Source organism: Prunus mume, linkage group LG5 (genome assembly GCF_029339155.1).
Source record: "Prunus mume cultivar Tortuosa linkage group LG5, ASM2933915v1, whole genome shotgun sequence".
Lineage (NCBI taxonomy): Eukaryota > Viridiplantae > Streptophyta > Magnoliopsida > Rosales > Rosaceae > Prunus > Prunus mume.
The window spans coordinates 8,165,186-8,226,643 of NC_142702.1; the positions used below are offsets into that span (position 1 = coordinate 8,165,186).

General features: G+C 41.0%; 1 protein-coding gene, 1 long non-coding RNA gene and 3 pseudogenes across 7 annotated transcripts in view; 4 read left to right on the plus strand and 1 right to left on the minus strand.

Moving 5' to 3' along the window:
* LOC103331056 (DEAD-box ATP-dependent RNA helicase 35-like) overlaps positions 1-4,447 on the plus strand; it is a 4,619-nt gene extending 172 nt beyond the window's left edge. Inside the window, exons 2-3 of one of the 3 annotated variants that reach the window (XM_089053144.1) lie at positions 34-825; positions 3,537-4,447. In XM_089053144.1, the coding sequence (XP_088909270.1) occupies positions 34-825; positions 3,537-4,384 (1,640 nt within the window). In that variant the 3' untranslated portion in view covers positions 4,385-4,447. Of the gene's footprint in view, positions 826-3,536 lie in introns of all 3 variants that reach the window. The other 2 variants (XM_089053142.1, XM_089053143.1) reach the window with 2 other exon arrangements.
* Positions 4,448-5,297: 850 nt separating this feature from the next.
* Positions 5,298-16,185, minus strand: LOC103331057 (uncharacterized; annotated as a pseudogene). Its single transcript, XR_016126671.1, has 9 exons — positions 15,677-16,185; positions 14,063-15,252; positions 11,950-12,197; positions 9,173-9,388; positions 8,812-9,077; positions 7,103-7,169; positions 6,960-6,992; positions 5,719-5,757; positions 5,298-5,636 (listed from the first exon to the last, which is right to left on the minus strand). The product of XR_016126671.1 is annotated as an uncharacterized LOC103331057 (transcript).
* Positions 16,186-22,645: 6,460 nt separating this feature from the next.
* LOC103331087 (NADP-dependent D-sorbitol-6-phosphate dehydrogenase-like) lies at positions 22,646-33,386 on the plus strand (annotated as a pseudogene). The gene is made up of 9 exons (XR_016126672.1): positions 22,646-22,722; positions 23,839-23,899; positions 24,392-24,528; positions 30,112-30,256; positions 30,839-30,939; positions 31,061-31,178; positions 32,036-32,166; positions 32,618-32,848; positions 32,975-33,386. The product of XR_016126672.1 is annotated as an NADP-dependent D-sorbitol-6-phosphate dehydrogenase-like (transcript).
* Positions 33,387-44,982: 11,596 nt separating this feature from the next.
* On the plus strand, positions 44,983-48,157 carry LOC103331088 (DEAD-box ATP-dependent RNA helicase 35-like; annotated as a pseudogene).
* A 2,090-nt stretch (positions 48,158-50,247) lies between these two features.
* On the plus strand, positions 50,248-55,399 carry LOC148916800 (uncharacterized). 2 transcript variants are annotated; one of them, XR_016127435.1, is made up of 6 exons: positions 50,248-50,860; positions 50,955-51,024; positions 51,110-51,175; positions 52,215-52,316; positions 53,700-53,754; positions 53,869-55,399. It is a non-coding gene; the product is annotated as an uncharacterized LOC148916800 (long non-coding RNA). The 2 variants fall into 2 exon arrangements; XR_016127436.1 differs by having other exon boundaries at positions 50,249-50,860; positions 53,706-53,754.
* Positions 55,400-61,458: the final 6,059 nt, after the last annotated feature.

Below are 61,458 nucleotides of genomic sequence, written 5' to 3' on the forward strand. Positions count from 1 at the left end.
AGTCGGAAAAATCAAATTTTGTTGCCGAAGAAGACAAACCAAGCAAACCTAGTCTCCTTGTTAAATCATTAGAGATGAAGCATGAGGCTCCCAAGATTACTCCAATCCAGCAGATGGTGCAACAAGAGAAAGAGATTATTGACAACTTATCGGATCGCAAAACACTAATGTCAGTTGGTGAATTGGCAAAGGGAATCACTTATACCGACCCTATACCAACAGGTTGGAAGCCCCCATTGCATATAAGAAGGATGCCAATGAAGCAATGTGATTTGATTCGAAAGCAGTGGCATATCGAAGTTAGTGGTGAAGATGTTCCACCACCTATTAAGAATTTCAAGGACATGAGATTTCCTGAACCGATTTTGAAGACTCTGAAGGCCAAGGGCATTGTCCAGCCGACCCCCATTCAGGTGCAAGGTCTTCCGGTGATTTTATTTGGGAGGGATATGATTGGTGTTGCGTCTACTGGCTCAGGAAAGACATTGGTTTTTGTGCTGCCATTGATTATGGTTGCATTGCAAGAGGAAATTAGGATGCCAATTGTTCCTGGTCAAGGGCCTTTTGGATTGATCATTTGCCCATCAAGGGAGCTCGCAAAGCAGATTTATGAAGTGGTGGAAGAGTATCTGGTTCCTATGAGAGAGGTTGGATATCCAAAGATAAGGCCTTTGCTCTGTATTGGTGGAGTGGATATGCGTTCGCAATTGGACATTATCAAGGAAGGTGTTCATATAGTTGTTGCTACTCCTGGGAGATTGAAGGACATGCTGGCAAAGAAAAAAATGAATCTCAATAATTGCACATATTTAACTTTGGATGAGGCTGATTGACAGGACCCGCCCGAATTTCCCAACCCGAGGCGGATCCGTCTTGGTGCCGACATCATACTGATGCCGGGCCCACTTACTAACACCCAAGACATCCTACCAAAAATTTTGGCAGAGTCTCCCCTGTAAAATGCTCAAACCAACCATAAACAACCTGCAATAATTTACAACAATATACAACCCAACTGCCAAAGCATGCTTTTACAAACTACACTCCAACACAAAATGGCCTCCGGCCTCAAGTAGTAGCCTAACATGGGCAATAACAGAGCGTCTACAGAATTTGTTTACAACAAACAGGGGAGTAGAAAGAATTTATACAGACCCTATTAACAGACGACAAGTTCGGAGCTCGTGACTTGCTCGAATGCCTTCAGGAGCAACTCATGCAGGGCGCAAAAGCAGAAAGATGTGAGTGGACAGAAATAAAGTTTCACCTTAAAATCAACATAGTAACCCCACCATGTAAAAATAATGGTCTAGCATGCAGTTTCACAATTCAGAAACCAAAACTCAAACACAAAAATCCCAAAGTCCAAAACATCTCCACATCTCAAGCTCACAACTCATTTCCCAAAATATATGCAACTCTCAACAACCCGTAAATACCCATATATAAATATATATATATATATATATATATAGGTAGGACTCTAGTATAGTATATACTCCTCTCCATACTAATGTACCGGGGAGACAATCCAACCGGGGGATTGTTAGCTGGTACGCAGGATTTCGAACACTAACCCGCGTCCAGGATGAGTAGTCCAACCGGGGGACGGAACTCCATAGCTCACACGCCGGCACTGCCAGCGACACGTGTAGCTCACAAATCTCATATCAAGTCCTACGCGCGCAGACAGTATCATCACCCCACCGGCACCGCCAGCGACGTGTGTGATGATACTCAAGCAATATACATACTCTCCCCATACGCACGCCAAGCGACACGTATGGAAAGTGTCTCACACACCGCACGCCAACGCCATGTGTGAGACCCGTAATCTCATGGCCTTCCCACCCCACCGGCACTGCCAACGACGTGTGTGGGAAGCCTAGTAACTAGGGAATGGTACTCACCTACCATACTCATATCTCACAACCATCCATCAAACTCCTATCTTTCCACAATCTCACCACAACAACATCTCATACTCTATACATAGACAATATAGATAGCCCTCCCAAAATCCATATCAACAAAATCATCATACTCAAATATATATGTCTATACTCAAAATATATAGCCAAGATATATAAACATATTCAAATCATCAACCAAAGACTTATTAAATCAAAGTCACCATCATTTAAAGTATATGCACAAAACTTTCATAATTAAAAACCATGCATATGCTTAAAACAAAGTCCACTCACAAGCAATCCCAAGCTGCCCGGCCCCGTGAGGGTCCCGCCTGCTGCGAGTGATCAACCGAAGTACCTATTCCAAGATACAAATCCTTGATTAACATCACGTACTTCCAAAACGGAAATTCACGAAAGGAAATACTTAAATCCCCAAGTTCCCGGTGCGCTCACGTCCAAAGGAACATCCTAAGGTCCGGTTACAGATTGGAATTCGCTTCCCAATCGCACGGTGATCGCGATTTCCCTAAACTTCACATTATTGAATCGGAACATCCGGGGCTCCGATTCACGATCCGCGAATTCCTATAGGTTTCTAAGAGTACCTAGATCAACATACTTCAACTTGGAAACGATCCAACGGTCAGAACTTATCGAACCCGGATAACGCACAATATGCGAAATCCGTTCGATAGTCAAACGATATCCAAATTGAGATCCGCGAAATCCTACGCACTCGTGACAACCTAAGGATCTCAACAGGACGAAAAACAACTTCACCCACCTTGCCCACGCGCCGCCACACGCGCCGGCAGCGCGCGGTGTGTAGAGAGATTTCCGGCGACGGAAAATCTCCACACCAACGCTCACCCTTCCAATCCTAGATACTACTCGAAGAATGGAGCAACTTTTTCAACTACGGCAACGTCCAATTCGGACGGCAAGTGGCCGGAATTTCAAATTGAAATCCGGCCAAAACCTAGGTTTCCAATTCGAGAATTAACCTGCAAATCTATCAAAACCTATCCCACAGCCAGCTAGAACACACAAAAGGATGAGAAACCTCACCTTACCCGTCGGAAATGGTGGCTGGAGGAGAGAGATCGAGCGGCTAGAAGTTCCAGTCGATTCCGCCACGATTCGCATTTTCCGCGAGTCCCAGGGTTTCGGGGCTGTCTGGCGGGAAGAGAGAGGAGAAGATGCGGTTCGAACGGACCGGTCTCGTCGGACGGGTGGTCGGAAGTGGCGGTGTGTGGCGGTTTCCGATCGGTGAATGTGACGGGAAGGAGGAAAATCGCAAGGAAGGGGAAGACGCGGGAGGAAGAGAGAGAAAGTGAGGGTAAATGTAAAAATCTGATTTTTACCCCAAACTGACTTCGAAATAATTACGGTTTTGCCACCGAACAAGTTTTGATCGCCAAAGCTTCGTTAAATCTCCGATTCAAGCCTACCGCCTTTGTCTACGGTTTCGTCTCAGTACCACCTACGCAACCACACTACTCAAGGTCCCAAAATCTTCCCGGATACGAAAGTGACCAAAATTACCCTTAACCCAAGGGTAAATTAATATTTTCCCTTAATTAAATTAAACAGGAAAATAAACGGAGTCGGGGTGTTACACTGATAGATTGGTAGATTCAGGCTTTGAGGATGACATAAGACACGTTTTTGACCACTTTAAATCTCAAAGACAAACTCTCTTATTTTCAGCCACCATGCCCACAAAAGTTCTCAACTTTGCTAAAAGCGCTTTGGTAAAACCCGCCACCGTGAACGTGGGAAGACCTGGAGCTGCAAATTTGGGTGTAATTCAGGAGGTTGAGTATGTGAAGCAAGAGGCCAAGTTTGTTTACCTTCTTGAATGTTTACAAAAGACCGCACCACCTGTTATAATATTCTGTGAAAACATAGCTGACGTCGATGACATTCATATATATCTTCTGATAAAAGGAGTGGATGCAGTGGGCATTCATGCGGGGATGGATCAGAAAGAGAGAGAGGATGCCATTTCTTCCTTCAAGAAAGGGAAGAAAGATGTCTTGGTTGCCACTGGTGTTGTCTCAAAGGGTTTGGATTTTCCGGATATTCAACATGTCATCAATTATGACATGCCAACACAGATTGAAGACTATGTCCACAGGATTGGACGAACGGGAAGATGTGGCAAGACTGGAATAGCAACAACCTTTATAAACAAAAATCAAAGTGAGGCAACACTTCTTGATTTGAAACACCTCCTGCAGGAGGCAAAACAAAGGATTCCACCGGTGTTGGCTGAGCTTAATGATCCAATGGAATTAAATGCGGATGCAATTACAAATGCGAGCGGGGTTAAGGGCTGCGTTTATTGTGGCGGGCTTGGTCATCGTATCCATGACTGCCCCAAACTGGAGCAACAGAAAAGAATGGCAATTTCCAGCTCTAGAAGAGATTATTTTGGATCTGGTGGTTACAGAGGGGAAATATGATATTTTCTATATGTATGTAACTATATATATAAGAAGCTTGCAGTCTCTCTGAAACCAAAGCTCCTTTCCCTATTTTAAAGCGAAAATAAGGATACCCAGTAAGTACAACAAAATAAAACATTTTTAAGAGACTTGTCAATTTCCCAATTTAGCATTTACATAATTTCATTCTTATGTATTTCTTCTGTATGCTAACTGCTCGTCAATTCTATAATGAACTTTCTGGGAGAAATCTTTTTTTCCGGATGGTCCTCAAATAAAGTTATGATTGCCGGGTGTATCATGATTCTATGTTGAACACAGAGAGGTTCATTCTGATATGAAGTCTGTAAAGAAGACTTATTTATCTGCTTTGAAGTTACCTTGCCAACCTCCAAAACAAATAATCGAATCTAGACTATGTATAAAAGGCGCTAGCGATAGAGAAGTGAAGATCTATTGGCCTATGGCCGTCGGTGTACGATGCCAGTGTTCCATGCAGAAATTTAGTTTAGTTGCAGTTAGGTATTCTATTCCTTGGACCACATCTAGTTTAGTTGTAGCTATAAGGTATATAGACGGTTTTCATGCAACCTTGGTCTGGATGCTTTGTATGTGCATGCTAGTTGTGAATGCCTACATGCAATGAGCCCTGCCTTGCAAATATTTTTTATATGAAATCCAAATGGTGCTTCAATTTCATAATTCACTGATTCATAGTACCAGGTGTCTTGCCTTGCATATATTTTCTTGGGGATGTTGAAACTAAATCAACTCCAAACTATTAGTGTTAAAATAGAATGAGGTCAACACTCTAATGACTTTCGTAGAATCAGTTTTGTATGTACATGCAAAGGACTTGTAACTCAAGAAATCTCCATTAACCACACCATGAAGGAAAGAAAAAAAAAAAATTTGGCTGTGCCGAGCCCTATTTACAGGATTAATCCATGCTTGAGCAATGAACAGAATTTTACACATGAGGCGTGTAAGAATATACCAAAACGGTATCTGATAGGTTTTACCAATTAGACAGCAGAACTGATTTCAAAATTAGTAATTTAATAAAAATAAAAAAAGCATTCTACCTATGTTAGAAACATAAAGGGCATCATGCTTGAAGCTACACACTACGTCGCCGTTGGATGTAATTGAGTAGGCGCACATCACCCTTCATATCACTACGATCACCACAGAACGCGCTTCCACAGAGACAATGGAAGGGCTTCATGGGATGGCCACTATCATGATCACAGTCATGAAAGTCGATGCCCTAGTCCTGAAACAGCATAGGCATTTGAAAGTTGGATGATGATGCCAAACACACATTAATAACATATCATATATTGGTGAACCTCCATGGCATCAACCTTCCCTGTTGTGAAAAGGGCAGTCTGCATGAAATAAATAAAACAAATCATATTTACTTGTATGAAGAATTGGTTCGACTAGTAGTACGAAGAAGATCGAAGGGATGAGATCATTGAATGCTGAAAAATCATACATGATAGTAGTGATGATCTGGGGTCTCCACTTCCGCAGGGATCTCTACCAAGGTAGCACAACATCTGACCGATAAATGTAAAATGTTTCAGTAGAAGATTTTAGCAACAAAAAGAAAAAGCATTCAAGGAGAAGAGAAAATTAGCCGCTCTCATTAATCAAGATATCCAAGAACACAAACCATTCCGGCACAGAATGACATTGAGACAGCTTCAATAAGAAACATGGCTCTTAATATAGAATCTATAATACATACAGAAATGGAATGATGCTCGTCAGTGATGTATAATAACTGTTCGTTAAGTTTATTGCACATGGCAATAACTTTAATTTTAAGTATGCATGCAACCTAAGATAAACCTTAAATAATGAACAAAGAAATTGAAGAGTTTGGATAGGCAGAGTGGCGGAGATGATCACGTTCGTTCACCCCTAAGATGTTAGGGGGTGTCATGAAACCAAATTGGTTATTTTGGTTAGAGAAGGTCAGTTCAATTGATTTGAGTATAAAGAAACTACAACATGTAAAAGGATGCAGTCAATAATTAGACCACTGACAAGAAAATACTTCTATATGAAGGAAGGCTAAACAGCTAAACCTAGAATTTATGCAATCTGAAAATTTCTTTCTTCGAGGAGTAGATAAATGGTGTAATCTATCAACAGAGCATGCTAATCAACAGTTTGAAATGTTCAATAAACCTGAACAACAAAGTGCAACACATTTCCTTCTTAGATGTTAAGATACAAATGTATATAAATGTATACACAACCTATATTAGGCTATAATTACTTCTTGCATTATAGGGTAAGTACATATAAACCTAGAAGATGCAGAATTATCTTAATGATAGCAGAAAACTAAAATTGTTTCATCACTTACTTTAAATGATGCTCATTAATGATCGTGTAATAACTGTTCATTAAGTTTATTGCAAGTGAAAATAGCTTAACGGTTAAAGTTGAATTTTCATGTCCAATGCAGATGCAAAGCTAGCTGACAATTACGTTATGGATTTTACACCTGTGATTGATAAATCTTGCAACATTTCCATAAATTGTAGCATCCAAGTCAGCTCCTAACCCCTCTTACCCAAGTCAGCTCCTCCATGGCATCAAGGGCAATCTGCATGAAATAAATAAAAGAAATCATATTTACTTGTATGAAGAATTGGTTCGACTAGTAGTGCGAAGAAGATCGAAGGGATGAGATCATTGAATGCTGAAAAATCATACATGATAGTAGTGATGATCTGGTGTCTCCACTTCCACCGGGATCTCTACCAAGGTAGCATCAGAACATCTGACCAATAAATGTAAAACGTTTCAGTCGAAGATTTTAGCAACAACAAAAAAGTATTCAAGGAGAGGAGGAAATTAGCCTGCTCTCATCAATCAAGATATCGAAGAACACAAACCATTCCAGCACAGAATGACATTGAGACAGCTTCAATAAGAAACATGGCTCTTAATATAAAATTTATAATACATACAGAAATAGAATGATGCTCGCCAGTGATCATATAATAACTGTTCGTTAAGTTTATTGCACGTGGCAATAACTTAACTTTGACGTATGCATGCAATCGAAGATTAACCTTAAATAATGAACAAAGAAATTGGGGAGTTTTGATAGGCAGAGTAGCGGAGATGAGTTCATGGTCACCCTTAAGATGTTAATAGGAGGAGTCATGAAACCAAATCAGTTATTTTAGGCAGACAAGGTCAGCTGAATTTATTTGAGTATAAAGAAACTGCAAACCATGTAAAGGAATACGGTCAAATAATTAGACAATTGACAAGAAAATACTTCTATACGAAGGCTAAACCGCTAAACCTAGAATTGATGCAATCTGAAAATTTCTTTGTTTGAGTAGATAAATGGCAACAAAGCATCCTATTCAACAGTTTGAAATGTTCAAAAAACCTGAGGAATGAAGTGCAACACATTCCCTTCCTACGATGTTAAGATACAACCTATATAAGGCTATAATTACTTCTTGCATTATAGGGTAAGTACATATAAACCTAGAAGAGGCAGAATATTTTTTTAATGACAGCAGAAAAAGAATATTGTTTCATCACTTACTTTAAATGATTCTCGTTAATAACTGTTAATTAAGTTTATTGCAAATGATAATAGCTTAACGTATAAAGTTAAATTTACAGGTCTACTGCAGATGCAAACATAGCGGACAATTACGTAACTTTTAAGTTCGCATACAATCTGTGATTAACCTTAAATCCAGAACAAAGAAACTGGGGAGTTTGGAGAGGCAGAGTGGCAGAGATGAGCTCATCATGTTCACACCCCAGATGCTCGTAGGTGGCGTCAAGTAGATGCTTCTATAACGACTAAACCCCTAAACCTAGAATTTTTGTAATCTAAAAGTTTCTTTGTTTGAGGAAGTAGATAAATGGCTTACCTATCAAAAGTGTGAAATATTCAATAAACCCTTCATATTACTAAAACTGAATAAAGATACCTGATACAACATAAAACTAACACATCGTTGTTAAGCAACCAAGCGCATCAGATTTTCTTCATGCATTCAGATATAAATGTGTATGCAACTTATATTAGGCTTAAATTACTTCTTCCATAATAGGGTAAGTGGATATGAATTCTCTAAGAGGCAGAAATATTTTCAACGATAGAAGAATAAGAATATTGTTTCATACTAGCAGACAAATCCAAAACTTACAACTGATTGTGATCAATCCAAGACCCTGAGAGGAAAATTTGAAAAGCAAGACAAACAATACCAACGAAACTAATAACCTTAAGCTTCTTTTTGGTCAGAGATAACCTTGAAATTTATATAGAAGAGAATAATATAATTCTTATGCAATATCACCTTTGACTAGAAATATAAATCTAATAATTACTATAAGCACTGAGTTGGAGGAAGCGGCTGGGGTATATAAGAGTATGGATTTTACACCTGTGATTGATAAATCTCGCAACATTTCCATAAACTGTAGCGTCCAAGCAAAGGACCTCTTCATCTTTCAAGACACCCTTCGAGCCCCAACCTGCATCTAGTAGAACTTGGTAGCGTGTATTCTTGTTACCAGGACTTCCCACATTTCGCTCATGTAGTTCTGTGTTGGTTAATATCTCTCCAACATACTCACAAACAAAAGCCCCTGGTGGCAAGTCCTCCAGTGTTCAAAGACCCCACCCCTTCCCTTCGGGTGTCAAAAACACCTACAACAAAGATTAAACCACTTAGACACGTTTAGAATTTATACGCATCTGGTTATTATTACCTGGGCCTTGAAATTCACAGAGGACAAACTAACCTGCAACTTCACAGTGATGCTTTGCTAAACTATCCGGTTTCCACATTTCTTGTTACACCAGCATTTAGACCAGCATTCCTTTATAAATTTCTGTAACAAATGGCCTTTGCATGGCACAGAACTCCTCATTCTTAGACCTTTGAAGTGGGCAGTTTCTACAATACACTAGTGGTCTTGTTTAGGTTCCCGCTTCAAGGATAAACACTCTTCTAGAAACTTCTTGTGGGAGCAGATATTTTCGTCTCAAATCACAGCACGCCACGTGGAAAAGAAGATTATCTCTTTTAATTAATTAATTGAAACAGTTTATCTGGCCAATTAATTAATTGGGATAAATATCTTAATTAAATTATATTATCTTTATTTAATAAGATAATATCATTAATTAAGATATTATCATAATAAAGAGAAGATAATGTCATTATCTCAGATATTATCTTCATAAAAAGAGATAATATCATTTAATTCAGATATTATCTCCATAAAAAGAGATAATATCATTAAATCAGATATTATCTCAGTCTGACTCGATCCCTATGAATTTGGATACAGAATAAACTCAGCATATTCTCTACGAAACCCTAGCCCCGAGGCTCCTATAAATAGATGACTTCATTCATCATTCAAGGTACATCTAAACCTACTCCTTATACCCGAGAAAAATACCCGAAGCTCTTTCTCCCTCTCCACTCTCCATATTTTCTCCACACGGCTCCGGCCACCACATACGGCTCCGGCCGCCCGGTTCACACCCTACATAAACACTACTCCGTACCCTTTGCTTAGCTATTGTTTTCCTACAAACACTCGAACTAACTTAGGCATCGGAGGGCCTTTGGCCAACACCCCCCGGGTGTGGTCTATTTACTCTAATCTGTTTTACAGGAATCGAGGAAGAGAGAGAAGGAAGATCGAAGGTTGAAGGATCTAGAAGCAAATATTCTCCCGTGAGATTATTTGCACAAACATTTGGTGCTTTCATTGAGAGCACGAGTTATACTCAACGCGTGCTCAAGGAATCCGTTCCTCCTATTTTCCAATCCACCGAAGTCTTCCAAACAACCATGGTTGGAAGCAAACGCACTAGGAGCAAAACCGCCGCGGCTCAATCCGAGATGGCCCAAAGCCATTCCACCCCCGTGATCGACATGGTGGCACCACCACCTCTCGCCACCGTGCCACCTACCGGACCCGCAACCGGATCTAGCAACCTCTGTGGCACTCCCGCCGAACATGGTGGACCCTCTCATCAAGGTGGGCTCATTACCACCACCGATTTAGGCCCGGTCTTGGAGCAACTTCAAGCGTTCCCTCCATTGCCTCCACGCTCGACGCACGCTCTTGGGTACACGTCCAATGAAACCCTAGGCCGTGTGCAATTGGGCTCCACACGCTTCTCTCCTCCCGATCCACAAAGTCAAGCAGATCTCAACTTGAGAGTTGACCAGCTAGCTCAGAGAATGGACGACCAAAATGCTCTTATGAGGCAGCTCATTAATCAAATAAGCGTGGCTCAAAATCTTGGCCTTGGACAACCAGGCGAAGAGAGAAGAATAGAAGAACGCGCGGTGGGCAGCTCAACGAGCACCAAGCGGGTCGAGCAGGAGCGAGCAGACAAGGGGATGCACAACCACGTGATCAGCTTGCCGACATGTCGCAAGCATTTGCAAGCCACACACAAAGCAAGCGTGCGAGAAAGGCTCGGCCCATGACTTGACGTCCGTGCTGCTGGGCCCGCAGGAAACGTACTTTAAAGGCTAGGATCGGGAGATCAAAGCGATAATCGCCGCAATGAGGATCGTGAACATAGGCGCTCCGCTGCCCACTCGCGAGAAATATTCACGAGCTAGGCCCCGGGAGGTCAACCGGTAACCCTCGCAACGAGGATCGTGAAGAGAGGCACTCCACTGCTGGCCGTCAAGCTGCAGAAAATCCCTCGCAAGCGCAGTCCACCAACACGCCTCCTAGGCAGCGCGGACGAGAGGACCGACCCTCGCGGACCAACGAGGAGGTCAATCGGCGTCGCTGAATCGCAAAAGTCGCCAGCGAGATCGACCAGCAATACGCGCAGAAGACGTTGAGAAGCTTGTGAATGACCGACTTCGAGACTTGAAGACTGGAGGGAACCTCGAGGATGCACTACGTAAGGAGATGGACCAGGCGATCTCTACTCCTTTCACCCCTAAAATCGAGCAGGCTGCTCCTAAAGCGATTCTCAACGCCTTCGTTTACGCATTTCAAGGGAGATTCCGATCTCGAGAGCCACCTAAAACACTTCAAAAGTGTCATGAGACACTAGCCGGTTACTCAAGCAGTTCACAAGACAATATGCAAATTGAAGTTGAAAAATAAAGACTGAGATTTTCATAGCAAAGCGACCAACCGGCCAAGTTCAAACAAAAGAATATGGTCAAACAAGACCAATTATTCTAAACAAAAGCAGACTACAAAAGCTGAAAAGAAATAAAGGAGTCTTCGTCTACTCGAAACACCAGCAGAGATCACGATCTCTGACCTCTTGGCGTCCGCTGATCACCACGCTTTGGCAGACTCCACATGGCTGATCTATGCGTCTGCCACCACCTTATCGACCGCATCCTCCTCTGCTCCATCTTCCTCGATTACGCCTCTTTAGCCACGCTCGTCGGCTCCTTCGGTGTTCACAGCATTAGCCTCCTCACTTTTCACAGGGGGCAAGTCTGGATAGAGCATCTCGATGTCTTCATCTCCAATGGCGTAGAGGGGTCATATCCTTTGTGCAGTCCAAGTAGCCCAACATGCGCATCCATGGCAACTTCGGACTTGGATTCCTCAGCAGACTCATGATAGGCGTGAAATCTAGCCAAAAGCTTGTCATAGCTATGAGAGATATCGGCATTCTTGCGCTCAAGGTGGAAGTAAGCATCTTTTCGACTTGCCAAGTCAGCAGCAGAAGAGTTAAGCTCGGAATCTTTCTCAGCAAGGGAACTCTTCAACTCAGATATCATCCCCCGCAAATCAGACGTCTTCTTCTCATAACGGCAGTCTGCTCGGCGGAAAGTTTGCTAACTAACTCGGCATTCTTCTTCTCCAACTCGCTAAGTGAGCGGAAGAGGGAACAGCAGACGAGTTACGAATGGTCTCGGCAGCAAAACTACTCCCTTTGAAGCGGATGAAGTGTCGCTTCCCTTTGTTTTCCAAGGAAAGACTTGAGAAAGCACCAAGATCGCTAGCCACGGATTTGGTCAACCAGCTCGGCACAAGAGGATGGACTTGATAGAAATTGCGTCTTTAGCGGATCGGACACGCCGCATCCCCTGCGGGGCTAGATTTGTCCACCTTTGGATCGGCCGCGCGTTGCGAAGAGCCCTTCGCCCAGGCAAATGACTCTCTTGCTTTCTTAGCCTCTGTCAACCTCACTTCCAAAGGATTTGGCGACGATGAATCCACTCCATGCTTGACTGCTCGTGACTCAACAGTTGAAACATGATGGTTGGATGGATGAGCAGACTGCCCAAATCGACTTCCAATCTTCGACTGGTACAAACGACTCAAATTTCGAAAAGGAGCATCCGCATCTCTTTGTCTTTCAACAAGTGAGCTAGATCGCGCACGGACTACTTTACGGAGCATATCACGATCTCCAAACTCATCAGGCTTGAGCTCTCAAAGACTGACATCAGCCTTCCTCTTTTAGGGGAGTTTAGCAAAACACTCCTCATGTCTAGCAGGCAAATCATCATGGCTCGGACCATCCTGCTTCCATCTATCGACATCCTTAGCAGGGGGCAGTCCACTAACTTCCTCCTGATCGTCGCTCAGCAGACTCGACTTACTTTGGGATGCACGGCAACTCATCTCTTCGACAAGCAGTACAAAATTCTCCAAGATATTTCTCAAGCTAGAAAGTAGAGAAGTTAAGTTTGCGATGTAAGAAAGAGTGAAGAGAAGCCCTGTATTTATACAAGTTGGACAACCCGGGTCAAGAAGGAATCTCAAGCTCTTTCCTACTGGGAATCCAACTCCAACAACAGTCAGAAGCCTACACCAATTTAGAATCCGATATGCAAAAGGAGTCCAACACACAAAAGAAAGCCCAAACTCAGTTGGAGAGCCCGAAAAAAATAATTTCATCTCCTACATGCCACACAGGTGTCACGGGGGCATTTGTGGGAGCAGATATTTTCGTCTCAAATCACAGCACGCCACGTGGAAAAGAAGATTATCTCTTTTAATTAATTAATTGAACCAGTTTATCTGGCCAATTAATTAATTGGGATAAATATCTTAATTAAATGATATTATCTTTATTTAATAAGATAATATCATTAATTAAGATATTATCCTAATAAAGAGAAGATAATGTCATTATCTCAGATATTATCTTCATAAAAAAGATAATATCATTTAATTCAGATATTATCTCCATAAAAAGAGATAATATCATTAAATCAGATATTATTTCAGTCGACTCGATCCCTATGAATTTGGATAGAGAATAAACTCAGCATATTCTCTACGAAACCCTAGCCCCGAGGCTCCTATAAATAGATGACTTCATTCATCATTCAAGGTACATCTAAACCTACTCCTTATACCCGAGAAAAATACCCGAAGCTCGTTCTCCCTCTCCACTCTCCATATTTTCTCCACACGGCTCCGCCACCACATACGGCTCCGGCCGCCCGGTTCACACCCTACATAAACACTACTCCGTACCCTTTGCTTAACTATTGTTTTCCTACAAACACTCGAACTAACTTAGGCATCGGAGGGCTTTTGGCCAACACCCCCCGGGTGTGGTCCATTTACTCTAATCTGTTTTACAGGAATCGAGGAAGAGAGAGAAGGAAGATCGAAGGTTGAAGGATCTAGAAGCGAATATTCTCTCGTGAGATTATTTGCACAAACACTTCTCCTTGACGAATCCTCCTAGAGTGTATGCAAACTGACCCCCACTTTCAGCCGCACACAGGCAAGGTACTGGTGATGTCAAACAATCCCCAAAACAATGTGAACAGAAACCCTCATGAGATATACGAGCAAGTGAAAATTTCACATAGGCGTTTTTATAAACTAAATTATTGGAGATGTAAAAAAGAGATTGGCAGATCTTCAGTATTTCTTCCATTCTCCAAGGAAACTTTCACCCTTTCTTCACCTCTACTTATGTCATCAATATAAACACAGGATTTAATGACTCCAAGTGAAGAATGGTAGTTATGATCAGCCTCCACCTTGCATAATTTTGAAGATCTACGGCCTTGGATCACCTTTAATCTCTTTGCGGTTTCACCAAAGATGTTCTCAATATCCTTTCTTGCAAAACCAATTAAGCATTGAAGACCATCATAACAACCAAAAGCTATATGTTTGGGTATATGAGGTATAACCTTGATAAGATTTTTACATAAAATTAATTCACTTTGAAAACTTTGATGATCATATTTACTGGCAAGAACATCTTGTGCAGTACTTTCATCAAAGGTGGAATCAGTTCCTGTTTCCACAAAGCATTCTTCAACTCTACATGATTTTATGTGTGTCTCTTCCATCATTTCTAGAGCTTCATCAAAATGTGGAGGACAGAAATCAGACTGTGGAGAAGAGTGGCAAATCATAGACATTTCCAGGTCACCCTTCGGAGTAGATGATGCAGCTACAAACTGTGGCAAATCAAAAACATTATCTTTGTTGTCCGTATTCAATGATTCCACTTCCAACAACTTCAAGCCGTCTTCATCAAAATCTGAAGAACTATCTTCACCTATCAGATTGAGACTTTCTTCCAGTTGCATGTTGCAATTACGCAGAGGATCGAAGTTATTCCCAGAGTCCAAAACCTCTCTTTCCTGGTGTCTTCGGCGACTTCTTCTTACTAGTGGTTGAGAGTCTTCAGATTCTTCCGAATCAGAAAACAGATTATCCTCATTACTCTGACGTGCCCTTTTTAATGGAGATTTTTCAAGGCAAGATGTGGAGTGTTCCAAAGGAGACAATGCCTGTTTTTTCCGTTGCCTTGTGCAATATCTCTTGGTTGGAAGTTCAACAACTTCAGTTTTATCATAAGATGGAGCTTCTTTTTTCTTCGATCTCACTCCCTGGCACGAAAATATATGAAATGCTAAAACACTTAAACTTCAGTTTCATCATATAAAAAAACCATTATGCTCTCTGCATGGTTGATGAGAGCTCCAAGACATAGAACAAACAACCCAGCCATAATTTGTAATAATAGTAAACAGAAATATAGGGCATAGAGAATATTATTATACATAATCTCACCTTTGATTCAGCTATCCTTTTCCATTTTAAAGGGAAAATAAGGATGCCCGTTAAGTATAACAAAATATATAAAAAAAACTATTTAAATAGATATTCCAATATTTCTCTTCTATGAGATATATAAAAGATGAAAAATAAACAAAAACAAAATCTTATTAAAACACTAAAATAATTAATAAAAAATTAAAAAGAAAAATCTTATTAAAATATGAAGAATAAAAAAAAAGGTAAAAAACAAACCTTTTCCTCCTCTGGCTTCTGGTCCAGCAAAAGTCTGTAATTTTCATCAATAATAAACTCCCAGCTGTTTGCATAGACTTTCAGAAGCTCTTTGACCGCTGCCTTTGTCTGACCTTCGGAAATGCCAAAAGGCTTCATTGCCCTACAGGCATCAGCCATTCGAGAATTTTTTGGCGGCATCACTAAACTATTCACAGTGAAAACGGCATCACTAAAAAAGGAAGAAGGCAAATGCCAACACATGAAGATGAAGCAGCTCTGGCCTTTGGTTATGTCACCAAAACAGAAAAATAAAAGAAAAGCTAGAAGAAGAAGAAAGCTTTTACAAAGTAAAATCCAGATGAATGGTTTTTACCTCTCTCTTTTTTCTGGGTATTTAATTTTCAACTGACTCAGAGCACTGCGCACCTCTTTTAATTTCTCAGACTCTCTTTCTAACCTCTGGTTGCTTTGGGAAAATGGGAAAATGCTTTAGGAGAAGAATAAGAAGATGGAGAGTTCTTTTTGCAGATTTTAAAAAAAAAAACCCAGATAGGTAAAACTAATATACAGAGAGAGAGAGCACTTTCTATGCTCCACCACTGCCGCCAGTAATGTACAGTTAATCATTGCGTTTTTTTTTTTTTTTTTTAATCTGCACAGTTTTGTATCTCTAGCCGTTAGATTAATCTGCGATTGGGAAACACTTGTGTTTGCCCGTTTTGCGTTTACTCCTGTGATGGAAGGGCAAAGTTCCCCCTGCCTTGAGAACCATAAACTGGTCGACAAGTCGACTTTCTTTGGTGTCTGGCGTGCCACTGCTAGCAATAAAAATTCTAGCAGACTTAGTTTGGAATAGATAACTTGCGCCCAAGTTACTGATTTCTACAAACAAACGATTGTGAATTTGGGTGAGGAATATCTCACAAGTAAGTTCTTTTCTTGCCTCAGTGGTGAGGACTTTAACAATTTATCTCAGTATAAGCAGTACATTACGGCGAGAATGGTTGATGGAATTTAAGCATTTCAAGCAGAATGATGGAATTTAAAGCTTTTTAAGCGAAGCTGCCTTTTACAAAACTATAACAATAAATACTCATGCTAGAGAGATGAAGATACAGTTGGAACTCCATTTCTGCCTGGATGGGAGGCTATGTTAAAATGTTGGAAATGTGTGACTATCGGAAGGTGGAATGTTGACAACTCGATTGCTAAGCTTCAACTATAAATCGATACCAAAGGTTGATTCGTGAGCTTCAATGTACTTTAAGCTTTTGTGAAGCGAGTGGCGAGCTGCGGCTTCTTGATCTGTAGGGCAGTAGGCATTCTCGAGGACTTGATGGGCTAGAGACGCACTTGTGAAATTTGAATGACTTATTTTCTAAGTCTGAACCTTGAGAATTCTAATCTAAAGCTGGTTTTCACTTGGAATTCAAGTGAGCTTCTGGTTGAGTTGTTTGTTTGTGAGTGTCTTGGCTCAATGAGCTTTGGTTGCTTCAGTGTTTTGAAGGTTTTTTGAGATCAAGTGATCATTTTGTTTTTGATTGATTTTTTGGTTTTTTGAGTGTCCTCTACCCTGTTCACTCCTTCTTGTATTTATAGAAAAACTGTTTCTTCTCTGGAGTAGGGTGATTGTGTGTTTTTTATTGGGCGGCAAAGATATTTTCCCCCCTTTTCCTCTTCTTCTTCATTTTGGCAGATAGGCTCTCAGATAGGTGATCACTTCCCTGTTTTTCAGCTGCCCCTTGTGATATTTGTAACTTGCTTATCTATTTGGGAGAATTACCTTCTCTGTAAAGACAGAAAAAATCTCTGAATATACATATATAAGGGATTTAATCTTGATTCTTCTTGATGTCATGAACCTTCAATCACTTCTTCTATGGCGATTGCCATTCTTGACCTTTTATCCCGAAGTTGCTATTGCTGACTTTTCATCCTAGCGACTTCGCCATTGCTGACTTTTTATCCCAGAGGTTGACTTCGCCATTCTGACTTTTTATCCCGAGAGGTTGCCATGTGGGATTGTTCCCTCTTCGAACTCCCTCTTCCTATTATGTTGGGCTTGTGAAGCCCAAATCAATATGTTTTGTTACGATGAGCCTTGAAGTTGGATGTGTCAATTTTGGCCCAAACAATGCCCCTTAAGTTTGAATCGTTTTGGACGCAGTTTCAGACTTAAATGACATAGCCATTAAATTGGCGCGAGTAAATTCTCCGTTAACGAGCAGTAGAAGTACAACAAAGGGACAAACTCAAAGCAGTAGAAACAAAAGGACAAACTTAAAGAGAAGTAGAACAAAGGACAAACTTAAAGACAGAAGTAGAAACAAAGGGCAAACTTTAAAGACAAATCTAAAACAAGGGTAATTTTGAAAGGAACCAAAAGATTTCTAGTGTAATCTTGTGTCTATCCCAGGGTCTGTTTATACAGCCTGCGAATCCCACATGGTTGGATAAAACTTTTTTAACCATTTGCCATTGATTGGGGCTGTATGAACTTCTCCATCCCTATCCTGCAACCTGTATGCCCCATTCAGGATCGATTGATTATGAAAGGGCCTTCCCATGTGGCGACCATTTTCCATAACCGACCACATGGGTTCAGAAGCGAAGCGCCTTCAGACTATCTCCCTTCTTCAAAACTCTTGTCCCTGACTCTCTTGTTGTAGGCCCTTGATACTGACTGTTTTCTGCCAGAGTTTGTTGAGAGTGTCTATTCTGCACTGCATCAATCCTTCAGTTCAGGCATAGCACGGGAGTAGTTTTCTCCTACTAAGTCATGTTGGTGAGCAATTACGAGGGTGAACAGCTATCTCCATAGCGAATTGCATCATGACCGTAGAGTTAACGCATAGGAGTCATGCGGTCGCTTCTTTTTGAAGTTCTATATGCCACGAGTTTCTGACTTCTCATGCCATTGTTTGGATTCTTCTCAAGCATTTTCTGATAATGTTGATGATCACTTTGTTGCTTGATTCTGCCTGTCCATTGGCTTGGGCATAATAAGGAGTGGATTGGAGCAGATCTGAATTTGAATGCCTCTGCCATGTCCAGCATTTCTCGGATATGAAGGAGGATCCTCTATCAGTTGTGATTGATTCTGGGATGCCAAATCTTTGGATAATCTGTTCTTCTATGAAAGTGATGATCTCTTGAGATGTAGTAGATTTAATAGCCTTGGCTTCCACCCACTTAGTGAAATAGTCTGTGGCAACAATGATAAGCGATCTTCTTGGCTCTGGTGGATAGATCTTACCAATGAGATCCATTGCCCATCCTCTAAAGGGCCATGGTTTTACCACTGGATTCATGGGGCGATGGAGCCTGCTGGGTGGGCCGTGTCTTTGACAAGATTCACACCCCTTGGAGTAGTTGAGGCAATCTTTCATCATGGTTGGCCGAAGTAGCCATATCTCCTAATTAACCAGCACATTTTTCTCCCACTTTGATGTGCTCCACAGATTCCTTCATGGGTTTCCCCCATAACTTTCATATATTCTTCCTTTCCGAGGCACCTTAAAAGCACCTCATCCTTGCTCTTTCGGACCAAATCTTCATTCCACATAAGGTAGTTTAAAGCCATGATTCTGACTCTCTTCTCAGAGGGCAAAGTTGGATATCGTAGATAGGTCATGATAGGATTTCTCCAATCATCTTCAGTGATTGTGGCAGAATTGACATCTATCTCCATCCCTTCGGGCATTTGTACACCTGTTGCCACCTAGGCCAATTCATTGGCTGCAAAATTTTCTTCCCTTGGGATATGTTCCCAAGTGGCTTCTCTGAATTCTGTCAGAAGATTCCTGGCTGCCACCAAGTAGACAGCCAAAGAAGGGCTTAGGCACTTGTATTCTCCAGCAATTTGTTTCAAAACTAGCATGGAATCTCCCAGAATTTCCACAGATTGGATTCCTAGTTCTACCAGTATTTCTAAGCCAATGATTAAGGCCTCATATTCTGCCCTGTTGTTGGTGCATTAGAAATCCAATTGGAAAGAGTAGCAGTGTCTGATTCCAAGTGGTTCTTCCAAGACAATTCCTACCCCTGAAGTTGTATCAGTTTTTGATCCATCAAAGTATAACTTCCAAGGTGCAAGATGAACTGAGTAGATAGGATTGTTGAGGCAGGTGTGAGCTCTGGTCAATAGATCTGCATTTGCTATGTCTAAAGAGTCCATATTTTCAATCTCCTCTCCGGGATGATCTGCTAGGAAGTCTGCCACAGCTTGTCCTTTGTGGCTTTACGAGGAACATATCTGAAGGCAAAGTCTGTCAAGGCCAAGGTCCATTTTCCAATTCGCCTCTTAGCATTGGTCTTGTCATCATGTATTTGATCAGATCTGTTTTAGCAATGATATAGATGGTGTATGGCGGCATGTAATGTACGAGCTTCTGTGATGAAGTACAAGGCTAGGCAAAGTCTTTCAATTGCAGAATATTTTCTTTCCATACATCGAGTTACCTTAGGTAATAAACACTTTGTTCCTTTCCTTCCTTGTTATCTGAACTAATAAACTTCCAATGGATACTTCGATGCAGATATATAGAGCTTGAGTGGTGCGCCTCTCCTTGGTGGGACAGGCGGTGGATTTGAGAGGTAATGCTTGATTTCCTCAAAAGCTTGTTGGTCTTTGTTCTTCCCACTTAAAGGTTTGTTCCTGTTTTAATTTTAACAAAGAAGAGAAAGGCTGGATCTTTCCTGCAGAATTGGATATAAATCTCCTCAAAAAATTAATTTTTCCTAAGAGACTTTGCAATTCCTTCTTGTTCCTAGGTGGCAAAGCTTCTATGATGGATCTTGCTTTGTTTTTGTCGATCTCTATGCCTCTTTGGTGGACCAAGAATCCTAGGAAATTTCCCTGCTTGAACTCCAAAAACGCATTTCTTTGGGTTCATTTTCGGTTTATGTTGCCTCATTCTTAGGAATGCTCTTCTTAGATCTGTCATGTGGTTTCCCTCCTCTGGTGATTTAATCACAACATCATCAATATAAACTTCCAGGGAATGTCCAATCATATCGTGGAAAACAGAATTCATTGCCCTTTGATAGGTAGCCCCTGCATTTCTCAAGCCAAAAGGCATTACAGTGTATTCAAAAGCACCTATATGCCCTGGACACATGAAGGCTGTCTTGTGGATATCTTCTTCTGCCATCATGATCTGATTGTAACCTGCGTTGCCATCCATAAAAGATAGCATCTGGTTGTGGCAGCTCCATCTACTAGCATGTCGCCATTGGCATAGGTACTCATCCTTGGGAAAGGCTTCATTTAGGTTTACGTAATCACGCGATTAGCGCGATTTTCCTTTTAGAACCGGTACAATGTTAGCTAGCCAATCGGCATAGATGGCGGGCGATGAATCCTGCCTTGAGCAGCCTTTCTATTTCTTCTTTGACTTTGATTCTGTGTCCATAGACATCCTTCTTCCGGCCTGCTTGACCGGTAGGTATCCCTCTTTGATTGGCAGCTTGTGTTCTACCAATTCCCTGTCTAATCCTGGCATCTCATGATAATGCCAAGCAAAACAATCTTTGAACTCTTGCAGAAGTGCAACGAGTTCCTTCTTAAGTGGCTCTTTCAATAGTGCTGATAAAGGTAGGCCTTGGATCCTCCCCTGTTCCTAAGTTTATTTCACAAAGGATCTTCTACCTTTGGCAGAGAGTCATCCGTGCGGCTGGTGCAAAATCTAGCACTTCCTCCTGTAGTTCTTCTTCCTCCTGGCTTTCCAGTGCTTTCATGAGTGAATTCTGCCATATTGATGGCTGAATTCTGCAAAAAACTTTCTTTCCTCCCAGTATATCAACAATCTTTTTGTAATGGACCGGATTGTTGCAGCTCGATCCTTTTCTTGTTGATTGGGACTAGACATTAGTGCTATGGAAATTTAGAACAAAAGGTCTGTTCCAATCCTCCAAGGAATTGGTTAGACCTTCTTCAATGAGCCTGCAGGCCGTGACACCATGGGGGCGGCCGTTCTGGTTGACTCCAAAGAAGGTGAAAGGACCAAGGTCATCATGATAATACCTTGCCTCACAACACATGGCAGAAGGTAGAAATGGCCGTGGATCGGCCTCTATTATCTCCATGTAGCCTTCTTCATTCCATAAAGCTAAGCTGTTGATGAAGAGTGGAAGGAACACATAGACTCTGGTGAATCCAGTCTACTGCCAAGCAATGCATTGTAAGTGGTAGAGGTAGTTTCTACCACAAAGAATGCAACCTTCGACTTCTTGCTTCCTACTATAACATCCACATCTAGGATCCCAAGGGTTTTGGTGATGCCTCTGCGAAATTGGTGACGGTCAGGCGGGTTGGAATTAAGTCCTTTACATTACTGCCCATTTTGCTCGGCGTGCATGAGGCGAGAAGGTTGATGGCTGCACCTCCATCTACCATAGTTTTGGGAATAGGAACACCCCAAAGTTTCTGTTATAAACAAAGTGAGATGGTTTGCCATTTCTTTGGTTGGTTTGGAGAAGCAAAGTGACTGTAGCCAACTTGTGGGTTGTTCATACATCTGGGATGCATTTCTGCTTATTCGCCCTTCTTCCACGCCAACCTGCACTCAAAACTTTCTTGGGAAAATACGTCTCGTCAGTGCTCTTCTGTCCTTCCAGAACTTTTCTAGCGAATGAACACCATATTGATGCCTAGGTCGGCCTTAACAAGTCCTCCAGTGCACCGAAGGCCTCGGTTTCGCATCCAATTCTCCGTCATAATCCATCATTCTCCTTCATACTCCTCCGTCCATTCTCCTAGTTCTTACATTCCGAGGAGCGCATTACAGTCATCTGTAGATGGTTCATAATCCATTGCTCCTCTTCATATTCCTCAACCCAGTCTACTTGCCCTTCTTACGGAATAGGATCGGTTTTTTCCTCAGTGGGAGTTTTAAGTAGATTTTACGAGGCGGAGGCGAGAATGGATAGAAGGTTTCTTTGAGGATTCTGCTTCTTTCAACACGTGGTTGAGAGATTGCTTGTTACATGCGGGAAATATTTACAGCTCTTTCCCTTTTGGGCGAATTGGCCTCTGGAAGCACTGTGAGTTTTTCGTTATTGAGGTATGTGCGATCTGTCTCTGAACCCTTCTCTTTTGGGTTCTTGTCGGCTCCATTGTTAGTGCCATTTTCCCGACTGAATACCACCGCCTTCAATGATGGCTGCCAAAGGTTTATCATACAGGCAACCTTATTGATTTTTCTTCCTTGGGCTGCCTAGTCAATCTTCTGGTTTGGACAGGCCTAGGGTAGTTTCTCTGCGGCCTTATCACAGGCGTGGTTCCAATCGGTCAAAAACACTTGGAGTGGGCGGATCCTGTTTTCGGGGTTACCTCGGCTCGACCTCACACTTGCACCTGCTGCAGAGCACTATTCGGTGAAATGGTTGCTTTTGGTCTTTCCATAGTCTCTTTTGAAACTATTACGCTTCTCTGAGTCGACCTCTATAGGTATTACATCCTTCCTTCGTTCGGCCAATTTAGGTTGACCATATTAACTTGTGGCGGGAAAGGATGCTGTGGTGACGGATGGAGGTTTTTCTGCTAGCTTTAGTCTTCCTGCTGTTATTCCTTCCTGTATAACATCTCTGAAAACAACACAACTATTGGTAGAATGATTCCAAGAATTGTGCCATCTGCAATACTGTCTGCCCTTGAGTTCTCTGGTTTGGGCGTGCTGTGAGGTCTCAATTGCTTTCTGTAGCAACATTTCATCAAACAAAGCATCTACTTTGGTCAGATCGAAAGAATATACTTTGTTCTGCATGGGTTTGTTTGGAACGAACCCTCCTGTGAATGGTGGCGGCTTTTGATCCCTTGGAGGCTTTGTAAGGGTTTTACAACTGATGGGATGCTTTAATTTTGCCATTTCCGCAACTGCAACCTCTCTCTCCTCCGATTCCTCTGCATCTTCTTCTGACTCCACTTCAATCATATGTATTGAGGAAGAAGGGGATTTGTAATACGTGCCTTTAGAAGAGTTTCTCCTCTGCTGTTCCTCTGAGCAACTCCTCGTGCTGCTTTATCTGCGATTCTGCGGATCTCCAAACAACATCCCATCAAATCTTTTCCTCAAAGAAATTTTGAGGGCAGCCTGAGCCATTTGGATGAAGTGTCTTTCTTCGATGGGGATTCGGCACTTCATTTTGAGCTTCTGAACTATTTATAAAGTCTTGGGCAGGTTCATCTTCACTCTGTTTGAGAGCGGCAAGGTCACTGATGGTGACTTCTGGCTGAATCCTGTAATAGTAGTCATGGAAGACACTCTCCATTTGCTCCCAAGTCTAAATAGAATTTGCTGGCAGGTTAGTGTACCAAGTGAAAGCTTGTCCAGAGAGAGAGTTCCCAAAAAGCGTCTTAGCTTTAACAGTGGGTTATTCTCTATGGCTATGCATTGGGTGGAAAATCTGCCTACATGCTCAACTGATGAAGCATGAGGATCCTCTCCGTTGAATAAAGTGAAGTTTGGTACTTTAAAACCAGGGACAAGGGTATCGATCGATGTAAGGTGGATATGGCTTCCTATAGGTGGGCCTTTCCCCCCTCCTGGCTTCAGGCTCCATCATTTCCCTGATCATCCTCTGCAATGCCCCACGTCATTTAGAGCATTAACGGGAGGAGGTTTTGTCCACCAGGTGGCCGAGCAAATCACACGAGCAAAACCTTGTTCAGCTCGAGAAATCGTGGTTCTGCCCTATATGGTCTAGCGTAACTTCTTCCCTAATGCTCCTCAGCTCTTCCGGTCCTTGGTGGTTCCTCGGCTTGCCCCACCTGTTTACGCCGTTATTGGCATAAGGATAATTTCCCCCTGCCTCTCCTTCCTTTTGCGGTGGAGGGAATGGATTGGGGTCCATCCTTCTAGGCCTGTAAGGTAATATTCTTTGTCACTGTTCAGCACTGCCATAGGGAGATCTTGTGGGGCTTGCGGAACAAGGCCGAGGTTCCGCCGATTCTGCGGGACTTGTCTGGTGCGAGAACTTACGGCGTATTGGGGCCACACGTTCTTGGACAGAACAACCACTTCCCGTGTCGGCTGGATTTCTCCTGCTCAGTATCCGGCTACTGCACCGAGAGGATTCTCTTGACATGGCCATGCCAATCTGGTGAGGGACCATAGGGAAGGTCTAGTTCTTTGGACCACCTCATTAGGATTGGGACAGCCATGGCGACCTCCGATCCTTCCTGAATGCTGTTGACTGCCATTGCATCATGGTCGTCATATTATCTAGGTCTCTTGGCTCCTTTGTGTTGTGACCTCTTGTCGTAATACGCAGTCTGTCAGTTCATCCTTCCGAGGGCAGTCTGGACCTCCGCTTCTGTGGCCGCCATGTCTTGAATGCCGGGCATCACTTTCCTCGATTCCAATCCTTCCGAGGGCCACTTGGTTTATTTCCATGTCGTGGTGTGGGTTACGGCTAGAGCTTCCAAGTATTCATGGACTAGTAAAGAACAATGTATACTTGAGAAGTCCCAGGCGTGCCAAATTGTTTGCCCGTTTTGCGTTTACTCCTGTGATGGAAGGGCAAAGTTCCCAATTGCCTTGAGAACCATAAAGCGGTCGACAAGTCGACTTTCTTTGGTGTGCGAAGCGTGCCCGCTAGCAATAAAAATTCTAGCAGACTTAGTTTGGAATAGATAACTTGCGCCCCAAGTTCTTGATTTGTGCAAACAAGCGATTGTGAATTTGGGTGAGAATATCTCCCAAGTAAGTTCTTTTCTTGCCTCTGGTGAGGACTTTAACAATTTATCTCAAGATATAAGCAGTTCGGCGAATGGTTGATGGAATTTAAAGCTTTGATCGATGGAATTTAAATTTTAATGAGCGCCTTTACAAAACTATAACAATAAATACTCATGCTAGAGATGAAGATACTGATTGGAACTCCATTTACTGGATGGGAGGCTACGATACATTTAATTTGAAATGTCAAAATTTAAACTGTCCAGGGGCTATCGGGCTGAATTTAAACCCGGGTTTGGTGGAATGTTGACAACTCTGATTGCTAAGCTTCAACTATAAATCGATACCAAAGGTTGATTAGCGAGCTTCAATGTACTTTAAGCTTTTGTGAAGCTTCGAGTGGGCGAATGCGGCTTCTTGATCTGTAAGGGCAGTGGTCTCGAGGACTTGATGGGCTAGAGCTGCACTGTGAAATTTGAATGACTTATTTTCTAAGTCTGAACCTTGGGAATTCTAATCTAAAGCTGGTTTTCACTTGGAATTCAAGTGAGCTTCTGGTTGAGTTGTTTGTTTGTGAGTGTCTTGGCTCAATGAGCTTTGGTTGCTTCAGTGTTTTGAAGGTTTTTTGAGATCAAGTGATCATTTTGTTTTTGATTGATTTTTTGGTTTTTTGAGTGTCCTCTACCCTGTTCACTCCTTCTTGTATTTATAGAAAAACTGTTTCTTCTCTGGAGTAGGGTGATTGTGTGTTTTTTATTGGGCGGCAAAGATATTTTCCCCCCTTTTCCTCTTCTTCTTCAGTTTTGGCAGATAGGCTCTCAGATAGGTGATCACTTCTGTTTTTCAGCTGCCCCTTGTGATATTTGTAACTTGCTTATCTATTTGGGAGAATTACTTTCTCTGTAAAGACAGAAAAAATCTCTGAATATACATATATAAGGGGGATTTAATCTTCAGTTCTTCTTGATGTCACGAACCCTTCAATCACTTCTTCTATGGCAGTTGCCATTTGACCTTTTATCCCGAAGTTGCTATTCTGACTTTTCATCCCTGCGACTTCCGCCATTGCTGACTTTTTATCCCAGAGGTTGACTTCCGCCATTGCTTGACTTTTTATCCCAGAGGTTGCCATGTGGGATTGTTCCCTCTTCTGCACTCCCTCTTCCTATTATGTTGGGCTTGTGAAGCCCAAATCATGTTTTGTTCTGATGAGCCTTGGGCTGGATGTGTCAATTTTGGCCCAAACACTGCCCTAATTTCTTCCTTTTCAGGTGGGACGAGTGTCCTAGGATTTCAAAAACAATCCGGATGTCCAGATTTTGGAGGGAGATCCGTGGAAGCATAAAGTTTCATAGAACAAATTGCTCAAACTTTATATGAGTGTCAGGTCAGAAGGGGGATGGAAGTTACATGAAAAGTGGGGCAAGTTGGATAAAAATAAAACTGGAATTGAAAGAAATCCTAATAATGTTATTCATTTTGAAGTCAATTATTACAATTTGTATATTGTATTAAGAGCATCTAAGCAAATAAAATTAGTCAAATTGAAATTTGTTGACTTACGTGTCAATTTGAAAAGTCTTATTTGCTATTTGAATAATTTTTGCTCCAACAGACTCTTCAATTCAATTAATGTAATATCATGAAAAAGAATAAAAAAATATGAAAACATGTAAAAAATGTCTATGTATTTATTATATGAAAATAAAAAATGCATGTTTTTAACATTTTCAATGTAGGTTTTGTTTTTCCAAAGTAAAATTAAACATTTGAAGAGCCCGATGCAACTTACCAGTCCTGAAGAGAGAGAAAGTGATTATAGCTTTAATGACTAAGGTTGAAGAGGCTGTTGGAGATGCTCTAAGGGGTGTATTCAATTAGGATTTTAATAGATTGTAATCACATGATTTTAATGTAATGGATTTCAACAGAATTTGTAATTACAAGATTTTACTTATAATTTTAATAGATTGTAATTACATGATTCTCTTATGATTCACTTAAGACTTTTTTGTATTCTCCAAAGAATCAAAAGATTTGCTCTAGGATTTCATATGAAATAATAGGTTAACAAATGATAAGAGGTTCACTCAAACTACTAAAACTAAAAACTACTACCTAGACCCGCACCAGTAGATTTACAGTTTGAGGAAGATGGAAGGTGGAATTCCGCTCAGTATGACGGAAGCTCCATAGTTGAATGGAATATTGATGGTATGACAGAATATCATATCATTAATACAATGAAACATATGATGATGTACGCTACAACCTCTAAGATTAAAGGAAATGGAGATAGGAGGGTGGCTAAAGCTATCATCTTTATGGTGGGCCTCAGTAATATTTTGTCTGATAAGAAGACAATTTGTACTTATTGTAATTTTACGTTAAAGCATTTTACTTTTGCTTTTCCTCTGGTTAAAGCAAGATGCCTCTGCTTTAACTTTGCTTTTATTTGATAAAAAGAGTATTCACAACCAAAAATTTATATAAAAATTAACCTTTTAATACACGCATGAAAGCTTGGGCCTAAAACTGGAATTGGAGGCAGGCCCATATATCATAACGCGAAGCAAATTACATGTTTCAAAGTTTGTGGACCAAAATGTGGGGAGAAAAAGAGTTGATGGATTGATATAAGACATGATCCCAAGGTTGGAAACATTAATAAAATTTACCATTTAAATTTTTGCAATGTATTTTTTTAACAAAAATGATCAAAAGACAAATTCGCGCGTCCCACTAATATGAAGAATATATATGATATGTTTGTTAACCGAAAAAAAAAAAGGCTAAATTTGGGGCTCCTTTAGAATATATATATATATATATATATATATAAATCAGTCCCAATCTCTTGGACTACAGGTTCACTCACTCTTGCACTCCTTTTAAAACACTTTTTAAAACCGTTGGATTAACATCTGGCGGTGGGTGACCACAATCTCTTGGACTCCTGTGGTCCAAGAGATTGGGTCGATATATATATATACTGAGGAGCTTCCATTGAGGATCCCTCAAATAAGCTTATTTGAGGGACACCCCTTGTAGGCCCTACTCCGGATTGTATTTCACTAATCCAAACCGTCTATTTTGTAGATACTTATTCAAAGATCATCTCTACAAAAAATCACTTGAATCCGATATCATTTGACCACTAAATTGAGTTATTGAAATTTTAGTATTTTCTTGAAGCACCGTGTTCATTGATTTTGTAAGACACAATTGGATGTCGAAACGGTTTCAGATTTGTCTTATTTTTTGTAAGGATCATCTATGAATGAAGACCTAAAAAATAGATGGTTTGGATCATTGAGAAAAAAATTGTAGGGTACCCTAAAGGGCGTCCCTCAAATAAAATTATTTGAGGGATCCCTCAATAGAAGGGGACTGTATATATATATATATATATATATATTGAAAACCAACATGTAATGCTTCAGTTTAGTTTGGAGGCTCATGAGCTTACCTTTGGACCTTTATGATCTTGAAAAGGAGGCAGATTGACCCGTGTGGTTTTGGGGTAATTATCACCATAGTTTCAAAATAATAATAATAAATTTGCCCTTGACCAAAAAAAAAATAATAATAATAGATTTTGTTTTTTTTAACAAAAATTCTTTTACATTTTTTTTTTCAACTTTGTAGTCCAATTACAACAATAAACCATCCTAAAATTCAACATGATATAAAATTTTAAAGTTCAATAATTAATATAGATACAATTCAAAGATCAATAACTTTAAAGTTCCATAAAACTTCAAATTGAACATCCCTATATGGTTTTTTTTAATTTAAAAAAGATCCTGGATAGGTTTTTTTTAGGACCTTTTTTTTAATTGAGATGAGCAATAATATGTTAAACTCACACACATTACAGGGATACTGGGACTTCAATCTAGGACCTTGCTTGAAGAAGCAATTGCTCCAAATCACTAGACTAGTAGGTCCTTTATCATAGATAGTTATTATACAATGAAATAATTACACGTTTCAAATAAAAAAATATTAATATACAAGTAGACAGTTTGATTCTGTTTAAGCCGATTTCAGAAAGCTCAAAACCACAACCAAACCATTACGGTTTGATTCGGCTTTTCACTCATAAAAATCCTCATAGTACCTTGTAGTAGTGTGGTGTCGAGTAAAAAAGGGAACCAATGGTTTTGGATCACTTTGAGTTTGACTTGGCCTTTACTTTTCTTAATCGAACCAAATATGGGTCTCAGAGCTTTTTGATTTTTTTTTTCTTTTAATTTCTTAGTGACTAAATAGCGGATCTCTCAAGAAATGTTGGGATTTTGAATTTCTTTCACAATTTTGAGCATTTGTTCGTGTTTTCTTATTGGGTTTGTTTGAATATCGGATAGTACACATTTTTTCCCAAAAGCACATGAGAACGTTGATAAGACTTTGAAGGCTACGGAGGTTATAGGTGTGTTGAGATTTTTTCCTTAAGTTCTTAGAAGTCATTTTATAAAGGGGTAAATTTGTCTTTAAAATTTTGAAAATAAGGTGAGTGGAAATAACAGCATTCTTTTGGACCAAATCATTATGCTATGATTCGGCTTTTAACGGTTTGACTTTTTTTCACTCATAAAAATCCTCCTAGTACCTTGAAGGAGTGCGGCGTCGAGTGAAAAAGGGATCAAACTGTCACTCACTCCAAACTAGATGGATGCAAATGTAATTAACCCTATCCTTAATCCTTACATCACATAATGGCCAGAGACAACGCAAGTAGGGCACAGTAGAGTGAGTCTGGTTTTGAAGGGTCCAAAGAAAAGTGGCAATAACACTGAACAATGGGTTCAAAATGCCAGCAGTCGGTCTTGGTGTTTGGCGCATGGAAGGAAAAGAAATCAGAGACCTCATTATCATGCCATCAACATTGGTTACCGCCATTTTGATTGCGCTGGTATTTCATTTTCTCCTCAATCGTCAATCTTGATGTTTTCTCTGATATGTTTCTCTGCTTATTTCATGTACAAGTTTACTCTTTGCTGTTCATATGGGTGGAGGAAGGGGAGTGGGGGTTTAATTTATTTTGTCATCTGAGTTTGTTGAAAATGGCTTAATTGGAGCAATTGAAGAGGGTTTTGTAAATTATAGGTTCCATGGGTGATAGGCTTTATAAATGATAGTAACATTGAAGCCATAAATTTATTTAGTTGCAAGCACACAGGACAACAATGTGACGGTTTGAACCCAAAATATCCTCTCTTCTCCAGGGTGATTGCCAGTTACCAATTTGTGTCTGAAATGTATCACACCTCTTCTACTGGCATTTTGACACCACTGAATGCCATGAGTACGAAATAGCTTATTATTTGGTGTTTTTTTTCCCTGTTTACAACAACATTTGAATCTAGGTTCTACTCATTTGCCCGACCTCAGGGCCCTTGAGCTGAGGTTGGTTAAAAAGGAAATTGTGAAGCATTCTAACCTTGGTTTGCATTCAACCAATCTATAGTATCGTCAAGTCCACTAGATTCCAAAGTTGACTTTGCACTTAAAAATGAAGCAGAAGTAGGGGAGGCACTTGCAGGAGCATTTTCGACTGGGCTTGTTAAGCGAGAGGATCTCTTCATCACCACCAAGGCCAGTTTAATTTTCAATCAAGAGTTTTCTTTTTCTGCTCAAGTTGACTAGTAGTGCATATTATGCATTCTAGACTATGACAAATTTTTTCTCTCTCCCCATTTCTTCATCCTTTTTGCAGCTTTGGAATTCAGGTCATGGACATGTCGTAGAGGCCTGTAAAGACAGTCTGAAGAAGCTTCGGTTGGATTATCTTGATCTATACCTTGTTCACTTTCCTGTTGCCACCAAGCATACCGGTGATTAATTCCTACTTTTCTCATTATTCATACAATACTTCTCTATATTCTGTTATGTAATCTAAACTCTACTAGTTTATGTCCCCAAAATGTTGGCTGTATAATTTTAAAATCTGTTTGGCAATAGGAGTGTGTGATTAAAAACTATAGAGTACAAAAGAAATTGGTAAACTTGCTATCGATGTCTATCCCACAACATCGATGGTGCTGCTGCGTGTCTAGGAAGGGGGCAAGGTCATCATGCAAGCTAATGGTTACAGGAAACATCTCTCTGTAAAGTTTAATATTCTCCTTCTGTAAACATCAACATTTGCCATATCTGGATATCGCTATAAAGTCAAGTGAGGGTTATACACCATGTAAAGTCATATATGTTTGTCCTTTGAACCAAAAAGTTACAGTTCATAAGAAGCATTACACTAACACATCAAAATAAATAAATAAATAAATAAAATAGACGATATGCCTTTGTATATTTTCATAGTCTCATTTGAATATTAACACATGCCATATCTTCATATGTGAGTAAAGAAGTTAAAGGAGTTACACCTTTGAGTTGAGAAGTATTGCTCATGTTTAATGTAGGAACGAAAGAGTTAAGTTCATAAGTATCTATTATCAACCCTACAAAAGCCACAATTTACAATGTGTTAGAACAGTCATCAGCCATCTAATAGATCCACATCTAGATAGTGTCACTGAGGAGAGTTCTCACCTATGCCCCCTTTAGATAATTAAAAATGATGAAAAATATAATCATCCTTATATGAATTTGTTTATGAACTGTTTTCTTGCAGTCTTCAAATATGTTGACCCTTATATGGAATCCATCTGTCAATTTATTTGCTTGTACGCAGGAGTTGGTACAACTGCAAGTGCTTTGGATGAGGATGGGGTGCCAGAAGTAGACACAACCATATCTTTGGAAACTACCTGGCATGCTATGGAAGAACTGGTTTCTTTTCAGTGACTACTTGAATCAATTGTAATGATATTGATTACCTTTTCCTACTATTCCATGTGCAATATTATGGTTCTATACATACTGTTATGCAAGTTAGTTCATTTTGTGAATATTTGGGAGACCAAATTGGAAAAATATAAGTGAATGTGCTGAAGAAAATTGAAACCTTGCAGTAATGTGCGCATGCATGTGTATGTGAAAATGGTAATAAATTTATTTCTACAAAAACAGCTTCAGTTGGAGGAGTTATATTAGTCTGGTTCAGGAAACTTGGAAGTAAGAACTGTTATTGTTGCTACTCGGAATTTTGATCATTCTGATAAACATATAAATTGAACCTTCTATATGTCCTTCATCCAGCTTAGTCTAATATATGCCACCAGCCCTAGTGAAACATTCATATTCTATGTTTTTGCATTTTAATTTCATTCATTTGTGAATTCTCTATGAATTGGGATCTGATGGAACGATCAACTGCAGTAATTATGACATCTTTCTAACGAGAGATTGCTTAGCCTATTACAAAGTGAAGCCTGCTGTGAATCAGATTGAAACTCACCCATACTTCCAACGTGATTCTCTTGTCAAATTCTGTCAGAAGCATGGCATCTTGTGTCACTGCCCACACTCCTCTTGGAGGTGCTGCGGCCAACAGCGAATTGTTTGGTTCAGTTTCATGTCTGGTCTGGATGATCCAGTTCTTAAGGTAAGCTAGTTCCCTTTCTTTCACTTGAATCACTAGATTTATTTTCAAATTATTGGGAATATAAATCTCATCATTTTGTGTGCTAAGTGTAAAATTTTTGGCTTCTCAATCACATTCCTCTGTCAGAATCTGGCTGAGAAATACAAAAAGACTGTAGCCCAGGTTGTCAACGCAACACGGTTGTCATCCCAAAGACATCAAAACTTGAGAGATTGAACGAGAATTTCCAAGTTTTTGACTTTGAGCTTACAAAAGAGGAAATGGACCTGATTAAAAAGGTAGACAGGAAACACCGGACAAATCAGCCTGCCAAGTTTTGGGGCGTTGATCTGTATGCATATATTTGCCTGTAATTCTACCCACGAGAGCAAGGCCTTGTGTTGGCAAAGAATAATGGAGTGCGGGAGTTATGTGTCTTTGACTTGTAAACCTCAGACTGATCCAAGTCATTCGTGAAAGCTCAATAGATGTGTTTGATAAAACGATCACGCACGATCTTCATTCCATCTCTCAATGAACCTACTCATTTTAATGTGATTCCCTTGCATGCCCTCTGTTTGCTTTTGGACTTTCGAGTTCAAATTTTAAGCTCAACGTTTGTCTTGGACTAACTGAAGGAAGGTCTTTAAAAAAATTGCAATGGTATCTGGATGAGGATCTGCCTCATGAATGCAAGAAGAAAAGCGATGATTTATTAATATTGTTGAGTTTTTATCTTAATTTTTTTTCAAGATCAGCAGAAGTTTACCAATTGATAAAACATTTTCAACAATAGCTAGAAGTTAATATGCTTAGCCAGAAAGTAGAAGCACTATTGAAATAATATTAGTCGTGAATTTGCTTTGGAAGAAATAGATGTGCGGTTGGAGTTAGATTTGAAAATTGAATTGCATAAATAGTAGGCTTATTTACTGTAGCGCCTCCTGAAACTTCAGTCAAATCTCACTTTACTCCCCAAAAGTTAAAATGGCCCACTTAACCTCCTTGAGTGTGATTTCGTGTTCCACTTTACCCCCTGCCGTTATCTCCGTTAATAACTCTGTTAGTTTTGATGACGTGGCAGGGTTATTTTAGTTTTTTTACCACAAGTGATGACGTGTCATGTGAATGACCCACTTTTTTGTTTAAATTGAATTAAATAAATAATAAAATAATGTAATTATTTGTTTAGTTAATAAATATATATAATAGAAAATTAATAAATATAAATCTTTTTTCACTTTTTTTTTTGGTCGAATCTTTTTTCACTATGCTAGAAATAGAAATGATGGAAATCAAAATTCCGTCATTTTAAAATTCTATGTCATTTTCAATTCATTCATCCAAATGGAGGGTTAGGTTATTTTTGTGCAGCAAATGAGCACTAGTATACATGATCGTTCAAGCATCTGCAAAGCTATTTTTGTGAGTATAATAGGCAATGTCACTCCAATCCAAGCTATGCCAACTGTTGACGCTCGGTACTCATCGAGCCCATCTGCCCAATAAAAGTACGACACGTACACCTCGTACGACACACCAAAGAAAACAAGAAAACCATTCTCTCAGCCTCAGCCTCTAAGGTGCCTCTTGGAGATCGAAAGGATGTAAGCCACCCATGTCGATGACAAGACCCCCTTCTGACCACCGATCCGTTGCGCCTCATAAAGCGTGCCCCCGTTCCTTCGAAAGGCAGGTGTCCGCCACCCAAGTCACCACCTTACTAGATGGGACTACCTCCGTGTGTGCAGAAAGGAAACTCTTCCCATGCCCGCCCTGTAGTAAATAATGTGAGAGGGTCATCATGAGATAAGGACGTGGACAACACCCGACCACTCGTAGTCTGACAGATCAAATGTGACATAAACGAGTTAGCTCCGAGCTGAGGTGGTTGGCTTGTAAATTAATTCATGTTTTGTTCTTCCTATAAATAGAGTAGGAGTTCTTGTAAAAAAGAGGAGGCTTTTTCGTGAGAGATCACTCCCAGTGAAAAGAAATAAAAAGTAACAACCTTGCCATTTGTCTTCAAATTATTCCCCGCCCCAAAGCTCTTTTTCCCCCAAGGATCATCTTAATATATTTGCACTCTCCCATGTTATCCACTTGATTGTTTGTGGTTTCAACATCTGTCGAGATCAGTGGGAAGCCACACTCAAAGGTTACACGTTAGCTATCCCACTACCGATATGCTTGGCCGAAAGATGAAGGGAATCTCAACCCCTGGCACTCCTGACCAAAGAAACACGAAACGTCGAAGAGAGGAAAAACAAAGGATTAGCATCCTTGAAGCCAAATTCAAACTGCTCCTAAATGAAGCCGACACCATGCAGGACTTGAATAGAACCATCCAAGACCAAAACGAGTGCCTAGAAGAGCAACAGATCAATCTCCAGGCGAACCTATGAAAAGCCCGGAAAAAGGCCACCAGAGATTCGAGTCGTAATAGGCGGGTAGAAAGGTGCTTGTTTGGAGAGGAGTTAGCATCAACTCTTGTGCCTCGAACTAGCGACACCATACTCGGCCCCACCCCTAAAGGTGTTAGTCCGGAAGCAAGCCCCTCCATAGAGCGCAGTAACCGTAAAGGAAAGGGGCATTTTGTTGAGACCGATGGCCCTATTGCATCTACCAGCAAGGCCGATCTCAGAGCAGCGGTGAAATCCATGATCAAAGGGGAAACGGGAAGCATATGGGACAGACTCAATAAGGTCAAAAAAACCCACAACCCACTCGTCCCCTTCTTCTCCAAAGACAAAATTCCTCTCCCCTATGCCAAGGAACTCCTCAATTCGGCTGTCGTCGGTGACACAAATGCACCAAAGATCGCCTTCTACGAGGGACCTACCAACCCGTACAACCAACTTGACAGTTTTCACTACGCTATGGAGGGCATGGGGCCTAACGAGGCTACCAAATGCAGGCTCTTCCCGACCACTCTAAAGGAAGCAACCCTGAATTGGTTCAAACGGCTAAACCCCGAATCCATCAGCTTGTTCACCGAGTTACGCCGAGCATTCTTGGATAGGTATATGATCATATCAAGCCGGTTATACACCGCAAAAGATCTCTTGGTAGTCCGACAAAAAAACAAAATAATCCCTTGGGATTATGTCACCCTTCAACAACGAGTATGCCCATTGCAAGGGCTACGACGAGGCAACAGACTCACAATGCCCTCATAGGGGGATTCCAGGGAGGAGATTTCTTTTTCACCTCACTCGAAATCCTCCCGGGCGTATAAGGACCTCCTTCGAGAGGCCACATGCTATAGCCGAGTGAACAACTCAACATGGCCCGGACATAAGCGCCTCGGGTGCTTAGACAGCAAGAGTCGAAGCCTCTTGCTACGCCTAAGACTCAAAGAGGGAAAATCCCATAAAAAAGGAAAACCGACCACAAAAGCGTGTTGATCAACGGAGCAACACCCCCGAGCGTTACTCAAGATGTACCCCCTTAAACACAAGCAAATGAGCCATCCTGGTAATCGTTGGGAAAGAACTACCACTTCCACGCCAGGGGTGAAATGAGTACCTAGAGGCTTGATATTGCAAGTACCATCGCACATATAGACACTCGATGAAAGATTGTGACCAATTGAAGAAAGAGATCGAAGCGATGGTCAGGAGAGGGAAGTGATATCCGCAATTGGCTGAGGCCACTCATTGGGCGGCGACACCCATAGGTCAAGGAAGTGATATGCCCGTTCACTCGGCCAGGAGACCAGCCACTCCCTCTCTATCTGCGACATGGCACAACCTTCTAAACGAGCTCAGGATAACACCGAGGAATCCATCGTCTTTAGCCCAGACGATGGCTATACTTCTCAACCTCGTAGCAACCCACTAGTCATCTCCGTAGGCATCGCAAATTGCAACGAAAACTAGGTCCTCATTGATGGGGGAAGTTCTTTTAATATTATCTTCACGCCCGTATTTGATCAGCTCGGAATAAATCGGGCTCTGCTCGACAAAAGGACGCCCCCGCTCTACGCTTTTGGATGAACTCAGGTATAGGCCCTTGGCAATATCCACCTCACCCTGACCATAGGGGAATGTCCAAGACAAGTAACTACGGTCGTTAACTTTATGGTAGTCAATTGTCCGACTGCATACAACATAATCTTGGGACGACCAATGCTCACGAAACTCATCCTCACCATCAGTTATAGAACCCTTATGCTGAAATTCAGGACCTCCTATGGTATAAGGACCGTCCAAGTGGACTAGGTCTTAGGATAGAATTGTTACGTCATAGCCCCGAAACAAAAGTCTACCCGAGGCAATACCTTTGTCACTAGCCTCCATCGACCATCGACTCGACACTGTCCTTTCAGTGGCTATTGACCCCGTGATAGCGATCGACCTATCAAGATCACACCAGCTGGCATAGCATGCCAAGACGCCCCGTGTCCTGTTGGAACAGCGAAGCCCTATCAACATTTTGTTCTTCCCCACAATCTCCCAACTCGGATTGAGGTCCAGGGTACTTACCCCATACCACCAAGTACTGCATGCTTTCAATGGAATGAGGGTATGCACCCTCGGCTACATTAACCTCAACACCTTAGTTGGGCTCGTTTTGTAGTGGTCGACCATCCAAGCCCATACCCCTCGATCTTTGGCCGACCCCTCCTAAAAAGCCTCTGCGTGACACTATATTATCAATCGTTGACATTACACCTCCCTACATTGCAAGGGGTAGTGATGATCTTTGCTAACCAATCTGAGCGTACTATTTACACGACTTAAGCTGTTGTCATTTCTGACGCACACTTAGACTAGCCAATCCAAATAGGGAAAAACCTAAGGGCAATCGACTGAGAGAACCTCCTCACATTTCTGCACAACAATATGGATTGCTTTGCATGGTCCCAAGTTGACGTGCCCGAAATTGATCCCCATATCATCACCCACAGCTTGGGGATCGACTCTGGGGCTCGGCCGATCCGACAAAAGCCACGGCCTTATGACAACACCAGATACTCAGCCATGAAAGAGGAAGTTCAAAAACTAAAAAAGGTTAGTTTCGGTTTACGAAGTAGATTACTTGAAGTGGGTGCCAAACGTGGTTATGGTAAGAAAGACACCCGAGAAGTGGAGGATGTGTGTGGACTTTACAGACCTAAATAAAGCCTGCCCCAAAGACAACTTCCCTCTCCCCAGGATCGACCATCTTGTCCATGCCACAGCTGTTTTCGCCCTCCTCAGTTTCCTAGAAGCCTACTCTGGGAACAATTAAATCTACATGGACCCCGCCGACGAAAAGGACACCTCATTCATCACCGATCGAGGGCTCTCCTATTACCGACTCAAGCCCTTCAGCCTTAAAAATGGGGCTGCCATGTACTAGCGGCTTGTGAATCGAATGTTCGCCAAATAACTAGGCTAATCCATCGAAGTATACGTGGATGACATGCTTGTCAAGAACCGCACTACCGACCAGCACTTTGCCTCGCCAAGATGTTCACAGTCCTCCAACAAGTACTGTTGGTGAATCCCGCCAAGTGTGTGTTCGGTGTCGAGTTGGGAAAATTTATGGGGTTCATGGTTAGTCAACGGGAAATTGAGGCCAACCCCGAGAAGATCAGAGCGCTAATCAAAATGGTCCCACCCAGGAACAAGAAAGAAATACAAAGCCTTACGGGGAAGGTAGCCGCCCTCAACTGTTTCATCTTGCAATCCACCGAATGATGCCTACCTTTCTTCAAAGCCATACAGGGGGCACATTAGAACATCGACTGGATGGAAGAGTGCAACGAGGCGTTCTGGAGCCTAAAAATGCGCATGGGATCAGCGCCCATCCTTTCCAAACCCGAGCTTGGTAAGAACCTGGTCCTTGTTAGGGAGACTGGCGCCATACAACGAGCCTTGTATTACGTAAGCCGAGCGCTAAGCCCATACTTTCAGGCTCACCCCATCTCGGCATTCACTAACCAATCGCTCTTACAAGTCCTTCACCGCCTCGAGGTCTCTGGGCGCCTCATTAAGTGGTCTATCGAGCTTAATGTATTCCATATTGACTACAAACCTCGTTCTGCCATAAGAGGACAGGCCGTCGCTGATTTCGTTTAACAATTCACACCAACCGTTCTCTTCACCACCGACTAGACCATCTCGCCCGCCTGGCCACGGACGAGTTCTTGGAGGCCCCTTCCTTATAGGGTCGCGTGGGCGCTAAACATCAGCGGCACTTCTAACCTACACGGAAGTGGTGCGAGATTGTGCTCGCTTCCCAGACGGTGAGATAGAATGTGCCCTCCACTAGATGCCCCTCATCTACTTCTACGGCCAATGAAGTCTCTCCTCCCTATCTTTGACGCCTCGCCGGTTGCAACTCCAAGCCGGCCGACACGATCATCAACAAACACTTGTACAAACGGGGATTTTCCTTGCCCTAGCTGCAATGCGTAACCATTGGGGAAGGCCATGAAATACTCCACGAGATACACCAGGGCATTTGCGGGGACCACTCGGCGTCTAGAGCAATGACAGCTAAAACCATTCATCGAGGCTACTATTGGCCCTCCTTGAAGACCGATGCCCAGCTCCTAGCCTGTAAATGTTGACTGTGTCAACTTTTCTCGAATCAAGCCAATGCCCAAAGGAAAGGGCCATACCAAATTCGCCATCATGGCGGTCAACTACTTCACCAAATGGGTGGAGGCCGAGCTTCTCACCACGATCACTAAAGCACGCGTTCGCAATTTTGGATGAAGAAACATCGTTTGCTGATTCGGCTTACCCCGAATACTTGTCACAGACAATGGTGATCGTTTGACAACATGCGTTTTCGAGAGTTTTGTTCAAATTTTAACATCAGCCTCCGCTTCGCGTCACTAGCACACCCTCAAGCCAATAGCCAAGTTGAGGCCATCAATAAGATCATTAAACGCACCTTAAAAAAGAAGTTGGGAGTCAGGAAAGGTGAGTGGGCTGAACTTCTACCCGAAGTCTTATGACCCTATCGCACCACTTAGTGTACCTCAATGAGCGAAACCCCTTTCTCATTCGCCTTCGGATCCGAGGCCGTAAGACATGTGGAAATTGGCCAACCAACCCGTAGGGTCAAGCGCTACGACTCCCAGCAAAGCGACAAGCAACGTACTCTCGACCTCGACCTCGTGGAAGAAAGATGGTGCCATGTTGAAATGGACCCGCATAGGGCTCGTCAATAGGCCGGGCCGGGCTTTAAAGAGGAGAGAAAAAATACCGGGCTGGGTTTTTTTAGAAAATTTCAAAGCCTAAGCCCGACCCATGGGTCAGGCTTGAGAGAGCCCATTGGGCCGAGCCGAACCTAAACGGGCCTACTTCATTAAAAAAAATCAAAAACTTAATCATAAGGGCATTTTAGTCCAAATTTGATATTAAACTCACTTAATTCCAATATTTTGACATCAAATCAAATTCATAAAACACCCAATAAAGTCACACAACTTAATAAGATTTTTCACAAAAATAATAAAACCAAGTATTATTTTTGAGGTTATTACATAATTAGACCGTAATACGTTTAAAAAAATAATAAGTATCAAAAAAATATTTAAAAAAATAATAATAGTATGAATAAATATGCAAATATTTGGTGATGTGTTCAAGAAAAGCATGATTATATTTGGTGGTACGATTATATTTCGTGATAGGATTATATTTGGTGATGTGATATGTTGTTTATCTTATTTGTGATGTGATATGTTGTTTATCTTATTTATATATATATATAATTGTTGAATTAATAATTGACACAAATTAATGTGCTAATCATCCAATTATAAACTATGAATGAGTAAAGAAAAGTAAATGAAATGAAACAAATTATATGTGTGATTTAAGTGATATAATCCTAAACCTAAACTCTTATTTATGTATAATTATATATGTATGCGGGCCTAAAGGGTCGGGTTTTTGTGGGCTAGCCGGGCCAGGCTTTCTTGGACTTAATCAGGCCGGGCCTATGGCAGCTGACACCTAAGCCCAAGCCTAGCCCTAATGAGGGGGGCCATCTCGAGCCCATAACAGCCGGGTTGGCGGGCCCCATCGCCCCATGAGCCCACGGGACAAATGATGCGGCTTCGACCCGCATTACTATAATGCAAAAGTCTAATCCGGACCTTTCACCCCGGAGACCTAGTTCTATGCAACGTTTTGCCGGCTACCAAGGATTGCTCTGGAACGCTCGGGGCTAACTAGGAAGGTTCGTACCAAGTGGTCGCCATCATCTGACCTAGCATGTACACCCTTACCACGCTCAACGGAAAACCTCCCCAACCCTGGAATGCCGAGCACCACCGCCAGTATTATCCTTAAAAATTCTGTACGCCGTGAACGTCATGGTTCGGGTCGACGTTCATCTGTTTTTTAATATACCTACCTTTTTGTTATTGCTTTAATGGTTACACTTGCACTTAGAGTTTTTGTATTTTCTGGTTTTCCCGATCGGCTGCTCACACGTCAATTCACACACATGGCTAAAATAGCAATTTAAATCATAAAGCATATTACATCACTAAAATGAACAAACACATTTAAATAAACAAACCTGCAAAAGTTACTTAAAACAAAAAATTTCAAATTGTTCAAAATAAATCGAAGAATCGGTAGGATCTAAAAAAAAAATCCATCGGATCTATAAAGAAAAAGTACAGATAAAAGTTTTTTAGTTGTCTTCGACATCGGCAACGGCAAGTCCCGAGGCTTGGCTAGAGGTTCTCGGGTTCAGTTGCGGGAACTTCGGAGGGCTCGGCCACTAGGGCTTGTTCCCTCGCCTTGACCTATCGCCTCATGTTCGTCCTCTTCCCCCTCGCCGACCAAGCCCTCCAGGCTGACCACGAACCCTAGGTATGCCTTTGAATCTTTTCTAACGAGTCAAGGCCGCTTGAGAGCGTGTCGCCCTGGCCCCACACCTCGGTGATTCTAGGAACTGTCCCACATCATCCACGAGGTTGGCAAGCATTCTTCACTTGCCCTCTGCAACCGAACGTTCTCCTCTTTCATTGCATGCCCTCTACCCTCAGCCTCTCCACCACCGTAGCCAGCTCCACCTTTTCTGCTCGGCCAACGCTCTTGTTATTGCTCTCCTCCACCGCTTTCTTAGTTCGGTCCACAACCGCATTGGCCTCCACGTCCCGCTTCCCAATGGATCATGGTGCGCCTAACCGCACCATAATGAGAGAAGAGAACTTGCAAGAATAAAGTCGACCACCATAACAGACACCAAGGGTCGTACAAAAAATCAATAAGACCGAGAGCTTACCCTAACGCTCGGCTCAAAAGCCATGGCTATCAAACCCTCCCATGACATCTCCCTCAAAAGCACCAACCGGGTAGTGTCTAGGAAGTCATTCAGAAGATACGAATGGGTGGACGGCGAGGGCATGACCACTCTCTCTTCCTCTTTCTCCCGTTCCTCTCTCCTCCTCCTTTTAGCTACTGCTAGGCTTTCCTCCTCGACCATTGGCCTCTTCCCCTTGTCCTGCCCACATTGACAAGCGGGGATCGAACCTCTGCTTACCTTACGGCACCACAGGTTCCAGCCCCTTGTTTATCGCTCGGACTGTAGCGTGCCGTTTCGACCCTATCTCGAGGCCCGACGCTCTTCTTGATAACCTCTCCAAAAGCTGCCGAGCTTTGGGTTGTTCCTATCAACCCCATAGCTGCGAGGAGTACACGTTAGCGAGCGACAAATTAAGTTAAAATGAGACATCACAACGAAATTCAGATTGCGCTACTTGCCGGGATCGGATCTAAGAATCTGGACTCTCTCAATGAACTCATCGACAGTAGCTCAGTCACATCACGATCTTGGGGTGGCGGAGCCCGAATCACTTCAAGCCCCTCCGCGTTCGTCGATGTTATGATGCCTCTTCCATAGCACGAACATTGAAAAAATTGTCCTCAGTAGGTCGGGTTCATCTGGTGTGGGGCGACACCTAGGAAAGCCATCCACTTTTGCACGAAGGGTTGCAGGGGCAAACACAACCTGGTTTTAAACATCTCCCAATGTAATGTCACCCAACCCCTTGGAGGTCGGCTTAGTCGATCGTCCTCATGCAACAAAGCGAATATAATGTCTTTCAACATGTCATACTCCCTCCGAACCCTCTCCAGTAGATCGTGAGTCATACGAGTCAGCACCACATTCACTAACCAATCTTCCTCCTCGTAAAAATATGGGTGCGTAGGCACCCAAATCTATAAGAGCATGTCAGCTCCCCCGAGCCACATGCAGTGCTTACCTGTAAAGGCACCTTATCTAAGTCCACCAAGGGCCGATCAGGGTCCTCGGCATCCTCGTCTCCTACCAACTCTGCCTCAACGTTAGGAGCCTCGATATCCAGATGACCCTCAAAATCATTGTCAACCGTCAACTCCGCCCCCATGGCCCTCTCCACCTCAGTCTCCCTCACGACTCGTCCGACGAGCTCGGCACATCAACTACCGAGGGCCCAACCCTAATCCCAGCTCCACGCCTATTGGTGGCCTATCACCTAATCGATGCCAGGCCTCATCCAAAACTCCAAAATTTATCCTACTCCTACTAGACCCGTTATCACCCATCCCACCAAACACATTTAACCCTTTTTCTTCTCTCCCCCTCACTCACCACAGAAGTAAAACAAGCAGAGAAGGAAAAACCTCTCACATGGCTAAGACAACCTCCTCGTAAAGCTCACGTCCCCTCACTAGCTCCTTCCTTGCAAGCACCAACTCGGATTCTCCAAACTCACAACACTAGGAGATATAGGGAAAGTCAAAAAATTCAAATGAGTGAAAATGGAAAAAATTTCCAACTTGCGCTTTATATAGGACCCAACTTGACTTTCCCTACCGTTCGATGTCTCTAATGTCCCTCTGAAGATTGTGACGCGCGGCCAAACCTTTTGGTTCCATCAAATGACGTGCGCCCAAATGTCCTACCAATTCCGTCTTCCCAGGCAATCAATCATGACATTAACAATAAATGGCACATCTTCTAAGCACCTAACACCTGTCCAAACGTTTCGACTGTCCGAGGCAAGATACCTCTTATCTGGGGAGTTGGGGCTAGCTCGACCGATAGGTTGCAGGACAAACTCGGCAAGACCGACTGGGCCAATAGAGTGCCCGACCGCTCGGCCCCAAACAAATCAACACAGCCAAGCGAACCATTAGATCTGCCTTTTATTGGGCAAACACTTGTGATGGACAACTCCCTACCCAAGGAGACTTGCCTAGAGAGTTGGGGGACTTGTTGACGTTCAGTACTCACCGAGCCCATCTGCCCAATAAAAGTACGACACATAGACCTCGTATGACACACCAAAGAAAACAAGAAAACCATTCTCTCGGCCTTGGCCTCCGAGCTGCCTCTTAGAGATCGAAAGGATGTAAGCCACCCGCGTCGATGACAAGACCCTTTCCGACCACCGATCCGTTGCGTCTCATAAAGCTTGCCGCCGTCCCTTCTAAAGCCAGGTGTCCGCCACCCAAGTCACCACCTCACTAGATGGGACTATCACTGTGTGTGCAAAAAGGCTACTCTGCCCAGGCACCGCCCCAAAGCTCTTTTTCCCCCAAGGATCATCTTAATATATTTGCACTCTCTGATGTTATCCACTTCATTGTTTGTGGTTTCAACACCAACCAAATGAAGTTATAACTACAAGTAGATCATCACCTGACCATAGAGTATATAAAAATCACACTGCCTGATTGCGGTGGAGAATAGATCTGAATCTTGTCGTTTACTGTAAGGCAAGAACTCTTTAATTTGTGAATAAGGTCTGATAAAATTGGATACTTGACAGGTTTGAGTTTATGTTGTAGCTTCGTCCAATACATTTTTCGAGATCGAGGTTTCCCTCCTCTCTTTACTATCATTCAGTTTGCTGCTCATTTCCATTGGCGTCATTTTTGTTTCAAGATCCTTTGGGGATTGCTGAGTTGTTTGATAGTCATTGGTCTGATCATGAGCTTACTGAATTGCTGGCTGTCTATTAAACGAGTGTTTGTTAGTAGTCTGTTAATGAAGTAATTAATCAATAAATAAGATTTAGAAAATAAAGAAATATGAGAATTCCTGATTTCTTTTTCATTCTTGAATTCCTAATTTCTTTTTCATTCTTCTACTCTCTCTTATCTTTCTATCTCTTTCTTCCTCTATTGTTATCACCCCTCTCGAGTATGACTCGTAAGTCCACTCAATCAAACACCATGCGTACTCGTGTCGAAGTTTTGGAGACCTTTCTTGCGGAGCTAATGGTTAATTTTGATTGGCTCCATTCTAAGTTTGATCAGCTTCATAAGGGCTTCTTGGACAAAGCCGACTTTACTGTTCATCCTCTTCTCGATGACGATGTCAATTATCATCGCTATGATGCTCCGAGTCGAATTTTGGTGAGTTCGCCATTAATTTTTTTATTTTGCTGTGATAGCTGATTTCTAAGTTTGATCAGCTTCGAAAGGACTTCTTAGACAAATCCGACTCTACTGTTCATCCTCTTCCCGATGATGATGTTGATGATTGTCGTCGTGATGCTCCAAGTCGAATTCCGATGAGTCCGCCATTTATTTTTATTTTAAACGTTTGCTGTGATAGCTGATTTCTAAATTTGATCAGCTTCGTAAAGATTTCTTGGACAAAGCCGACTCTACTGTTCATCCTCTTCCTGATGACGACGTTGGTGATCGTGGCCGTGATGCTCCGAGTCGAATTCTGGTGAGTCCGCCATTAATTTTTATTTATTATTTTGTGATGATAGCTGATCATACTTAGAAACTCTAGTCCAAACCCTGACATATAAATTAAGGGGCTCCATTCCTAAATTTTCCTTCCCTTGCCTCTATGCAATATGGAACTTAAATTTGGTTCTAATTTGCATTTATCTTTCTTACAGAATATGAAAAAAATGCTGCAACAAGAGAAAAAGACATTAATGATTAGAAAGCATTGGAATATCGTAGTTAATGAGGAAGATGTTCCACCACCTGTTGCAAGTTTCAAGGAGATGGGGTTTCTAGAACTAATTTTTGAGGCGTTGAAAGCCAAGGGCATTGTTCAACTGACCCAAATTCAGGTGCAAGGTCTTCCAGTGATTTTATCTCAGAGGGATATGATTGGTGTTGCATCTACAAGCTCAGGAAAGACATTGGTTTTTGTGTTGCCATTGGTTATGCTGGCATGTCAAGCGGAGAGTATGATGCCAATTTTATCAAATGAAGGGCCTATTTGTCCATCAGGGGAGCTTGCGAAGCAGATTTATGTAGTGGAAGGATTTCTTACTCCCGTGAGATAGGCAAGATATCCAGCAATAAGGTCTTTATTATGTATTGGTGGTGTGGGTATGAAGTCATAGTTGGAGACTGTGAATGAAGGTGTTCATATTGTTGTTGCTACTCCTAGGAGGTTGATGGAGGGATGGCAACGGGTCGGGTAGGAGCCGGGTATGACAATACCATCCCTGTCCCGGTCTCCATCCTGCCCCATCCTAAACCCATCCTGTTTAATAGGTTTTGGGAATCCTGTCCCGTTCCGTCGGGGACTATCCCCATACCCGCCCCAAATCCCTGATTTTTTTTTTTGCATAAAAAAATATTTGTCATACATTTTAACATTAAGTTTCATATTAAATTATCATTCAACACATCCAAATTAATTATAAAGTTCAACTCAGCTATTCAAAATCACATCAATATGAAATTCTAGAAAAGGTTATGAAGAATTAGGAGATGGAGGTTAACTTAGGGTTAAATATAAATATTATAATTATTTATTTAAATATAAACATTTATATTTTTGGGTCGGGTTCGGGGATGGGGACGCCAATACCATCCCCTTCCCATACCCGTCGGGGATTTTTTAAGTTCGGGATCCTCGTACTCGATACCCGTTTGGCCTCGAAATCTCCCCCCGTTAGGGTTAGGGACTCGGCCCCGCGGGGATTTTTGTCATCCCTAGATGGAGATACTCAAACTGAAAAGAATGAATCTGGATCATTGCAGATATCTAACTTTGGATGAGGCTGATAGATTGGTGGGCTTTGAGGATGATATCAAAGAAGTTTTCGACCACTTTAAAGGTCAACACCAAACTCTTTTATGTTCAACCGCCATGCCCACACAAATTCTGAACTTTGTTGAAGGTGCTTTGCTAAAACCTGTCACTTTAAACACGGGAACAACTAGAGCTGCAAACCTTAGTGTGCCTCAGCAGGTTGTGCTTGTGCAGGAAGGGGCCAAGTTTGTCTACCTTCTTAAGTGTCTACAAAGATTGCACCGCCTGTTCCAATCTATTGTGTTGATGGCGCTGGTGTAAATGGCATTATGTTATTTCTTCTGATGAAAGGAGTGGAAGCCGTAGGAATTCATGCAGGGATAAATCAGAAAGAGAGAGTATGCCATTTTTTCATTCAAGGCAAGGAAGAAAGATGTATTGGTTGCCACTGATGTTGTCTCAAAAGGTTTATATTTTTTGGATGTTGAGCATGTCATCATTTAAATATAAACATTTATATTTTTGGGTCGGGTTCGGGGATGGGGACGCCAATACCATCCCCTTCCCATACCCGTCGGGGATTTTTTAAGTTCGGGGATCCTCGTACTCGATACCCGTTTGGCCCCGAAATCTCCCCCCGTTAGGGTTAGGGACCCGCCCCGCGGGGATTTTTGTCATCCCTAGATGGAGATACTCAAACTGAAAAGAATGAATCTGGATCATTGCAGATATCTAACTTTGGGTGAGGCTGATAGATTGGTGGGCTTTGAGGATGACATCAAAGAAGTTTTCGACCACTTTAAAGGTCAACACCAAACTCTTTTATGTTCAACCGCCATGCCCACACAAATTCTGAACTTTGTTGAAGGTGCTTTGCTAAAACCTGTCACTTTAAACACGGGAACAACTAGAGCTGCAAACCTTAGTGTGCCTCAGCAGGTTGTGCTTGTGCAGGAAGGGGCCAAGTTTGTCTACCTTCTTAAGTGTCTACAAAGATTGCACCGCCTGTTCCAATCTATTGTGTTGATGGCGCTGGTGTAAATGGCATTATGTTATTTCTTCTGATGAAAGGAGTGGAAGCAGTAGGAATTCATGCAGGGATAAATCAGAAAGAGAGAGTATGCCATTTCTTCATTCAAGGCAAGGAAGAAAGATGTATTGGTTGCCACTGATGTTGTCTCAAAAGGTTTATATTTTTCGGATGTTGAGCATGTCATCAGTTATGACATGCCAGCACATGTTGAAGACTATGTCGAGAGGATAGGACGAACGGTAAGATGGGGAAAGAAGGGAATAGCAACCGTATTTAAAAACAAGAATCATAGTGAGACAACACATGCGAGATCAGATGAAAACTTGAGCTGAATATATCACCAGATGTATTGTCAACACAAGTTATAGCTAATCCAAGGATGAAAACTTGAGCTAATACATTTTTTGGTCAGAAAAGGCTAGCAAAGTATATTACCTAATGGGTTGATGCCTGCTGAATTTCACAGATATTTTCATAACTTTTATTCTAAACATAACATTCTCGTAAAAGGGTTCCTCATCGGAATTAACAATACCTAGTATTATGAGTTTCCCATGTTCATTCTAGATTCTTTTTGAAATCAAGATCTGCATGGTTTACCTACAAGGCTTAGTTACTCCTCACTAGTACATGAATGAGATCATAATTCCCAGGCTTAGTTTTCTTACTTGCATCATTTTTTGTAATGTAAGGGGTAGAAGATGTCCTCAGAAAGCTTCTTCACTTGTCCATGGCTGTAATTTTGCAATCAGCAACACCTTGAAGAATGAAAACTCAACAGACTTTAAGAAAAAAGATAAAAACAATGTATTGAAATCCAAAAACGAAAATTACCCTTTTGAGAAATACGTCTAAATTTGGCCCAATTTGCCATATCTTTTTTCAACCCCTTTTGTTTTGTAACCATTTTGAGAGAAATGAGGAAAAACCAAGGCACCGATGCACCTAAGTACATGTGAGCAACTATTCATTTACAATCGTGGGATTATGCTTGGCCAGATCTAACAGCTTAAAATATGTGATACATTAAAAAAAAAAAGGGGGTTATCTACTGTAGACGTCCCTAAACTTGGCCTCTAGTTGCAATTGGGTCCATGAACTTTTTTCTTAGGCAATCAATAATAGTTCCAATTGGGTCATACTATCCAAGTCTGTCAATTTGTCCGTCAAAATGAGGGGTAAAAACATCCTTTTGAGTTGCAGAGGTAATTGTTCTAAGGGTTTTTATTGTAAATGTCCCTGAACTTTGCTCTCAGTTGTAATTGGGTATGTGAACTTCTTTTTTAGGGAAATTACATCATTTAACTCAACAAGTAGTTCCAATTGAGTCCTACCATAATAGAGCTAAAAACTTAGAAACCACAAAAGATGGGTTTGAGGCAAAAGTCGAAGACCGACGGCTAGCGAAGAACTTCTCGATCTTCTCCACGTCAGTTATAGTGATTTCGAAGGTGTTGTTGGATTTGGCCACATCAACCAACGCCCTAGCGTAGCTGGCTATTCTGTGGCGTTCATTCTGGAATCTGAGTTTAAGGGGTGGGCTAAGGAGGGGGAATGAACTGCGGGAGAGCGGGAGAGATAGAAAGGGAGGGCTGAGAGAGAGAGAGGGATGGATTCTATTTCGGCAGGACTCAATTAGAACTACTTGTCGAGTTAAAGGATGTAATTGCCTAAAAAAAAAAAGTTCATGGACCCAATTGAAACTAGGATTAAAGTTCAGGGACGTCTACAGTTAAAAACCCTTAAAACAATTACCTATGCACCTCAAAAGGACGCTTTTACCTCTCATCTTGACGGACAAATTGACAGACTTGGATGGCAGGACCCAATTGAAAGAACTTATGAAGTTGAAGGATGTAATTGCCTCAAAAAAAAGTTCACATAACCAATTACAACTAGGGGCAAAGTTCAGGGACGTCTACAGTTAAAAACCCTTTTAAAAAAACCTCATTTTCAACTTCTTGACCCGTTTTGAGTGGACAATTCTTTTGCTCTACGCATTCACTTCATCTATGCATATTCCTTCAAAATGCTTTTTATTTTTATTTTTATCCTTTAAAATGCTCTTAGAAAGTCATGTCCGGCGCTTCTAATACAAAAACCCGCACACATCTTGGCGTGCAAGAGGCCTCGAAATTCCAAAAGCAATTGTAAAGCCAGGGTTTTAAATTGTAGCTGAACTCCAAAACCCCAAAATAGCGCCTTTAGCCCTATCTCTATGAAACCCTCAGTCTCCCCCCAAACCCCTACCATGGCCCTAGCTTCCAGTCAGTGGCGGAGCCACAGTGGAGTTAGTGGGGTCGCACAACCTCTTGGAAGCCATGGAAATCAGCTTAGAAGTCCCTTGGAGTCGCTGGTCGACGAAATGACTGAAAGAAGGAAGGTTTGCAGCTGGAGAAGAAGAAGGGAGGGTATGCTGCACGCGGGGCTGTTTTTTTTTATTTAAAACAACTTGAGCAAAACGGTGTCGTTTTGGGCCAGATCTGAAACGTAAAAAAATAAAAAAAAAGCCCAGCGCATGTCCTCCTTCACAGCAGCGATTCCTCCATTCTCAACCCCAAAATTCTTTTGTTTTCTCTTCCAAACCCTAAGTTCCCAACTCCCCCGAGCCCTCAACTCCATCTCCTCCCTTGCTACCGCCACTAAATTTTTACTTGGACTTTTAATGTTCGCCTTTCTTCCTCCATCCTCCGCTACCGCCTCGCTGCCCCACTCTACCCGACCCGATTTTCCAGTCTCCGTCACAACCTGTCGGAGCTCCGCTTCCTGTCCGCATCGTCCTCCCGTCCCGGGACCCACATCCGCCCAATCAAAGAGAGGCTCCAGGACGACCCCTAAAAGGAGTACCCAAGCGAGGGACAGAACGGGAATGGAAGTGTGCTGGTCAAGGACACAAGTGAGAACAGCGAAGACAGAATCGTTCGTGTTGAGCTCCACAAGGAGGCCACTGAAGCGTACATGGTCTACGCTATGTCTGTTCCGCTCGGCAGCGCCCTGCCGGATGACGGTTTGAAGCCGGTGCACCGTCGTATTTTGTGAGTGATGTTTGGTTCCCGAGAAAATTTCCTGGGAAGAACGTAATTTCTGTGAGTGATGTTTAATTTGTTCTGTATTGTTCTCAAATTACAGGTATGCAATGCATGAATTGGGGCTTGCATCTTGAAAACCGTTCAAGAAATGTGCTAGAGTTGTTGGAGAGGTTAGTAATCAGAGGCTTTCTGTTTCTTTTGTATGAATCCACAATATTTATATTTACGATTAAGATAGAAAATGCTTTGATGCAGGTTCTAGGAAAATTTCATCCCCATGGTGACACTGCTGTCTATGATTCCTTGGTGCGAATGGCTCAGGTAACAATAACTTTTTCTATTAACCAATATGTGAATTCATTACATAGAAGTAAAAACGGATAAGCTAGTAGCAAATACGAAAAATACTTCAACCTCTGAAATCTTTTTTTTTTTTTCTGGATGGCCTCCCTGTAGTGTTCCTTTTTTCTCATTTGTTACATTGTTTTAGTTTTCCCAGCTGTAGGAGTTAGTTTCTTTAGAATAAATCTGAAACAGTGCGATATATTCTTTCTTTGTTTGCGGATATTTGAGTGCTGTCATCTTGTGTTAACCATGTCTTCTCTGGATGATGTAGGTTTTTTGAAAAGTGTAATTATAATGGTTATAGAAAAATACTCTGTGCAACTTTTTGTAATTTGGCTGGAGAGGAGTAATAAGATTTTTGTGAATTATAGTGGTGTGGGGATGGAGGTATTATGGGGTAAAGTACGATTTTGGTCTTAACTCTGGGCTTCTGTGTCTTCGAGTTTTGGAAAGCACCTGTACAGTCCAATCTGTTTTTGGGGTTCCAATTGTGAGAGAAATAGTACTGTTTTCAATTAATCTCGTTTTGCTGCTCCTGTTATGTTGATGTTTTGTTTTCGTGGACAATCCATCCGTGGATATATTTATTTTGTTTTTCAATAGATTTTTTCTTACCATAAAAAATAAATAAATAAATGCATCTTTAGGCATCCATGGCTGGAAATTAAATACCAAAGAGCTTTTGATGGATGGAACAATCAATTTGGAGAATGGAAGCTCAACATCATTGATAATTCTTTGAATGGACAAGCACCATCAGTTGCTGCCTCTTTTCATGTTCTATCTCTATGTTTATTTGCTGTATATACTAGGCGATGCCCCTTATTGTCTTTAATAAAATTTCGTCACTTCTTTTTTGGAAAAAAAAATCCTTGTATCAAATAATTCCAACTTTCTGGATTCTACTCCATTTCTTTTTGAACCTTTTGTCTTTGGAAATATTAATTTAGATCACATTATAATTAGTTATTTAGTTCACATGGTCTCCTGATTGCTTTGAAATTTCATTTTCCAGGATTTCTCCCTACGATTCCCACTAATTCAAGGGCATGGGAATTTCGGGTCGATTGATGATGATCCTGCAGCTGCCATGCGTTACACAGAGTGCAGATTGGAGGTATGTTCAGATATTTTAGTTACTTTGAACACCGTATGCGTTCTTAATAATCATGATATTGAAATGAATATTAAGATCTTTAGGTTATATGCTATTCCAGAAACAGGGCAACCTCTCTCTCTCTCTCATCCCCCTTCCCGCTCTATGTAGTGATGTTGTAAGTAATTTTTAGTGCTCTAAAAGGCCAAAGATCTTGTTCCAGGGTGTTTATTTAATGCCTATTGGCAGAGTGTGAACATGCTGCAGTGTTTGTTTAATGCCTATTGCACAAATCCAGGGAGTATAGGGGGATCCATTGTTCAATTTTTATTTATTTTTATTTATAATTTTGCCGTGGCCAGCTGTTTTACAAGTCTTTGTGCCACATAGCTGGTTGTCCAAGTAAATGTGTCATCATGAATAGTTTCCCTCATCATCAATAGGTTATAACAATAAACGTCATTATTTAAATTCAATTCAGGTCTCAAAAAATCTCTTATTTCTAACTTTTACAGTGAACTTTATGCTGTGATACTGTGTTAGACATGCAGATATATATGGTGCATTAATTCCCCCTTTTGGAAACTAATTTTATAAAGAAAATTAAATTAGACCATTGTCATTGAATTAAATAGTTTTAGTAAAAAACTGAGCTGTAATAAAAATATCCCAAATATTGGTAGAGGTGTACAAGGATTGTATGATAAAACTAAACACAAAGCCATCGTTTTGAAGGCTCCGGGCCTGTTGGTTTTTCATTTGATTTGTTTCAACATTGTTGGGAATTGGGATATTTTGGAGGCAAATTCAATGAAAGCCTTTGAAATGTTCCAAAAGGATGGGTGATAAATGCAATAACCTATTAGACATACACATGCCTTATTGCAATGGCAAAATGTTAAATGGGAAAGAATAAATTTACGCCACTGAGTTTGGTTTCCAGCTTGAATGAAGTACTTTATAAGGTGTTGTTTTTGAGATTGGAGTAGGTTTTGGGAAATACAAGTGGACAAACACAAGGTAATTTTGTGAAGGTGTGGAATACCTGTCCATTGCAGTAAGCTGCCATTTTTTTCCTTGAAGAAAACAGAAATGTCAGTGAAATATTGCCAATATCACTAGAAGGTAGCCTTAGAAATTTATGGTATTAGGAATTTGTTTAGATATGATCCACATAGTGGTGGAACCAAGAAGCATGTGTACAGTGTAGCCTTCATTGCAATGCCACCCATAATGATATTAATTAACGATCCGATTGGATCAATTTCTTCGCTCAAAATGATTCTGGTGTTACTAAATTATGGCTTTCCATTGTTCTAGAAGTACACCATATTTTCTTGATTGAACTTTCTTGCTCAAATGATTCATCACAATGCTTGGATTTTCATTTGGTATTTTGTCTAGTCACAGTATTCATGATGGGCAACCTAAGCAGATGGGTCTAAAGGAGTTGCTGCAGGTGACTACTTAAGTTTAATCTCTTTATTGGATTTATTTGATATTGTAGCATCTTTGCTAAGCACCCTAAGACTCCCCCCATCTAATAACCCTTGTATGTTATGTCATATATCAGATTCTAAACACGCGTCCAAAGGATCAAGAGCTCTGGGGACTTTCGTATGTTATGCCATATATCATATTCTAAACAAGCGTCCAAAGGATCAAGATCTCTTTATTGGAAGGTAAAACTATTGTATCATATTTATCAAGTGACTCAAAATTCAAATTTACTAAGTAATCAGAAAGGTGGTAAAAAAAAATAAAAATTATGCTGTAAGGATCCATAATTGGCACATTTGGTGCTTCTAGTTTTGCCTATGGAACAAACACCAATCTGGTCAAACTTGAGGTTTTAGTAATAGGGGAGTATGATACCTTGCGTTTCTTAAGGGAAGCTCTTTCTAGAGTCACGTTGGACATGAGTTTGTTGGAAACTAGGCTAGTGTTTCATTATTCATACAAAGATACCCCTTTTATGGTATCTTGTGATGCACTTGAGCATCCTAACATGATCGTTATGGACCACAGCTTTGTTGTTCAATTAGGTTAGGTAAAATCAAGATACATGTGGACGGATGACGTGGGAAGAAGTGGGGCCCGGAGGTTGGTGTGACGGTGGTTACAGTGGTGTGGGCTGGTCATGTAGAGGACGAAGAATTGAATGCTTTAAGTGAACAATGGAAACAAGGTGGCAAAATAACTTCTCCTTTTCTTGGGCTGATTGATGCTGTGTTCTTAGGGGAGTAGCACGATGATCTAGAAGAGATTGCCCCTCTACTTTGGAGCTGCTTTGACTTCGCAAAAGGGAGGAAGGACAAAGAGTCTACTTAGTAACTGCTCGGCCGCACAAAAGAGAGGAGGGATTTGACTTTTCAATTAGCCCAGTAAAAGGAGAAGTTATTTTGCTGCCTTGTTTCCATTGTTCCTCAAAGCATTCAGTTTTTCGTCCTCCACATGACTAGCCCACACCACTGTAACTACTGTCACATCAACCCCCGGTCCCCACTTCTTCCCATGCCATCCGCCCACAAGTATCTTGATTTTACCTCTCCCTAACTGAACAACAAAGCTATGGTCCATAACGATCATGTTAGGACGCTCAAGTGCATTACAAGATACCATGAAAGGGGTATCTTTGTATAAATAATGAAATGCTAGCCTGGTTTCCAACGAACTCAAGTCCAACGTGGCTCTCAAAAGAGCTTCCCTTATGAAACGCAAGGTATCATACTCCCCTACTACTAAAACCTCGATTTTGAGCACTTCGTTGTTTGTTCCATGGTCAGAATTGGAAGCACTAAATGTGTCAATTATGGATTCTTGCAACATAATTTTTTTAAGTTAACAACCTTTCTGATCACTTAGTAAATTTGAGTCGCTTGATAAATCTGATGCAACAATTTTACCTTCCCAACAGTTCAAGAAGACAGCCCAAAGGCAAAAACTCCATGATTGTAGCAGTTGAACACCTTCGGCATTTTCCAGTACCTTAATACCATCCTCACTTGCATGCTGAAACTGCAAGTATTCTTCCTTCCTTTTTTAAATTGTAAACAATGAGAATCCTAACACTGATATTAAAGCAAGTGTTCTTTCAACTCTAACTTTAACCTCGAAATATATAACAGTGAGCATAGCCCTCTCAAGATAAAAGTGGTAATAACCACAATAAGAACCTGTATGTCTCCGCACACTATTGGAGCTTCAAAGGTATACAACTTATCACCAGTGGCAACATCCCAAATCTGCAAACAGATAACCATGATGTTTGCAATTGCAGGCCATAGCCTTATCCATCGCAAGGAAGGAAAATGCCATACAAACCAAACCTTAATTGTCTTGTCCTCTCCACAATTTATGATGCATAATTGTTTGTTTATATGCGAGTTAAAGCAAGATCGCTAACATTACCGACATGAGCATCTATCTGGCAGAATTTCATTAAAAAAATTTGATCAACATATAAGTAATTACAGTCTTGAAAAAAAATGGATAGTTGTAAACAGCCAAGAAACCTTGTTTGTACCCAAATCAGGTTAAACAGTAGTAGCAATCACAATTGTAGAAATCGTAAGAGTCACTATATGAAATTAAAAAAGGAAAAGAGAAAGAACCTCTAGGTGGTTCTGTAAATCGTCACCACCATTGACAGGAATATAGTTGCAGTAAATTCGTGGAATAGGCAATGCTTGAAATAGAAGTTGGGCAAAAAGTAAGAAGAACAAAAAACTATTCGTAATAACCTGATCTGTGAACTTCAACAATTTCCCCCCTATTAACCAGAAACTGTAATTTACTTTTTCTCATGCATGTAAGGCACACCAAACAGTACGTAAACTAAAATGAATCATGGGAAGTAAGTCCCCTTGAACATACCAAGATGGGAATCAGGACTCCAAATAACCAGAAACAAGCTTTTCCCTGCCGCCTACGTCGCATATTGTTACGCAGGCAATATTTGTTCCAACTGAAATTGGAAGGAAAAAATAATAAATTTAAATCCAGAAACCATACAACAAGAGGATAAGATCAAAGAGAATAAATTCTGGCACGAGCAAACCGAGAGCAGAGTGTGTTGCACCGGATGAAACTCCATGCTAGTGACAGGTGAACCTTGACTCAAATTGACAACAACAGTCTTGGGCAAGTCCTCAAAAGAGTGAAGGGTATGGATGTTTGTGGAAAGAAATTAATAGACAGACCTGCAAAGGTAAAAGGGAGGTCAGGTTGCAAGGAAGCTGGATTATTATGCATAATCTCGAGGATGTAGGAAAGATAAATGTAGTTGAGGCAAAAAGAAAAACAACTTTAAGATTAAAACACATATTGCACAGAGAATAGGAACACTAACAACTACATTACTTTCAAGATCTTGTTTCAATAAGAAAAAATGCAAAAGAAAACAAAAATTTAAGAAGTGAACCATAATCCGTAATAGACAGATTGACAGAGTGGAACCGATATACGAATAACAAAATAGAAGAAAGGAAGAGCGAGTGGGACGTCATCTGATGTCCCCAGCACTCTTGATCCTTTGAACACCTCTTCAGAATCTGCAATATGACAGAACATTGCTGGGTTGTTGGTTGGAGTCGTCCTAGATAGCTTTAGAAAAGATGCTACCATATCAAATAAATCAAGAGCAAAACAGAACTTAGTTGCAAAAGTGAAATTAAATGAAAAGAACGCAGCCCTTACCCCCTCTCGCATCTGTAATTCCACCCACATCCGAACCCCATGGATTCCATGTAAATAATTGCTTGTAGGTAATAGGCCTCCACATCAACCTTGCATCCTAATAACACATTCCCCCATCCTCATGCACTGGTCGGAACTTCAGAAACCACAACCAATGTCAATACCACAGAGTTTTGAGTTTTTCATGTTTGCAAACTAAAATTATTTTACAAACTAGCATTTTAATCATTTAACACACAGAATTAGGTATCATGATATTAAGGAAACTCCATCTCATATTGCAATCATTTTCAGTTTCCGTTTAGTAATTTAAGACAACATTCTATACGTTTGACATTCGCAACATAACGCCCTATTGTGTACTGACTTGTTCTAACAGAAATACAAAGTAAATATTATCAGATGTTTCGCTGGAAAACTGGTACTTTTTACTACTCACATGTTATTTGAACATTTCCTAGCAATACAGTGTTGGCGTGACTTGTGGATATTGACTTACTTTCCTTACACACCAAGGATTCCTATTTTATTTGTAATTGATTTACTTTAATTCCTGATTTCCAACTGTAAATAGATTTAGGAATTTATTATTTACTTGCCCATTCAGGTTTTGTTGTAATATAAATATGACCTCCTACAAGGAGAAGAATACATAGAAAATTCCCACAAACAAATATTCTCTCATAGTTTTCATATTTTAGCATACAGTACCATCAGTAATAAATTCATAAGCATAAAGAAAATATTGAAAGAAATTAAATAAGCCAGATAATAAGAAACCATACAAGCATTCTTCGGAACTGTTGGACTGATCAGTCCAACAGCTGTTTAGTGTGGACCACAGGAGTTAGCCATCCCTTCAGTGACAGATGCCATAAAAGGTGCTGGCGGAGGCTGAACTAGCGGACAATGAAATATATTAAATAAACATACAAATAAAAATCGGTACTAAGTAGACTCTTTGCCCTTCTTCTCTTTTGCAAAGTCAAAGAAACTCCACAAATAGAGGGGAATCTCTTTTAGATCATCAAGTTGCTATCTTAGGAACATAGCATCAATCAGCCTAGGAAAAGGAGAAGTTATTTTGCCGCCTTGTTTCCATTATTCCCTCAAAGCATTCAATTTTTCGTCCTCCACATGACCAGACCATACCACTGTAACCACTGTCACATCAACCCCCGGTCCCCACTTCTTCCCATGTCATCCGCCCATAAGTAACTTGATTTTACCTCTCCCCAACTGAACAACAAAGCTGTGGTCCATAACGATCATGTTAGGATGCTCAAGTGCATTACAAGATACCATGAAAGAGGTATCTTCGTATGAATAATGAAATGCTAGGCTGGTTTCCAACGAACTCAAGTCCAACGTGGCTCTCGAAAGAGCTTCCCTTATGAAATGCAAGGTATCATACTCCCCTACTACTAAAATCTCGATTTTGAGCACTTCGTTGTTTGTTCCATGGGCAGAATTGGAAGCACTAAATGTGTCAATTATGGATTCTTGCAACATAATTTTTTTAGTTAACAACCTTCCCGATCACTTAGTAAATTTGAAATTTGAGTCACTTGATAAATCTGATGCAACAATTTTCGAGTAATTTTGTATCCCATGACATGAGTGTTATCTATATAAATTATTTTAGACAAAAAGAAAAGTCGTCATTTTGTATTGTGATTGTTGGTTAATTTGATTTGTTGAATTTCAACTATATCTGCATTTCTTGGTTGTACTATTGAATTTTGTTGTAATTGTTCTATAGCGGCTAGTTAAATTCAGAGATTATACAATGCTTTTATGTGTGTCTTTTTCAGGATGATTGAAATTAAATTTGATGTGGACCTCGAATGGTTTCTCTCAAATAAGGTTTGTGGTATATCTATTCCACAATCTCTTGAAAAGACTTGTGTAAACTGAAAAACCAAGAAAGAAGAAAATTGAGCCCTTTAACTCACCAATGTGGTGTAAGCAAAAGGTCCTCCAATAACTAAGTCAGAATGAAAATATGCGATCCAAAAGAACTAAGGTTCTTCGTTGTAGGAACATTTACCAATGTCTGGGTGACTACTTTCTTGTTGTTGAAGGATACGTGATGCAACTCTATTAGATCTATTAAGACCCATTATCCCAACTATCATGTCAATTAGTTGTTTGACTTGGGACGTGGGATGACTAATGGGTTTAATGCGAGTGATATTTGGCAATACTCAAGTAATGACTGTACGGAAAGGCTATAATGAGGGCTTAAAGTGAGGAGATTATTTGAGGAGGTCAAATCTCACCATCAACAAATGTAAAGAAATCATGGGACTTAAATATTTTAAATGTTTTGAAGGTTGGATCGGTCTCCTCAAATAACCTCCTCACTTTAACTCCTCATTGTAGAAGCTCCCATGACTATAATGGATTGTGACTGGTCATGTTTTGCTGTGTGTCATTACTTCGAGGATTGAGCCTGATATGTCTTTCTTTATATCGCCCAACTTGGGCTTCAAAGATTTTTGCCCAAAGTGTTCCCAAGTCCTCAATGGGTTTGATAGAGGTTACTTCCTCTGCCAACCGAAACGGTGTGCTAATTAGATGCAAATCCCTTTCCTGTGTATGTGGAATGACAAATTTTCCCAATTGTGTTTGACCAAGTCCACGTGTCATTATGTTATTGGCTGAAAAATTCTTGTTCCCACAAGTTTATTTGAGAAAACCTGCAATAAAAAGTGACTCGTAGCATGGAATAACTAAGTTCTAATAAAATTAATACTACATTTTTGACACAAACAACATACACTCTTATTTTTATTTATTAAAAAATCTAATCTCTCTACATGTGTTTCAGAGCATGCCAGGAGCAGGGGTGGAAGGAGCTAAGCCCAGGAGGTCCTATTAGGGGTGGGCATAAAAACCGATAAACCGAATGAACCGACCAAACCAAACCAAACCAAATTGAAAAAGGAGGTTTTTTTTACCAAACTAAAAAAGTCAACACTGGACCTGACCCAAACCGTTGACTTCGGTTCAGGCTTTGGGTCTAAAAATTTTTAAACCGGTGGACTTGAACCGAACCGCATAATATTTAACTATATATGCATTTTCCATGTGTCATTGTCTGATTGGCTTAAAGAATAGTTTATGCGGAGTCTGCTTGCACTGGATCATTACCCTCACAAAGTTAACTCGTTCACTCTCATTCGTCTCTCTCTTTCAGCCCTAACTCACACTCGCCACCTCTCTCTCTCGATCTCACTGCTCCTGTCGTCCTCACCAAATCGACGGTGATGGCTACCGCTACGACGTCATTGTTGTCATCGTTGCTCTCTCTATCTCTTGTCTCACTCACCCCCTCTACCTCTCTCTCTCACCTCCCCCTCTCTCCTCTCGCGCTTTGCACCTCTCTTTCTGACAAGGAGGAACCATAAGCACCTTGACAGCAATCCCCATAGTGAAGACCCAGTTGAGCTTTTAGGTCTGATGCAGTAAGTAATCTGATGGCTTTCAGTTCTTTTGCTTTCAGTTTTGTCAATTCTTCAATATTTTCAATGTAGTTTGATGGCTATCTGTGATTTGCTCACTAATCTGAAATTTCAATTTAGCTTGAAGTATTTGACAAAAGTGAAGATAACTGCTTGGTGATATCTTCACTTTTATCTTCAATATTCTTCACTTTGAGTACCCATTGGTTGATCTATAGGGAAAAATTAAAAAAACGGCATCTTTTTATTTAAACTTTGAAAAAGTATGGATATTTGACAAAAGTGAAGATTACTGCTCGGTGGGACTGATATTTGATGCGTGCCTTTTAAAACACTGTATAAACCCTATGCTATTTCTAATTTTTCTTCAATCCAAATCAATGGTATGTTGTTTTTAACTTTATATGTGCATCTTTGTGGTAAGGACTTGGATAAAAGTTTGTTGTGACTACAATGTGGTGGTGATTATGGATGAATCTGACTCAGTGCTAGCGGTGGTGAGTTCTGAAAATTTGCTTGCTTGATGTTCATGATATATTGGTTCTGAAATATGTTTGATGTTAATGAGATTTTGGTTCTGACATTTTTGTGTGGTTATAGATAGACCTGCTGCTGTTTCGGTGGGATTGATATTTGATGCTTCATTTTGTATTTGGTTGATTAAATATTGATGGAAATAAAAATTTAACATCTTGAAGTATTGGGGTTGGGGGAAATTAAGGCATTCCTAGCTATTTGGTTTGCCTTGGCTGAAATAGATTTCTTAAGAAAACGAAACAACAGAGCTTATAAGATGTTTTGAATGATAACTGATTGAGGAGTGTTTTGATCTGTGTATTTGAGTTGATTGATGTGCTATAACTTGTTTTGATATGTTTAAATGATTTGAGACAAAAACTGCAAACACTTTTTCTTTTTTTTGGGTGAAATTAACTATCGAGTTGGAGTATGATTATGGTTGTTTGGTGAATGATTGTTGAGTGATACAAGTGTATTAT